This window comes from Triturus cristatus, chromosome 12 (assembly GCF_964204655.1).
Source record: "Triturus cristatus chromosome 12, aTriCri1.1, whole genome shotgun sequence".
NCBI classification, from domain to species: domain Eukaryota; kingdom Metazoa; phylum Chordata; class Amphibia; order Caudata; family Salamandridae; genus Triturus; species Triturus cristatus.
Genome location: NC_140595.1, coordinates 827,978,095 through 828,049,717, shown reverse-complemented (window position 1 = coordinate 828,049,717; position 71,623 = coordinate 827,978,095). Strand labels below are relative to the sequence as shown.

The 71,623-nt window shown below is 48.7% G+C and overlaps 1 protein-coding gene across 1 annotated transcript; it reads right to left on the bottom strand.

Annotated features, from left to right (window-relative positions):
- Window positions 1-13,608: 13,608 nt before the first annotated feature.
- On the bottom strand, window positions 13,609-65,569 carry MEPCE (methylphosphate capping enzyme). The gene is made up of 4 exons (XM_085639319.1): window positions 64,218-65,569; window positions 52,237-52,455; window positions 44,160-44,286; window positions 13,609-17,164 (listed from the first exon to the last, which is right to left on the bottom strand). The coding sequence occupies exons 1-4, from the start codon at window positions 65,433-65,435 to the stop codon at window positions 17,112-17,114; spliced, it is 1,617 nt and encodes a 538-aa protein (XP_085495445.1). The 5' UTR covers window positions 65,436-65,569; the 3' UTR covers window positions 13,609-17,111.
- Window positions 65,570-71,623: the final 6,054 nt, after the last annotated feature.

Genomic DNA, 71,623 nt, shown 5'->3' with positions numbered 1-71,623 from the left:
GTACTCGGTGGTAATGGTATTAAAGGAACAGCAGCAAAGGACGAAGTAGTCGCTGTATATGTGGAAGAGATTTGGATTTTTAATGACCTCTGTGCAGAAGTCGTCTTTTTTAAACCCTTATTTTCACCGATGAGGCTGCAGTCGACGGGCTCTGAGGCATAGAAGGCTATTGAAGAGATCTTCGTAGGCGGAATCGTCGACGTAACCATAGTCGACAGAACCACCATCGAAAGATTCATTGCCGACAGAACCATCGTCGACGGAATCATCGTCGACGGAATCATCGTCGACGGAATCATCGTCGACGGAACCACCGTAGACGGAATCATCGTAGACGGAATCATCGTAGACGGAATCATCGTAGACGGAACCACCATCGACGGAACCACCATCGACGGAACCACCATCGACGGAATCATCGTCGACTGAATCGTCGACGGAGCCACCGTAGACGGAACCACCGTAGACGGAGCCACCGTAGACGGAACCACCGTAGACGGAGCCACCGTCGACGGAGCCACCGTCGACGGAGCCACCGTCGAAGGAGCCACCGTAGACGGAGCCACCGTAGACGGAGCCACCGTCGACGGAGCCACCGTCGACGGAGCCACCGTCGACGGAGCCATCGTAGACGGAGCCATCGTAGACGATGAAGCCATTTATTTTTTTTATTTTTTTTTCGAAACTGGAAAGTTGAAACCCTCACTAGCCTGAGAACTATGTCTCGTGGGCGACACAGCAGTATTCAAAGAAGAAGTGGCAGGTCATAGTGAGAGACATTTTCTTCTCTTTAAGGAAAGGAGTAGGTAACTCCTGTACACTACTGCGTTTTGAGGCTGTGAGGGAACGGCCAGAAGTAAAGTTTTCTACCTCAGAAAATTACTTCATCTTTATCCTTAAGTCTCTGGAGCCACAACAAGAGACGGCCTTCCCTGTCTTTCAGAGTTTTTTGTAGAAAAATTCTACAGAATTTACACTCACCCACTTCATGGTCAGGGTAAAGACAGTAAATACACTTACTGTGTGGATCTTGTGAGAATAACGTAGCTTTCCACAAAAGAACAAGGTCTAAACAAAGACTTCTTACTTGAAGTCATCCTGAAGAGAAAAAACTGAGCAGAGCTCAGGGAGACTCACCTTCACACGACGTGCAGTAGAAAATCTGAGGTGAGGAGCTCTGAGAAGGTTCTAGAGAGGAGCTGGCGCCTGATTGGCCAGAGTTCGGACTAACATAATGACAGAGATAGACTGCGAATGTCTTTTTTCTCTTTCCATGTATCTCTATGGAAATTTCATATAGGGACATTCTTGAGGTTATTATATGCTTATATCTCTGTTTTTATATGATTACGTATGTATAGGTATATATATATATATATTATCACTGTATATATTGCTATATTATTTACCGTGGGACTCCCACTCCGACGACGGGGAATATTCAAGCATGTGAATCTATGAAAGACACCCCAATACTGGAGAATGCTACTTACCAATATGCATCTACACTTGGCATCTAGAGCTGTAGATTTGTATACTTGAGCATAAATCGCCATCTGGTGTTGGGCTCGGATGTTTGCACTTAGTTTTTGTCTTTGGCTTGGAAGAAGTCTTTGTATTCAGAGGTAGGCGACTCCTCCTTAGGACGATAGTGCGCATGGGCATCAACTCCATCTCCAGATTGTTTTGCCATGGAGGGTTGATGATGTTAGTAAGAAATTGAAAAGGATGTCCATGTGTAATGTATCTAAGTTAGATAGTACTGGAACAAATAGAGGTATCCTGGGAGGCGGGTGGGCGCATGCGAATCCACAGCTCTACATGCCAAGAACAGATGCATACTGGTAAGCAGCATTTTCCGTTCGAGGAATAGGAGCTGCTGATTGTATACTTTTGAATAGACTGTACAGCAGTTACCTCCTTAGCGGTGGCTACCTGTATCTGTTGCAGTGGTTTGAAAAAGTGTTCTTAATACAGCCTGGCCCACGTTAGCTTGTTGCTTTGCTTGCACGTCTACACAATAGTGCTTTGTGAATGTGTGCGGTGTAGACCAAGTTGCTGCTTTGCAGAGGTCATCTAGGAGAATGTTCCATAAGAATGCCATAGACGCCCCTAGTTTACATGTGGAGTGAGCTCTAGGGGGAATGTTTCAGGTGTGTTTAGCTTTAGCATAGCAGGTTTGGATGCATTTAACAATCCACCTTGCAATCCCTGTTTTTGAAATAGGATTGCTTTAATCAGGTGGGGAGAAAGCTACAAAAAGTGGTTTAGTCTTTCTAAAGAATTTTGTTCAATGTAATAAAGTATTGCTCTTTTTACGTCTAGCGTGTGAAGAGCTCGTTCTGCTACTGAGTCCGGTAGAGGGAAAAACACTGGGAGTTCTACAGGTGGAAGGAGACACTACTTTAGGTAGAAATGTTGGGTTAGTCCTAAGAACCACTTTATTATGATGAATTTGCAGAAATGGTTCTTGTATGGTTAATGCCTGGAGTTCACTAACTCTTCTGAGAGAGGTGATTTCAACCAGGAAAGCTACTTTCCAGGTGAGAAATTGTAATTTGCATTTATGCAGAGGTTCAAATGGGGGGGCCACGAGTTTGGTAATTACCACATTTAAGTTCCATATTGGAGAGGGTGGAACTGTAGGTGGGATTATTCTTTTGAGTCCTTCCACAAATGCTTTAAGCTGGTACTCTAAACAAAGACAAATGTTGTCTGTTTTGGAGATCGGCTGCTATTGCAGCGAGATGTAGTCAAATGGATGTATACGCTAGGTTACATTGTTGTAGATGCAAAAGGTAACAGATGTTTTGAATGGAAGCATCTAGTGCATTGATTTTGTTATCTGTACAGTAAATTACAAATCTTTTCGACTTTGCGGCATAGCAAGCTCTAGTGGTAGGACGTCTAGCCTGTTTAATGATGTTCGTGCAGTCTGGCAGGAGATTGAGGAAGCCAAACTCTAAGATGTCAGGAAGAAGATCGCCAGGCTGAGTTCACTGGGATCTGGATGCCTTATCTCGCCATGGTTCTGAGTGAGAAGCTTTGGTGAGAGATGTAGCTTTTGATGAGGAACTACTGATAGTTCCAAGAGGGTTGTGAACCATGGCGGTCGGGCCCGTGTTGGTGCAACCAGGATCATTGTGAGGGAATGCTGTTGAGCTTCGGAACCTCTAGCGGAATGAGTGGGAGAGGCGGAAAAGCATAAGCAAATTTGTCTGACCAGTTCATCCATAGTGCAATGCCTCTGCATCCAGGTATCCACACCCATTGTCCAAAGCTTGGGCATTTTGGTGTGTGGCGAACAGGTCTATTTCTGAGTAGCCCCACATTTGAAAGAATGGAAGCAGAACTTGAGGGTGAAGAACCCATTCGTGGGTCTGCAGTCTTTGACAACTGAGCAGATCTGCAATCTGATTGTGTACTCCTGGAAGGTGTTCTGCAAGGAGGTATATGTTTTGCGGAATGGCCCATCTCCATATGCTTGGAGCTAGGTGTGAAAGCTGCAGAGAGTGTATCTCTTCCCCCCCCCCCCATTTTTGTATTTAATACATTGCTGTCTTGTCTGCACGGATCAGGACAGCTTTGCCTACAAAGTGGTGTTGAAAGGATTTCGATGCTAGGAAGATCACTAGCAATCCCAGATAATTAATGTGGAATTGTTTTTGTTGAGAGATCCATATGCCCTGACTAGTATGATTATGAAGATAAGCTCCCCAACCAGTGAGTGATGCATCTGTTGTGAGCAGTGTTCCACCACTGCAGAGAGCGATGTGTGCAGTTGTCCACAAACACCAGATCTGTTAGCTGACCTTAAGCTTGGTTCCACTGACGTGCCTAACACTCCTGTAAGGGACGCATCTGGAGTCTTGCGTAAGGGACGATGGGAATGCAAGAGGCCATCATCCCAATTAACTGCATGAACACTCGAGCTGGTAATGAGTGTTGAGGCGTAAATTTTGATATGAGGTCTTGCACAGTGCTTACTCTGACTGGATTGGGATATGCTAGAGCTTTTGAAGTGTTTATTGTAGCTCCTAGATATTGTTGTGTTGTGGACGGTTGGAGATGGAATTTGGAGAGACTGACTGTGAATCCGAAATAGTGAAGCAACTGTATTGTTTTGTATGTGTTGAACACTGCTGCTGTGTGACTTGGCTTTTATGAGCCAGTTGTTTAGGTAAGGGAAAACGTGAATGTTGTCATCGTAAGTGAGCCGCTACTACTGAGAGGCACTTGAAGACACTGGGAGCTGTGGTTAATCCGAATGGGAGGACTTTGATTGGTAGTGTTGGCAGTTTATCAAAAACCTGAGTTATTTCTTGTGAGCAGGGTGAATGGGAATATGAAAGTAGGCCTCCTTTAAATCCAGAGACAGAAAGTCACCTTGTTGAAGTAGTGGGAGTACCTGTTGGAGAGTGACTATATGGAAATGGTCTGAGTGAATGAATAGATTTAATGGCCTGAGGTACAGTATTGGTCTGAGAGAGCCGTCCTTTTTTGGGATTAGAAAGTACAGTGAATACACTCCTGTGCCTTGATGAGGCAAAGGGACTGGTTCTATTGCATGTTTTTGTAAGATAGAGAACCTCTTGTTTGAGAAGAGCGAGATGTTTGAGGACATTGGGCGTTCTCTGGGAGGAATGTTTGGTGGAGTACCAGTGAGTTCCAGGCAATAACCATACTGGATGATTTGTTTCACCCACTTGTCTGTTGTAATGGAATTACAGACAGGTAGGAACTGTGATAGGCATCCCCAGACAGGAGTGAAATGGTCTCTGGTGGGGGGGGGGGAGGTTTGAAGAAAGTCACTGTTTGGTTGTAGGGGGAAGTGTGGGTGGAATTATTTTTGCCTCTTACCCTATTGCTGTTTCCGCGAATATCCTCCTCGAGGAGGGAGGTTGATTTCGGTTTTTGTAATTAAGAGAGGTATTCTCTGATGACTGTTTTGGAGCCACCCCTATATAAGGAGCGACGAAAGGAGCCTCTGTTCGAGGGTAGTTGTAGGGCTCGCATAGATTTGGCAGTTTCTGTATTGTTCTTCATTTTTTCTCATGAAAAGTATACATTTGGTCCAAAAAGATGTTGGTCAAAAGGCTGGTTTAGTATAGCTGACTGTACACCTCTTGCTTGAATCCGGAGATTCAAAGCCAAGTATGGCGGCGTAGCAAGATTCTGGTGTTAACGCCACAGGATGCGGTCAGCGGCATATAGTGCACATTTTATAGAGGTTTTAAATTAATTTACCCTCTTGAATGAGGTTGTTGGCTTTACCCTTGTATTGATCTGGTAAATGCTGTATTAGCTTTTCTAGTTCATCATAGTGCGCTCTGTCATAGCATGCTATGAGGGCTTGCACATCGGCAATACGCCAACCATTAGCAGCCTATGACGTAATTAGTTTGCCTGAAGCGTCTAAGCTTTGACTCCTTATCAGGAGGAGGTGCTTCGCCTGTGGCTTGTGAATTGGCTCGCTTGCGGGCATTAAGATACAACAAGGGAGTCCAGGGGCACTTGACCCTTAATATAAACTGGGTCAGAAGGAGCAGCTTTATAATTTTTATTCAACTATTGGGGTAAATATTCGTGCTCTAATTGGGTCCTTGAATACTTCATTAGTAGGTTTTAGCATGCCGTTTAGCATTGGCAATGTATTAGTAGATTTTTAGGATGGAGCAAATGATTCCATGAGGAAATCCTCCTCTAGTGGGTCAGTGTGTAATTCCACTCCATGATATAGAGCAGCCCTATTGAGCAGCTGTGCAAATCCAATATTATCAGGTGGTGATGGTCTGGAGAGCTATAGATCCGGATCATTACTATTGTCTGGGTCTTTATCATAATCGTCCCATGGATCTGGGTCTTGTATGGTGTGATGGTCATTATCCCCATCCGTATCATTATCCCCCTGTGGTTCAGGGGAGAAATTAGGTGGTGGTGAGTTATATGGAGATATTAGTAAGTTAGGATCAATAGGTAGAAGAGAGGGAGGTATGTGAGGGGGAGAGGGGTTAGTACCCATGTCCTTGCTCTTTTTGAGAGGTATATAGTGTTCCTCTGAAATGTCCAGTTTTCGTTTCTTAGGGAGGGTTGCTACAAGATGTCCAGTTGTTTGATCCATATGCAGTTTCTTTTGCTTGGGATCCACGGTTTCTTGTAAAGTAAGTCCTTTAGGTGGTATTTCCTTTTCTTTAGTTGTTTCAGAGGTTATTTTATGGATAGTGTCTGAAGCCTTAAGAGGAGTGGTCTGTTATTTCGGTTCCAAATCCTTTGGTGCATGTTGTTTATGCTCCGAAGGCTTGTTTTTCGGTTCTGAGGGCTTATCTTTGGGATTCTGCTCCGAAGATTTGGGCTTAGTTATTGCCGGATCTGAACGTTTTTGGTTTATAAGATTTCGGGTCAGGGTCTTTCGGTGCCGAAAATGACTTTGGTGCTGGTATCAAAGCATCGGATCCATGCTTGGATTTGGTTTTCGGTGCCAGAGATGGAGTTTCGGTACCATGGGGACTGCTCGATCCAGAGCCGGAGGCTTTGTCTTTCGGTTTCATAGCTGGGCCGGAGGGCGGGACATCTGAACCATGTTTTTGGTGTTTCCCTAGGCCCGAGGGCAAAGGTAGTACCGGAGCCTTCATGGGTTTTTTGGTGACTTGAGGCTTGTTACTCACAGTTTGTTCACCTGGAGTGATGTGTGAGTCTTTCTCCATGTCAGATGTCTGCTTCAGACACAGATTTCTTCAACGCTGTGCTGATGAGACTCACTGTTCTCCGAAGATGTCCGGCACTGGGCTAGTGCTACATCTCATCTCGTGACGCTGAGCCAGACGGTCACAAATCGATCAGAATGATAGATAGGCCTCACAGCGACTTTCCTTGTGCTCCGGGGATAGGTACAGATTACAAACCTCGTGTAGATCTGCGTGTGGAAATTTAGCACCACACCTGGGGCATTTTGTAAATGGAGTCCGTTCCATCGACTGCTGGCATGGTCAGCGTGGGTAGGCCTTGCGGCCCATGTCGAAGCTCCCGATCGAATTTGTTGGATTTAAACGATGCACGTCAAAAGGGAGAACCTGTGATCGAAACAATACAGTCGAGGGGAAATGATTGCACGTTAAAAGGGTTCGAAGACGATACCAGAGCGCAGCAATACACATCAGAACCCGATGGTGGAAAACAAAAATGAGATGGAGTCGATGCTGAAGCGCACTATCGTCCTAAGGAGGAGTCACCTTCCTTGTGACTACAAAGACTTCTTCCTAGACAAAAACAACATGCAAACATCCGAGCCCAACACTGAGTTGAGCTTGAGGTAGCTGTCGCGCATCCATGTGGCAACGGCCTTCATCCCGTTGTGAAAGTTGCTTCTGGCGATGGTGGCCTCGTTGGTGAGTGAGAGAAACAGCTGGGTTTCATCGCGTATGAAACTATGTTGGGTTCGTTGCTCCGATAGCTGCAAGTGGGGCCACGTAGATGCTGAAAAGCGTAGGGCTCAAGTAGGAGCCCTGAGGCACTCTGTAGCTGATCTCTGTAGGTTTCGAGAGGAACAGAGGAAGTCTGACTCACTGTTTTCTACCAGTGAGGAAGGTACAGATCCAGTCCAGGGCTTTGCAGTGGATGCCCGCATCATCTTGTGATTAGGGTGCAGTGAGAGACTGTGTCAAAGGCGGCAGAGTTGACGAGGAGGGCTGCTGTTTCTTCTGTTGTGGAGAGAGCAGATGTAGTCTGGGCAAAGAGGGTGGCGGTCTCAGTGCTATGGTTGCTTCAGAAGCCAGATTGAGGAGTTAGAACATGGTTGGCTTCAATGAACTCAGAGTTCGGTGTTGATGGCCTTCTCAAAGACCTTGGCTGGGATGGGTCTTAAGGTCTATCGGGTGGGTTTCTTCAGCAGGGGCTTGATCTCAGAATGTTTCCAGTCATCGGGGAAGGTGGCGGTCTCAGAGCAGTGAATGGTGTAGCGAAGTTCAGGGGCAAGGGTGGTGGCAGCTCTGTGGAAGATGTGGTGGAGTCAGTTGTCCGAGGGGGCGCTGAAGTGAATGCTCTTCATGGTCTTGAGGGTGTCATCTGTGGTGAGCGGGGTGCAGTTGAGCAGGATCTGTTGAGGGGCATCATCATCTTGTGAGGTGGTGGGAGTGATGGGCAGGTCTTGGGTGTCGAAGCTGTCATAGATCTGCTTGATCTTGTGGTGGAAGTAGGTGCAGAGTTTGTTGCAGAGGTCTTGAGAGGGTGGGACTTCCATGGTCTTGTTGTGGGGTTTGGTGTATGCCTTGAAAATGGCAAAGAGTTCTTTGTTGGGGGGGGGGGGGGGGGGGGGGGGAAATCGATTCTGACTTGAAGGGCCATTTTCTTTGCGGTTTGGATGAGGTATGCAGAAGTGGCAGCTTTGAAGGCTGCATGGGTTTCCGGGGTTTTGTTATTCCTCCATTTCTTCCAGAGCCGTCTACAGGTGCGTCTGGACTCGTGGAGGGTGGTAGTGAACCAGCTGGCTTTCTTGGACTGTTGCTTGCTTGAGGGGGCACCAGCATGTCAGAACAGTTGGAGGTCCATCAGTGGAGGTTGTGCGCGGAGGTATTGGCGTCTATGGATGTAGGCGGTACGGTTGTGCTGAGGGAGACAGTGAGATGTTCTTCAGTGACCATGTTCCAGTTGCAAGATTGGGGGGGGGGGGGGGGGGGGGTCTGTGTTGCTGTATGGTGGGTTTGGTGAAAGCAAAATTAACGCAGTGGTGGTTGGCCCAGAGGAGTTCGGAGAGGTTGCTGTAGGTGATGTTTTCACTGGTGGAGAAGACTGGTTAAAGTGTGTGTTCTGCTGTGTGGAGGTTAGAGGACAAGCTGTTCGAGTCCCATGTTGGCGAGGCTCTCCAGAAGGGATGCAGTGTCATGGTCATTAGGTTGTCCAGGTGAAAGTTGAGGTCGCAGAGAAGGATGTAATTGATGGATGCAAGAGTCTGGGGTGTGATTAAGTCGATGACATCGGCGAAGGGCAGGGGCCAGGTCTATAGGATGTCTGTAGAAGGTTGTCCTGCAGAGGGTGGTGTTGGTCAAGCCCTGGAAGTGGAGATGTTCCATGGTTACCATAGGGTCGTCCAAGTGGGTAGTCAGGCGGAGGGCGTTCTTGTGGACGATAACAATGCCTCCTTCAAGTTGTTGGTGCAATTCTTGCAGGTGATCTTGTAGCCATCAGAAATGGCGATGGCTATGTCCGGGCCCAAGCTGGGGTTCGTCCAGGTTACTGTGAGTATGGCGCTGTTGGGGGGAGACGGAGTCAAGGAGGTCCAAGATTTGTGGCATGTCTGTGGAAGGAACACGTGTTCAGGAGGATGCAGCCAAGCCTATCAGGTGTGCTGTGGGTTGGGCAGGCCGAGATGGAGTGCGGTGGTGTGAGTGCAGCAGCAGTTTTAGCAGGAGAAAGGTCCTTGGGTGTCCTTCGGTGACGCGGCGCTAGAGTTGAGGAAGAAGAAGGTGCTGGTGGCATGTCAGTGGAAGGTCCGAGAACCAGGGCCCATGGAGCTGGTGCAGATCAGGCAGAGACCGGCTTGCCTTTGCCCACTGCATGTGCCCGCTGAACAGCCGCCATTGAGGGGAGGGCTGGACTGCTGGGACGCGGGAAACATGGTAGGCCGGAAACAGCGCTAGGAAGGGGGTGAGACCGCAAGGCTCTAGCAGAGGCAGGGGCACGGGGCAAAAGAGAAAGTTTTTTAAAAACAGCACACACAAAAAAAAAAAAAAAATGGGGAAGAGGGGAAAAAAGCAATAATAAAAAAAAAAAAAAAAAGATAAGAGTTCAAGAAGGCAGAGGGTAGAAGAAGCCGAAAGCTAAAGTACAGAAGAAAGACCAGCAGCAGAGCAAAGATGCTCACCACTAGATCACCAGGGATGAGGCGCAGGCGGGAGCCTGCGGGTGGACGGCTTCAAACCACCAACCATCAAGGGTCAGTGAGCCTGCAAGGGGCAGCAGCTACCAGGCGGAACTGCACAGGAAGGGAATCTGATCACCGACATGGTCTGCTGAACTTCCAGCTTGAAGCCAGCAATATGGAACCAGGCACATCTGCATAACAGAACACTGGATTTTATCTCCCTGACAGTGGTGTTTACTGCACCAAATAGAAGCACTGGATATAAACTTGCCCTCAGAAACTCTTGTATATGATTGTCCGGGAGGAATTGGAGGAGCTCCTTCATTACTTCCCAGAGGGCACAATCATATCTTGCTAGAGTACTAACTGAATTTGCTATGCCTTTGGTTGGCCAATTGCGGACACCAGTTTCCCTGCCACATCTATGCAGTTACTTTTTTTCTGGTGGCAGGGCCTCACAGCTGGCTCAAGTGATACCTCGCTTACGGGCAGTAGTGCCCACCAGACAACTGGGTGGGAGCGGACCACGAACATAGAATGGGGAAGCTTTCTATGTTTTATCCACTCCAGGTAACCTAGCTCACATAGGGTCTTTAACAATCACTGAAGTGTAACGTAGCATGCGCTTGAGCAGGGGAGATACAGAGTGAAGGAGAAGGCTTCAAAGAGAAGTCCTTCTCTAAGGGTTCAGTTTGGAACTCTACCTGATGAAAGGAGGCAGCCCTACCGATAAGTTCCTGAAAGAATGTGGCATAATTTGGCGGAACGGGCAGGGTGAAGGTTGGAGTTCGTATCCCCTGGTGGGTCTACATTGTAGGAATCTCATGGGTTACCCTGCAGTGGAGTGTCAAATGTTTCTCCTTGTGCAGAGCTCCTGTAGCTTATGGAGAACCTGCCCTACTGAGCCAGTGCTGGACTTGCTATCGGGCTTTTACATCATCCGGAGGACTTCTTGTAGAATAATCTGAAAATACTTTTCAAAAATGTGTTCAGCTGTCTCATATTAAGGATTGGTATCCACCGGCTCGTTTTCTCTTCAATTAGAAAAAACCTGGAGGAAAATTCTTGGTTTCTTTGGGATTTGGGGACACTCTAAATAGCCCCTTTGAAGAAGAGGCAGAGAATGTCCTGCTGAAGCTCCTTCAAATAGATACTATGTTCTTTAAGGGTGGGTTTACAGGGTGTCTCTGAATGAATTCCAATGCAGGAACTGAAAAAATAATTTGCCTCACACCCATTTGTCTGAGGTTAGTCTCTCAAGCAGGAGCATACTGCGAAGTTCTCCAGATGATCAGCCAAAAGACTGATTATAGCTGTGGGAATATCCTTGGTCACATCCGGACAGCCTCCAAAGATTCAAACCTACAATACTGTAAAAAAATACAAAGCCTTAGCAGTATTTCCATCGGTTTCAAGTCCTTGAAGCACTCATCTACATGCTGACCAAAAAGAGTAAGGACATCGAAAAGCATGTCCAATTTGTTTGATTGCACCTCAGGACTTTAGCCATCCTGGTTTTCTCAAGACCGTTCCTCCTGAAAGTTGGCAAAAACCTGTATTTGAAGCACTCATTACTGCTTCAGTTTTCCTTCTCCAAGGATAGCAATTGCCATCTCACTCTCATTTTCCGGGATGAGAGCAAGTAATGGTGCAGTATCGTTCCACATCTGGCGATCATAACACCCTAGAATTGCCAGAGAATTATCAGTCTTGATAGAAGTTGCTGCCATAGATTAAATTCTTTTAAACAAATGATCTATACATCTACTATCCTTGTCTGGCTGACAACAGGCTATAACAATGGTTTGGTTTTTCTGAGCCTCTAAAGAGAGGACTAATTCCGGTTTAATATGTCCAGTGAGGCAAGCCAGAGCAGGATCCAGAGCTTTACACATCTCCAGACGAGGCATCACCACTGGAATCTTCACCGGAGTTTATTAACTTTAGTCCTTCCAACCAGACAAAATTAATATTGATCTTACAGACTTCAGTGCCTGCTCCTTGAAGTCATTAAGGAAACCTTACTTTGCTGATTCATAGACTTCTTTGGTAGATTGAATTTCTTAGCAGCTCTTTCCATTAGTATATTAAATCCTGCGGATTAGGTATTCAATACACTTCTCCTGGGATAACCAATCTCCGGCAACATTATCTTGAACTCAATTATCTTGCAGAAGTTAACCCCTCTCTTAATCTGTAGCGTAATATACAGCGATTGAAGTAATCATCAACCAGGTCTTCAGCAGTTGGTAGAACCAGTGGTTTTTTAAAAGTTCTGAGGGATTAAACTCATGGTAGTGGTAGAAGAGGCAGTGGTGATCGTTTTAGGAGGCATAGATGGCAAAAGATTAAGTGGCGAAATTTGAGCCAGAATTTGTGGCAATATTTTGGAAAGTCTCCACCTGGTGTAATGCACATTTTTTTTAAAAAAAGGATCTTGAACCATAAGCACAGGATTTATAATTCTGATGGAAATTACACTCTAAAATTCAATTTCCTCCAGATCCTCCTCAAAATGCATGACATATCATTCAATTGCATTGGACTGTAAGACGTTTGAGGCTTAGATACTAGCCTCATCTTTCTGAAACGATTTTAAAATTTGAGCTGACAGTAAGGTTGAAACCTTTAAGGGTGAAAGCTCAGGTCCTATCAAAACTGCTGTCAAGAGTCATGATCCCTGTTGACGCCAAGGTCATGGGTGGAGCAGTTCCCGTAGTCTATGGGAGTGGTGTTGATCGACTGGTTCGACGATGTAGACCATCAATTTGGTCTGGTCATCAATGTTGTGGTCGACTGCTGTAGTTTAGAAGATTTCTAATTTTTAATTACAGGTTCATCCTCATATGCACTATATTTTGCACAGACTACAATCCCTCAGATTAATGTTTTCATTGTCCATGTTTAGTAACAGAAGGAGGCTGCAAGCACTGTAACAAACAATTCAATTTCAGGAAACTGCATAGACTCCTTTTCAGTGCTGCCGTCATAGAAGTGCTAGGCGAAGCACTCTTCACAGAATCTTCCCAAGAAGAAGGGTTATCTCCTTTAGGAAAAGGAAAATTCTCCATAGCCATCATATACAATGCCAACCTCCTTTCTCTGTCCTGAATGGTCCTAATTTTAACTCTTACATTTAGATGCTTTATCATTTGGATAAAAGCAATATACACTGACAAAGATGATCATCAATGTAAATCCACTCAAACAAGGTTCGAAAAGGGATATCTTCTCTCTGTAGGCCATGGTGACAGTTAGCTTTTGGGTATAAAGATCTCCCTAGTACAGCATTTGATCAAATATCCCCTAAAAGCAGCTCATAGTACTTCAGTGCAGACGATCGGGCTGCTTCAAATCCAGGGCAGATCAAGAAAGTAACAGATATTAGGTTCACTGAAAGGTTAGAGCAGAGCTCTGCCAAGGGGCTCCCACACACAAGGCATGTGGTAAAAATCAGCTATGGCAGCCTCTAGAGTAAGTAGGAGAGCTTAAGCTTCTATCCCATTACCTGAAGCTTGGGTTCGTTCAAATGAGGTGGCTGCATGATTAAATAGAGATTAGCTGGCTGGGAGAACAGCTGCCCACACTCTGAAGATCACAGCTGCCCACACTGTGAAGATCAATCCTAACCTATCAAGTCTTCTGGCACCTGGCTGTTGGATTCACCACTAAAACATTAAACAGAATGAAGGCATTACTAGCTGAAGATAACCACATTAAAATCCATAAAAAACAAAAACTCAAAGCTAAAGTAATTGTAAAGTCCATTTATTTTCAGTTGCAAGTGCCTCACCCTTGCCCCTTTCCAAACAAAAGCCAGTCTCACATTCTGCAAATATAAGGGGATGAAAAATAAGACAACTGTATGTTTGACATTTGTTTTTTTGCAGCTTTTTTCTTTTGTTATAAAACAATCATTTACAAATTGTATGAAAGTTAAACACTTAATAATCATCTTAAATATCTGAATTTCGATTGACAATTGCTCTCCACTGAAACGTGGATGCTTTTTTTTTTTAAAGCAATAATAAAAAATAAAAAACTGGAAAGAGGCCATTTGGAAGCTGCAGTGAAGCACCTGTCAAAGATACAACTGGATCTGTAACAAGCGCAGACCAATCAGAAGTATACAAAATAAGCAGGATCTATTATTACAGCAGGAAACATTGTTATGCCTTATGCTTCCTAAGAGAAACAATAATAGATTTCCTTTACTGCACTATGTTGAAGATGAACTGAAATCACCTTTAACTCCAGCCAAAACAAATTGTGGAATTTTCGGCTGCAATTTCCACGAGAATGTTAAACTCCTACCCAGACTGGTTTCCAAAAGGAGGGTTGGAAAAAATACGTTACCACAAACTTAACATAAATGGAATTTATTACAACTCCCCTGTAGTTTCTGAATATATCTTTAAGTCCTCTCGTTGGGATTCATATGGACACTACAGGCAAACCGGACTGTGGTAAATGAACAGGCTTGGCCCAGCTCAAGATTCAAAAGGGATTCTAGTGGATGGACAAACTGACTCAGCAGCACTAGAAATGTGGCAGTTTTCCTTTCCATCGGTGTGAAGCCACAAATTATATATATATAAAAAATAAAAAAAGATTCTGGTTACCTAACTGCACCAAACCATACTAGAGCCCTTGGGTGCAGAAGGTGGAAAATCTAAGTGGTTACTAAGACAATATTTAGTTCCGGATTTGTTTTTGTCTATACAGATAGGATGTCCTTTCACTACAAATCACGACAACTAGGGTGCAATCCACCCCTTCAATTTCCCTTCTGGCTTTCACACTAGGCAAGCCTTTAGTCTAAATTTCAGGAGTATGTATGATGGGACCAAATTACTAACGAACCACAAAATGCTATTTGGGAGTACATAAATACTGAATTTAATTATTTCTGGATTTTTTATTACGAAACGAGATGAAGTAAATGATCATTCTGCCCTAGTTTAATATGAAGGAACTGGCTAGCATCTTTTTTTACGTGTTTAGCACCACTAGAATGTCAAGACTAAATCATAGTAAGCCTATATTGAACAGCAACTAGATGGATATCCTTGGGTCCTTGTTTAATAAAGTTACCTTTAACAGACTGTAGGTATAAGCACCTCAAGGGTATCCTGGTCTGCTTCCTTCGACCCACTGGTGCAGGAAGCAGTGCCGAGCTCTCTTTTTGAAATTCTGGTCCTCTGCGCTGCAAAACAAATTTCATCCAAAAAAAAAGAAAACTAATCTGGTGCAAAATGATCTTGGTTTTAAGAGTAAGTCTGTTTTGAATAAAATGCCCTTTAGATGTCTGAAAACTGCTCCATGTCCTACTCCTGCTACCACTATCCTAAGAAAAGGGAAAATGGCACTAAGGATATAGGTCAGAAGCTGACCGACAAACCGAGCATTATACCATTCCTATTTAGCCATCAATGCAGTTCCTGGAAATATCAATTGGGATAAGAGCACCAAAAAGGAGGACTGTGGACCAAGTCCATACAGAGGAAGAAGTGGGGCAGCACTAGAAGGAAAAAGGGATTTGTTTATCAGTTCCATTCTGAACAGTGAGCAGGCAGACACCAAGATCAGACCACAGGCTCCAAGATCAGACCACAGGCTCTATGGACTGCCCATGCTCTATGGCACAAAAAGATTACACATTATTGGGATGCCACTTTACTGTAAACCTGGCAGTCAGGTAATAATGGATTTCAGATAATACATAATGTAAAGGGACATGTAGAGCTTTTACCAGACAAGGGCACTGTACCCATTTAGAGGATGTGATGCCCAATACACAGCCTGAGTTACCAAATTAAACAAACCGAAGATTAAGGTATATGGTGATTGAACTGAAAAGGACTTTAAATTAAGGTGAAACCAAAATTAAAACAAAACTACGGCAAATTCATCTACTTATTTGCGCCATGCCTTTGTGCATAATTATGTAAATAGCAAAGCCTTTTAGGCCAGATAAATTCAATGAGCAGTTTCAGGTCCCAAAATTCCCTGAGATGGTGTTGAGAAGTGTTGGGGCTAGCTGCGTTTCCTAAAAATCCTGACAAACTGATTTAGAAGCAAATATGAAATGCAATCTTAAACAGCTGCCATTCCCAAACAACTGGTTCTAAGAGAAAGAGGGCTTGAATACCAGCTTCAATCGGTCTCCCTAAAGAACAAGATTTAGATATAAAGTAGGGTTGTACACCAGCTTCAACCGCTGTAATTCGCAGATAACGAAACATCACTTAAGGCCTGCTTCACTTCTGAAAAGTCACCATAGCGGGTTTTATGATCAAACATATTTGGAGCACCTCTTCCCCCAATAATTCAAAGACAGCTGGTTCCATGAGTAAATAACATTGCTCAGGGGGTCATGCAAAACTTGGGTTTGCGAAGAACGTAGAATGATTGCGTCAGTTACCAGATATACATTTTAGTCAATTAACAGTAGATGCCGAAAAAGGAACATGGAATTACAGATTTTAGCCACAACATAAATAAACTGGGAAGGATGTATGTAGTAAGAAGGATGTGGTTATTGGAACAAATATGGGCGAAAATACTGAAACTAATTTGCCAACAAGGACGCCCATATGCCATTTAGTTCTTGCTATCAAGATGTGGAAACAGCCCACACGTTTCCATTCTGGATTCTTAAACATGAATATTCAGAGAGAATTGGAAGCTCTTAGTGCCAGCACCAGTCATGAATTTAACATCCGTGGGTGGGGAGGGGCGTGGCCTGGAGGGGAGAATATGCTCTGCCCCTTAAATGTTTTCACACAGCAGGGGTTCAAAAGTCCACACAACAGGATTCCAGCCTGGGAAGGTAGATGGCTGTTTGCAGAGGACAGCAAGCAGTAGTTTCCTTTTAACAGCCTTGAATGACAAGCATTTTAAATTTCTGTATAAAGCAAGTTTTATAGATCAATTTACAGTCAAGAAAAACTGCAGCTCCACACCCCTTCCATCAAAGTTTAATAACAGTAGATGCTGACGTATGTGACAGTTGATGGGGAGTCAAATGGCCATTGTAAACAGACTGCCCAGAGTCCGATCATATGCACTTGCTGAGCATATACCAGTGAAGGGGATGCAAATATCTGGTCCACCCGGAGTGAAGAGCTCTTGGAAACACATTCCCACGGCAAGACATCCGGGTACACATGTGCACATAACCCTGCATTCCAGCAGCTGAACTGACTGTACTGCAGCTGAAACGCCATTTTCTTTGAATCCTGTCTCCAGCTGGTTACTTGAAAGAAGAATGGCTCTTGTGGAAGAGATAGATTGGACGTTGAAATCCTGCAAGAGGGACCGGAAACACCAAATCAGAAAGGCTTTCAAAAATTGGGTTAATGCAATTAAGATCCCCTGTGATCCACTGAGAATAAGGAGTGATGTACACTAGCACAGGCAAGGGTGAGTGATCCACCCTGGTTTTCAGAAGCATGAAGCTCCCTCCAGACCAGAAGCAGGGGTGGCCACAGCCGCAGAAAGGACCACCTTACTAATACAGGCAATACAAGCACTCCCTCAACCCTAGCCGCGAAGCCTGGGAACCAGTACATCAGCAAGCACAGGCACTCCCCTCCCCTACACCCAAGCCTGCTGTGAACCAATACAATCAACAAGTGCAGCTCCTTACTGGTTCCCCAGCAGCCCACTGTGAAACTATACATCAACAAACAAAGGTTTCAGTGCAGTAGGAACATTTTCTTACCTGTAATCTTAGTTCTCTTTACAGGGGAATGTTCAAAGCCATAACCACTGAACTTCGAGCACTTTGCAAAATGTGTATATGTGCGCAACTTTATTTGTACACCATTCATATACTTCAATTTTAAAAAAGTACGTTGCAGCCCATTTGAAAAAACCTCCAATTATATTAAAATAATCACCAATTCTAAAGAGGTTAGCACTAACATTCTACAAACCTTTTTAAAAGTTGTATGATGGAGGCATGCATGGTTAAAGCATGTGGGCCTCTACAACGCAGCCCAAACGCGACAACCACACATTCCATTGACACGCATTTTTGTTGTAAAGGCACGTTTGATAAGGGAATGTACGTGGTTAAGTTCGTCAGAACCCTAACCCTTCCCCAAGCTTCCATCTCCCCTGCGGAGACCTAAAAACTACCCCTCGACATAGCCCTAAAACACTGCCCATTTAAAAAAAAAAAAACTACCGACCCCCCCCCCCCCCCCCCCAACACTCGAGGCCTGAAACCCTTCCCTCACCAGCCCTTAAAACTACCCCGACCCACCCTCACTGAGCCCTAAAACCTTCCCTCACCCTTAACCCCCCCCCAAACCTAGCTCTTAAAACTACCCCAACAATCATCCCCCCCCCACCCCCGAGTTAAAACTGGAACCACTGCCCCCTTCCAAAACTCAACCCGCCCCACCCGAGCCCCCAAACCTTCCCTAACCCACCTCCCAAACCCTGCCCTTAAGACTACCCCTCCCAAAGTTTTAAAACCAGAAACTCTGCCCCCTTCCAAATACTATTCCCCCCCCCCTCCCCCGAGCCTTAAAACCAACCCGGCCCCAGGCCCACTTCCCGGTCCGCTTTTCGTTTGGACGTGTCCTTTCTGACGCATCCAGTCAATCTCCCCACCCATCCAGACAGCTAGACCGTACACTGCCTTAACCCTGCATATGTTATTTTCTGTACTTGCTATACCTATTATGGGGTCTACGATACTAAGAAATTTGATAGTTGTGATATTTAATTGAAAATATATTAGCGGGTTCAGGCTGGCGATCACTGCCTGCTGGCATGTGTGCACACCTATGCTGATAGTCAGCAGGGGAAAGTAATCTCCTTTGCAGCAGTTACTGAGGACAGATACATAGAATAGGAGATAGAGATTCTCCCTCATGACCGTATAGGCGGCAGCTTGTGTCATAGTTGGCAGAATGGTGCCAAGCCGGGAGGGGATATCATAAATTTCACTCGCCTATTCTTAGAAACACGAGTAAGACTTTAATCCAGACAGGTGCAGGTTATATAGTACTGTTGCTTTTTTTGAAGAGTACGAGTTAATCACTAACCATGCGTGGGCACGTTTGCACAGAGCTGCCTTATCTTCTAATGTAGACATTTTTGGCCGTGGAGAATGTCACTTGAATACTTGCTGAGAAGGAATATGCTACTTACCAGTATGCATCTGTTCTTGGCATGTAGAGCTGCAGAGTTGTACACTTAGCATAGGTCGCCATCTGGTGTTGGGCCCGGATGTTTGCAGTTTGTTTTTCTTCTTGGACCGTGCTTGGAAGTCACGAGTTTGGTGACTCCTCCTTCGGTCCGTACTGCGCATGGGCTTCGGCTCCATCCTCAGATTGTTTTTCGCCAACAGGGAAATGATGGAGCGTAGTAATAACAGTGAGAAACCCATGTGTGTTGTATCTAAATAAGATGGACTGGAACGGATACAGGTAGCCGGGGAGGCGGGTGGGCGTGTACAACTCTGCAGCTCTACATGCCAAGAACAGATGCATACTGGTAAGTAGCATATTCCGTTCGAGGCATATGAGCTGCAGATTGTACACTTAGCATAGATTATATAGCAGTACCCAACCTTAGCGGCGACCACCGGTATCCGTTGCAGCTGTTTGAAAGAGTGTTTTTAGTACAGCCTGGCCCACCCTAGCTTGCTGCTGGGAATGCACATCTACACAGTAGTGTTTTGTGAATGTGTGCGGTGTAGACCATGTGGCTGCCTTGCATATGTCATCTAAGGGTATATTCCCTAGAAAAGCCATAGAAGCCCCTAACTTTCTTGTAGAGTGGGCTTTAGGGGGAACAGATAATGTTCTCTTTGCCTTCTGATAGCAAATTTGTATGCATTTTACAATCCACCTAGCTATCCCTGATTTTGAGATGGGGTTGCCTTTATGTGGTGGAGAAAAGGAAACGAACAACTGTTTGGTCTTCCTGAAGGGTTGCGTTCTTTGTATGCAATATAGCAACGCTCTTTTCACATCTAGTGTGTGTAAGGCCCTTTCCGCAACAGATTGGGGTTGCGAAAAGAAGACAGGTAATTCCACTGATTGATTGAGGTGGAAGGGGGTAATGACTTTGGGCAGGAACTTCGGGTTAGTTCGAAGTATGACCTTGCTGTGATGCATTTGTATGTAAGGTTCCTGTATGGTGAACGCTTGTATTTCACCAACCCTTCTAAGGGAAGTGATAGCTACAAGGAAAGCTGTTTTCCAGGTGAGAAATTGTAGCTCACATTTGTGCATTGGTTCGAAGGGCGGACCCATTAGTCGTGTAAGGACCAAATTTAGATTCCATACAGGGGAGGGTGGTGCCCTGGGAGGAATTACTCGTTTAAGGCCTTCCATGAAGGCTTTAATAGCGGGCACTCTGAAGAGTGACAAATGCTGTCTGTTTTGTAGATAGGCAGCGATCGCTGCTAGGTGTAGGCGTATGGATGAATACGCCAGGTTACACCTGTGAAGATGGAGCAGATAGCATATGATGTGTTGTATGGATGCATCTAGAGGGTTGATTGTATTGTTACGGCAGTACATTACAAATCTTTTCCACTTTGCGGCATAGCATGCTCTAGTGGTAGGACGTCTGGCTTCCATGATGATGTTCATGCAATCAGGGGGAAGGTTAAGGTACCCGAATTCTAAGATTTCAGGAGCCAGATCGCCAGGTTGAGCTGAGCTGGGTCCGGGTGCCTGATTTCTCCATGGTTCTGGGTTAGGAGGCATGGGGAAAGGTGCAGTTTTTGATGTGGTACCACTGATAGTTGTAGTAGCGTGGTGTACCACGGCTGTCTGGCCCACGTCGGAGCTACCAGAATGAGTGTGAGGGAGTGCTGTTGTAGTTTCCTGACCACTAATGGAATTAGTGGGAGAGGTGGAAAGGCGTATGCAAATCTGCCTGACCAGTTCATCCATATCGCATTGCCCTTGGACAATGGGTGTGGGTATCTGGCGGCGAAGCTTGGGCATTTTTTGTTTTCGTGGGTGGCGAAGAGGTCTATTTGAGGATGCCCCCACTGTTGGAAGAATGGGTGAAGAACTTGTGGATGCAGTTCCCATTCGTGTAGTTGTTGAGTCTGTCTGCTGAGCAGATCTGCTATGGTGTTTTGTACGCCTGGAACATGTTGTGCCAGGAGAAAAATGTTTTGGGGAATTGCCCATCTCCATATGCTCTGGGCTAAGCGGGAGAGCTGGGGAGAGTGTGTCCCCCCCTGTTTCTGTATATAATACATCGCAGTCATGTTGTCTGTGCGAATGAGGACTGCTTTGCCTGAAATCTGCTTTTGGAAAGATTTTAGGGCTAGAAAGATCGCCAAAAGCTCCAGATGGTTGATGTGGAGCGTTTTTTGCTGTGGCGTCCATAGACCTTGCATTGTGAGGTGTAAGAGGTGCGCTCCCCAGCCGGAGAGCGATGCGTCCGCTGTTAGAGTCACTTGGGGAACCGGGTCCAGGAACGGCCGTCCCTTGGAAAGGTTTGTGGTGTTCCACCACTGCAGAGAGTGATGTGTGCGGCCGTCCACCAACACCAGATCCGTCAGCTGACCCTGGGCCTGGTTCCACTGTTGTGCTAGGCACTTCTGAAGTGGACGCATGTGGAGTCTTGCATGGGGCACTATGAAGATGCAAGACGCCATCATCCCTATGAGCTTCATAAACACTCTTGCTGGTAGAGAGTGTTGAGGAAGGAATATTTTGCGTAAGGCTAGAATGCTTGTGATTCTGGCTGAGTTTGGATAGGCAATACCTTTTGAGGTGTCTATGGTGGCCCCGAGATATTGCTTTGTGTGAGATGGTATGAGGTGGGACTTTTGGTAGTTCACCGTGAAGCCTAGCTGATGAAGCAGTTGGATGGTGCTGTTTGTATGTTGCACGCATTGGTGGTAGGACGCGGCTTTTATGAGCCAGTCGTCTAAGTAAGGGAAGACGTGAACATGTTGACGTCTGAGGTGTGCTGCTACTACGGCTAGGCATTTGGTAAACACCCGTGGTGCAGTGGTGACCCCGAAGGGGAGAACCTTGAATTGGTAATGTTGCCCGTCCACCACGAACCTGAGGTATTTTCTGTGAGAGGGGTGTATTGGAATGTGAAAGTACGCGTCTTTCAGATCCAGTGTTGTGAGAAAGTCTCCCTGGCAGAGGAGTGGGAGGACTTGTTGTAAGGTGACCATGTGAAAGTGGTCTGAATGTATGTAGGCATTTAGAGGCCGGAGATCCAGAATGGGTCTGAGGGTCTCGTCTTTCTTTGGGATTAAGAAATATAGGGAGTAGACCCCTAGATTTCGTTGATTGTCGGGTACCTGCTCTATGGCGTGTTTCTGGAGGAGCGAGAGTACCTCTTGTTTGAGCAGTGTGGAATGCTCTTGGGACATTGGGCGGTGCCTTGGTGGGATATTGGGTGGGGTAGATGTTAGCTCGAGGCAGTACCCTGACCGAATGATTTGGGTCACCCATTTGTCCGATGTTATGGACTCCCATACGTGGATAAAATCTTGTAGTCTGCCCCCGACCGGAGTGGAATGGTCGGGGGGGAGCGAAGGGGAGTCATTGTGCGGGTGGGGTGGCAGAACGGGTATTGTTGGTTTTGCCCCTGCCCTTATTGTTGTTGCCTCTGTAGCCACCTCTTTGGTTGCCCTTTGAAAAGGTATTTTGAGGAGGGGATTTGTAGGAGGTAGAGGCATTATCGGTGGAGGAGCCTCTACCTGTGCCACGAAAGGACGAGCGTCGAAAAGAACGCTTAGAGGCTTGGGTCTGGAGCGCTCCCATAGACTTCGCTGTGTCTGTATCTTTCTTCATTTTTTCGAGCGCTTCGTCTACCTTTGGGCCAAAGAGTGTTTGCTGGTCAAAGGTGTGATTAAGTATTGATGTCTGGACCTCAGGCTTGAACCCTGATATCCTGAGCCAGGCATGGCGGCGAAGCAGGACACTGATGTTTATGGCTCTAGAAGCAGTGTCTGCTGCATCGAGGGCACACTTAATGGAGGTGTTTGTGATTAGTTTGCCCTCCTGTATCAGGTCATGAGCTTGGCGTTTGTATTTCTCTGGAAGGTGCTGCATAAGAGCCTCTAATTCATCATAGTGTGCTCTATCATATCGCGCAAGCAGTGCTTGTGTATTTGCAATGCGCCACATGTTTGCAGCCTGGTAGGCGGTGCGTTTACCAGACGCGTCCAGAAGTTTAGATTCCTTGTCTGGTGGTGGGGCATCCCCTGAGGATTGGGAGTTAGCCCGCTTTCTAGCTGTGGAGACAACTAGGGAATCTAGAGGAGCAGGGCCCTTGATGTATGCAGGGTCTGTGGGTGCCGCCTTGTACTTCTTCTCTATTCTAGGGTTTAGTACTCTGGCTCTGACAGGGTCTTTGAATACCTCTGTAGCGTGCTTGGTGACACCCTTAAGCATGGGTAAAATAGCAGTGGAACGATCTTGTAAATCAAATGTATCCAGTAGGAAGTCTTCTTCCACTGGTTCCGTGTGCATGTCCACCCCATGGTAGTGTGCTGCTCTCTGCACTAAATGGTGGAACCCTAAAGAGTCCTCTGGAGGAGACGGCCTTGATGGGTATAGGTCGTCTTGAGGTACATTGGGTACATCAGGGTTATTATAATCCTCCCATGGATCTGGGGTCCCTGGTGGAGTGGGATCCATTGGGGCGTCCCCTGGGTCATTGTCCGGGTCCCCGTCATCCGGATCTGGGGATGGGGCCGGATCGTAGTGAGGTAAAGGTGGAGGGGGTGGTGGTGGGGGGGGGGGGGTGGCAGTGGGGAGGGTACTCTAAGGGGAGAAGTAGCTGAGTCCCTCTTTTTGGGTGGAGGAGGAGGAGCCGGAGCCTCAAGGCGATGCTTCTTAGTAATCACAGTCAAAAGGCCAGTCTTTGGATCTCTGGACAAAGTCTTTTGTAAAGGGTCTGGTGTAAACAGAGCCAATGGCGCCGAGTCGTCTGTCGGCACCGGCGATTTCGGAACCGGAGGTTTCGATGTTCTGTGTACGCCTTGCTTTTTGGAGGTCTCCGTGTGTTTCGGCGTCGAATGCTGTTTCGACGCCGGAGCGTCGGTGCCGACCGATTTCTGTTTGTGTTTGGTCGGCGCCGAGTGTCCAGGCTTCGGCACCGGTGGTTTCGGAGTGGAGCTGGATTTTGCAGGCTTCGGTGCCGAGTGGTGTTTATCGGCACCGGGCGTCGGCTGGCTCGATCCCGAGCTGCCGTGAGACTTTGAGTGCTTCGACACCGGGCCCGAAGGTGGGGTGATCGAGGCTTTGGTTTTGGTTTTGCCCAGGCCGGCAGGCGAGGGAGTAACCGGAGTCTCTTTGGTTTTTGGTGCGGGGCTGGGAGGGGGCATTGTACTCACGGCCCGCTGTCCTGGTGTTACGTCCTCCAGGTCGGAGTCGTCGGCCTCGGAAGCGCTGACGATGTCTTCTCCCAGTTCGGTGTGTGTCTGCCCCGAAGCTTCGGCGTCGTCTCCGAAGATGTCCGGTGGAACTGTCGAGGATGAGTGCGCCATGGTGCGTCGAGCCCTTCGATCTCGGATCGTTTTCTTCGATCGAAAAGAGTTGCAGGCGGGGCAGTCTCGAGCCTCGTGTTCCGGAGAGAGGCAAAGGTTACACACCTGATGGAGGTCGGTGTGGGGAAATTTAGACCCACATTCTGGGCACTTTTTAAACGGAGTCCTTTCCATCGGCCGGGACCGGAGTCGTGGAGGGCCCGAAGGCCGGTGTCGATGTACGGGATGGAAAAAGTGCCGCTTCGAGAGATGAAGATGATGAAGGAACTCGAAGAATCGAGGATTTTCCGTCAAGGCTGGAACCGTAGAAGTTCGAAGCCGGAGCACGAAGTATCACATCCGAGCCCGATGGCGGAAAAAAACAATCTGAGGATGGAGCCGAAGCCCATGCGCAGTACGGACCGAAGGAGGAGTCACCAAACTCGTGACTTCCAAGCACGGTCCAAGAAGAAAAACAAACTGCAAACATCCGGGCCCAACACCAGATGGCGACCTATGCTAAGTGTACAATCTGCAGCTCATATGCCTCGAACAGGGGTTTACTCCACGCTTCGGTAAGTAAGAAGTCCCTCAGCATGATGATCGTTGTCCGGGTTGCACCAGTTTGGTCCAAAGTATAGCATGCATGGATTTGGGAGGCGCCCATCTGAGCCGGTAGCACAAGTTAAGAAAACAGCTGTGACTGGCTCAGCGCTGCTGTGTGATGTATTCTAATCTCACTTGGGCAGGAGATGCACTTCTTGGATGGCGCAGGGGGGTTTTGTAGAATCTTCTGAACAGTTTGTCCACAGACCCAACTTTTTACCTTGAGAAGCGGGTCAAGGCTGAGGCACTGTAACTTTGGCGCAATGGATGTAAGAGCAGACATTAGACTAGTACACTTGGTATTTATGGGGCATCAGTGACCACTTGGCATCAGTGACCACTTGCTATCTAGAACAATTCCCAAGTACTTCTAATCTTTTCTCTGTTGGCGTTCAATGCCATTAAGATGCCACCTATTAGCCAAGCTGGATTTTAGGCTGAAGGCAACTGTCTTGGTTTTAGATATGTTGATCGAGATGGTTTCCTGTTGTGTAGTTTTGAAGGGTCAAATGTAATCGTTGCAGACCTCTGTATAGTTGCGGAGTACAAGGTCATCTGCATATAGCAGACAAGTCATTCTTTGGCCTTCTAGCTTAGGGGCGTGGCAGTTTACTTTGTCCAGATGGTTGGACATGTCTGTTATATAAAGATTGAAGAGCAGAGGTGCCAGCACACAGCCTTGCTTCAGCCCAGAGTTTGTATGGCTCCTCCTTGAGAGGCAGCAGCCATCACCCAGTTTGGTCTGCACCCAGGTGTTCGTATATAAATCCATTATTGTCCTCAGCAGGATGTCTGGTAAACCGCAGTCCCGTAGCTTTCACCATAGCGGACCTCTAGGAATGCTGTTGAACACAATTAAAGTCCACAAAGCAGGAGTAAAGAGTTCCTTTGCGTAATAGCTTTGTCATTCAATCAAGAGCCATCAAATACGTTGTGGTGCTACATTGGTCTCTAAAGCCGCATTGGTTCTTGGGGACAATCCTCTGTTCTTCAGGTCGTAGGCTGGCATATATATTGGCATCATCGTCGATTAGTGCAATAAACCGATAAAGGCAGGGATCTGATTTGAAGCCTCCTTTAAAAATAGTCTGATTGATGGAGCCTCTCAAGGAGTCCGGGATGGAACCAGTTGCTAAGCAGTATTTGAACAATGGTGTCAATGTCCAATACCAGAGTATAGGCTCGGAGGTAAACAGAGCAGTGGGAAGCCCATTAGGGCTGGGAGCTGCATCTTTCCGTTATCTTCTTAGTTTAAGGGTAGAGCGTTTTTCCATATTGCTAGTGGTCACGGAAAGATTTGGAGAATCTGGTGTACTGCTAACATGCGGAGTCGTAGGTGATTTGCTTGGCAGGCTACTGGATGGCGACAGGCATGCCAGTTTGTGGAGAAATGAAACAAAAGGAATGAGGCCCACACAGGTTCCAAAATGTTTGCGGTGGCGCTTCTTCTGGGGCCTATTGTGGCTTGGTTGATTAGTGACAAGAATTTCTTTGCGTTTCTTCCCGTGCTGGCGTTTGGCAGTTGCAACCAGAAGTCTGTTTTTTTCCTCTTCCGCTTTCCTAAACCATGAGCTTGCTTCACTCAGGCCGTGTCTCGCTGTAATTGATAACGATTGCTTTACAAGAGCTTATAGTTTGCAATTAACATTTCTTTTCAGCAGTTTGTTCATCTGTCAGTCTGAGTTTGGTTGCCGTTTGATCATGTGAGTTGGGACATGGTGTTGGTTTGCCTCGGAAATCCAATAGGATTTGCTCTACCAGTTAAGTCCATTGTGAGATTGATGTACTTCCTGAAGGTGGTGCCACCTTCTAGTAGGACTCTTATCTGGGACGTGACTTCTTGGCCAACTTTGTTTTCAGCCGGTTTAGATTTTCTGTCATTACACAAAGACTGGTGGGAGGAGCTGCCAGGGTACCATTTACCAGGGGCTGACATGTGGCCAGGGTTTGCCAATTTGGGTTTGAGGTTTTTGTAGGGAAAGAACATAGGCCCTGGGCACCTGATTGGCAGGAGTCCAGGGCACACTCCGTCAAAGTACATTCAGCAAAAAGTGGGGGCATATCATGCAAGAAAGATGGCACTTTCTCACAATTAACAGGTGCAGGTAATATTGTCAAACACCCAAAATCACGCTATTTTGGAATCCGATTGGAGCTGGCTACGAGGAGCACTGCTGAATCGCACAAGTGACGAAACAGTTGTGGACAAAGCCGCTGTTATTCACACTTCACTTGCTTTATTAAAACGGAGCTCCAGGAATTTGGGCTGCCTGTCTTACAAAATGCAGGATCCCTGTGAGGAAAGGAAAATGCTACTTACCCAGTATGCATCTGTTCTTGGCATATAGAGATGTAGAGTCATATGCTTAAGCATAGATTGCCATCTAGTGTTAGGTCCGGATGTTTGCACTTTGTTCGAAGAAGCCTTTCTAATCACGAGGTAGGGGACTCCTTTCGGTGACCGTGCGCATGGGACTCGACTCCATCCTTAGATTGTTTTGCCGTAAATGGTGATGGAGTTAGTAAGAGTAGTAAAGAGAGATTTCCATGTATAAAGTATTTAAGATATTACTGCAACATATAAAAAGGTACCTGGGGAGGCGGGTGGGTGCATGACTCTACAGCTCTATATGCCAAGAACAGATGCATACTGGGTTAGTAGCATTTTCCGTTCGAGGTATATGCGCTGCAGATTGTATACTTTTGCATAGACTGTACAACAGTTACCTCCTTAGCGGTGGCTACCTGCATCTGTTGCAGTGGTTTGAAAAAGTTCTTTTAATACAGCCTGGCCCACATTAGCTTGTTGCTTTGCTTGCACGTCCACACAATAGTGCTTTGTGAAGGTGTGTTGTGTAGACCAAGTTGCTGCTTTGCAGATGTCATCTAGGGGTATGTTCCCTAAGAATGCCATAGACGCCCCTAGTTCACGTGTAGTGTGCTCTAGAGGGAATGGTTAAGGTGCGTTTAGCTTTAGCCTAGCATGTTTGGATGCATTTAACAATCCACCTTGCAATCCCTGTTTAGGTCTCGCAGAGTCAGCGCGCATGCGCTGCTCGGAGAGACATGTAGTAGATGAGTTTTCAAAGTGCTGCTGGCTGGCCTAGCGCTTGCGTGCACGCGCGCAGCCGGCCGCCAGCAGTCTTTCACGGGTTATTAGAACCGTGATGACTTTCACTTTTGCAAAAGTAAAGAAATAGAAAAAAAAACATCTATTTCTTTACTTTTGCTATAATCGCGGCAATGTTTAAAGTAAAGCGCCGGTGCCGCGAGGCTTGTTCTCGCGCGCGCGGCCAATGCTTGTTCTGGACTTGTAAGAGGCAGACATGGTTTTAAAAATACTTTGGAATCCTCCCTCATCCATAAAACTGCACTTGCAACACTTCGATCAAAGAGACAACAAAACAGACCACTACCACTGTTTGTAAGCAGTATTACATCTTTTTCCATTATTTTCATGTTTTAATCCTTGGTGACATATAAAGACATTTGAGGAATAAATATTTATTTGCCATTGGTTTTCTTTCCACTTCCCAACAGAGCACCACAGTGGTCTAGCCGCACTGAAGGCTACTGGGAAGCCATGCAAAAAAGGGAAAAACATTGACTGGACAGGAGCTGCCAATGATGCTATTGGCTTGTACAAGAGAAATGGACCGATTAGGACATTGCGCTGGTGCCTTTAAAAGTCAAGCTGAGCAGGGCAGTCTCAGCCGCATCAGGCTGAGCGAGGCATTTGATTATTTCTATGTCTGACGAGAAAAGCAGTGGAGAGGTTTTCATTCAATTTCAATTCACTACCTCAGCCACACTGGTCATGAGAGGTACCAAATTTGCTGAGCCAATAGGTCTCGCCTTTGGGACCTTATAAGTGTTTAGCTATGCAACAGTTGTTGTTGCACCAAGTATATTGTGCTGCATAACTAAATACTTAAGGTGCCCAAAGCGAGATCTATTGGCTATGCCAATACTTGTTTTGAGATAGGATTGGCTTTATCAGGTGGAGAGAAAGCTACAAAAAGTTGTTGTCTTTCTAAAGGATTTTGTTTTTTCAGTGTAATAAAAGTATTGCTCTTTTGACGTCTAGCGTGTGAAGAGCTCGTTCAGCCACGGAGTCTGGTAGAGGGGAAAAACACTGGGACTTCTACAGGTGGAAGGAGACACTACTTTAGGTAGAAATTTTGGGTTAGTCCTAAGAACCACTTTGTGATTATGACCATGTAGCTGCTCTGCAGATTTGATGTAAAGGCACTCCAGCAAATAAGGCGGTTGAGGATGACATTGCTCTAGTGGAGTGAGCTCTCACTGGTGACTGCAAAGGCTTGTTCGCCTTTTGATGGCAGAAGGCGATGGCTGCTGAAACCCAACGTGCAATGGTTGGTTTTGTAACTGGACCCCCCTTGTGAAATCGTCCATAAGCTATGAAGAGCTGATCAGATTTTCAAAAAGAAGCTGTTCTGCTGATGTAGAACTTTAAACACAGTTTCACATCCAGGGAATGTAACTTTTGCTCCGCAGGTGTTTGAGGATTAGCAAAGAAAGTCTTTAAGATGACTGGTTCATTCATATGAAAATCTGAAGGCACCTTCGGCAAGAATGTTGGATTAGTGCGTAATACTACAGAATCTGGTTTGAACTGTAGGAAAGGAGGATTGATAGTAAAAGCGTGGATGTCACTGACGCGACGTGAAGACGTTAATGCTAGAAGAGCCACCTTCCATGTCAGATATTTCAAATCTACTTTATGTATTGGTTCGAACGGTGGTCTCATTAATTGTGCCAACACGATGTTAAGGTGCCACAATGGAGGAGGGCGTCTAACAGGTGGAAATTTACGAAACAACCCTTTGAAGAATTGATGCATTATCCTTGAAGAACAAAGGGAAGTTGAACCATCCTGACGGAAACGAGAAATTGCCGCCAGAAAAACTCTCAAAGTTGCATGAGAAAGTCTGGACTTAGCCAATTGCAAGAAGAACGGTAGCAATCCACTGCTCATGACGTCATATATTACATCACTCATGACATGGTCAGTGGCATCACTCATGACATCACTGATGACATCATCCTTGTGATAGAGTGGCGGTCGCGCGAGTTATAGTTATCTGAACTAACTATAACGGGGGAATTTCATTGGTTTTTTTACGAGTGAAATATCCACTTAACTATAACATGTGTGAAACCTATGGTTTTTTAAGTGAATTTGCAAGGTTTTTTAAATGCTAATTCCCAACTATAACGTGTGTGAAACCTATGGTTTTTTCAGTGAATTTGTACGTTTTTTTAAATGCTAATTTATGTATTATTTTTTTTAATATATTTATTTTACAATAAACTACGTATTTTTTTTTTCACCGTGCGCGCACCCCCGCGATTTAAAAAAAAAAAAGTCTGCCTTCGGAGTCCTTCAGGGACCCCCTGACAAAGGCTAGGGGGTCAGGAACTCTCTACCCTGCCCCCTTTTCACGTTCGCCACCTTCCTTTTTCACTCTCGCACTGAAAACAAACAAAATGGCGGCCGACACTTCCTGATTGACTGATTCGAACGTTGACTAACATGTAACCACCAAGCAGCATTACGCTCGCGCACGTTAGGGTGCTCGCACGGTGCGCGCACCCTGCGCGCGTATAGATATTGATATGCTTTTAAATGCTATTTTCTCAGGAAATACTGAACAGATTTACACCAGACCTGCAAAAGGCACTTCCTTGACCTTATGGCTACCTCTCTGCCAAATTTCAAGTAATTCTGTTCAGCCGTTCGGGCTGTAGCTGTGTTTAAAGGTCCTATGGAAAAATGCATGGGGAAAACGCGTTTTGGGACCCCCCTTTTTTCTCGGCCCCCGCTTGACGAATCACCCCAAGACTCAGGGTAGGGGCTGAACGGAGCGCCCCATTAGTTTTGAAAATTTCGCGAGGATTCGTCAACCGGCGCCAAAGTTATTCAAAATAGAATTTTGAGATTTCCTATGGAAACTAGGTTGTAACTATAACTATCTACTGGCGACCGGCAGTAGATCATATATATATATTTATTTATTATGACTGTATATATTGCTATATTATTTACCGTGGGACTCCCACTCCGACGACGGGGAATATTCAAGCATGTGAATCTATGAAAGGCACCCCAATACTGGAGAACATGAATAAATTCCTGCTCCTTTCTGGGAAGCAGGCACTTCCTCCACTGCAATCAGGGTACTCCTCTGGTGGGATTAGTCTTTTGGAGCCCTAGTGCACAAGGTCTTACAAATGTTAGTGTGTCTAGACCTGCGTTCAATGCGAGATTGGTGAATGGGTGTATTGTACCTGAGCAAAATGTTGAATAAACCGGTAAAAAAAAAAAAAAAGAATATTCACTCTTGATACAATAAAAATGAATGGTGTAACTGTGGAACCCATAAAGGAGAGCCACCACTGGGCCAGGGACATCTATCCATCAAACCAATCCATACACTAAGTCATCTACCCTTTCACTTATCCAGCTCCCCTTCATCCATTCAATCATCTATCTATCCTTTAGCTCCATCCATCATCCTCCCTTAGGCTCCTTCATCTATCCACCTTTTCACTCACTCAATCCATCCTTACACCCTTCATCCCCATCCATAAAAGAATACAATCCGCCATTTACACTTTCACTTATCCATCTATCCTTTCACCCATCCAGACATCTACCTTGCTTTTCACTCATTCATCCATCCATTGTTTTTTAATCCAGCTTTACATCCATCCTCTCGTCCATCCATCCATCCATCCATCCATCCAGCCTCTCATCCAATCCTTTCACTCATTCTACCCACCATCCTCTCCTCCTCATCCACCAACCATCCCTCCCTTTCACTCAAGCACCCTCCCTGGCTTTCACTCTTCCATTCTTTCACGTAATCATCAACGCATGTATCCATCCACCATTTCATCCATCCATCCATCCACCCATCCTTCCTTCCTTCCTTCCTCTCACTCACGTTCATTATGAGCCTTTGTCTGCCAAGCTGTATACAGAAGGGGCCCATCAAGAACCCCACCCCTCTGTAGCTGCTAAAGGCGTGGGTGGGGCGTTGACAGCACCCCTGATCCAGGCAGAAGCTTAACTGCACACTTACCCATTAGTCCCCAAGGGCAATTGTTGTCTGCAGCTTCTTACTTCACTCTTGGGCCTCTATGGTCAAGATAAGGAGCACTCTAGTGCTCAGCTCCATAATGTTTTTCCACCAAAGGGAAACCAAATGCAGTACTAAACACGTTACTGCCAGGAGAGCAGCCCCCTGAATCACTTCTATAGCCTTCCCCTCCGACGACAAACAGATTGCTGCCAACCACTTCCTCCGTGTGTCATCGTCCTGCCCCCCCAAGCCACTGAAGTGAATTGAGTTTTGTAACTCCTCCCAGGCCATTGTTTATGCACCCCAAAAGCAACCGATCACTTGCCTTCCAATTCAGCACTCCCTCTTCTGGAATGTCACCACTGTAGCTTGTGCCTGCAGATCAAAGAAAAACTTGCCCAGCTGGCACTTGCCAAGCTCAATGCTCAAAGATACTGTTGTTAATAGCCAGAAAAATGAATAGACCTGTCACCTCTGGCGCATGAGACACTGGAGCAAGGATGAGGCTCATAAAAAGTATAGTGTACATTTTAATGGTTTACCTGTGCAGTCCACATGCTAGCATTGCCCTGCATTCCCTTTATTTTTCCTTTTTAAAAAGACACTGATATTTCTATTCTTAGATTTAGTGGATATTTTAACATAAATGGGGATTTTTTATTATAAAAGAAATCTGGCCACGTCTACCTGTTTGGAGACTAAAATGACAATTTTCCTAATTAGGGGTGTTTTAAGGCTTCAAAGAGCTGGATGTTTGCACGATGTTTCTCTTCGAAGAAGTCTTTCCTAGTCACGAGATAAGGGGACTCCTCCTTTTGGTGATAGTGCACATCTGCATTAAACTCCATTGTTAGATTGTTTTCCCACAAGAGGGTGAGACTGGAGTAAGTAAGTGTAGTAGAGATTATGCGTTATGTAATGTAAATAACGCAAAACTGTAACAGCTACAGGTGCAGTGGGAGGGCACATGTGAATCTGCAGCTCTACATGCCAAGAACAGATGCTTGCAGGGTAAGTTAGCATAATCCGTTCGAGGCATGTGTGCTGTAGATACACATGCTTTGAATAGACTAAAATGGCAGTATTCTCCCAAAGCGGTGGCTAACCATTGATGTTGCAGTTGTTGATAAACTGTTTCCAGCACGGCTTAGCATACACTAGCTTGTTGACATACTAACACATCCACACAGTAATATTAGGTAAAAGTGTGTGGTATGGACCATGTTCCTGCTGTACAAATGTCCGCTATAGGGAGGTTACCTAAACAGGCCATAGATGCTCCTATTTTTTACAAGTGAAATGTGCTCTAGGAGGTAGAATGAATATGCTACTTACCAGTATGCATCTGTTCTTGGCATGTAGGGCTGCTGACATTCATATCTGTGCATAGATCGCCGCCTAGTGTTGGGTCCGGATGTTTGCACGTTGTTGTCCTGGAAGAGTCTTCGAAGTATCCTGGGATAGGGGACTCCTCCCCTGGACTACAGTGCACATGGGCATCCTCTCCATCCTCAGATTGTTTTTCGCCATTGTGGCAGTGATGGAGTAGATATAGAAAGTGATGGCCATGCTTACAGTAATTCTGAGAGCTGCAGCTGCTACAGGCGCCGGGGAGGAGGGAGGGCGATATGAATGTCAGCAGCCCTACATGCTAAGAACAGATGCATACTGGTAAGTAGCATATTCAGTTCGAGGCATGTGGGCTGCTGAATTCATATCTGTGCATAGAATATATAGCAGTGCCCTCTTATTAGCGGCGGCTACCAGTGCCAGCTGCAGCGGTCTGAAAAAGAGTTTTGAGAACAGCCTGTCCTACAGCTGCCTGCTGTTTTGATTGCATATCTACACAATAGTGTTTGGTAAATGTATGTGTAGTGGACCAGGTGGCTGCTCTACATATGTCATGCAAAGGAATGTTTCCTAGGAAAGCCATTGAGGCCCCTAACTTACGTGTTGAGTGGGCTCGTGGGGGAATCGTTAAAGTAAGTTTAGCCTTTTGATAGCAAATTTGGATACATTTAACGATCCATCTGGCTATTCCTGCTTTGGAGATAGCGTTACCTTTGTGGTGTGGGGCAAAGGCAACGAAAAGTTGTTGTGTTTTCCTAAAGGGTTTGGTCCTGTTGATATAATACATGAGGGCTCTTTTGACATCTAGTGTGTGGAGTGCCCTTTCTGCGACAGTTTGTGGGTTTTGGAAGAAAACGGGCAGTTCAATGGTTTGATTCATGTGGAACTGCGATACCACCTTTGGCATGAATTTGGGGTTGGTACGTAGTACGACCCTGTTGGCGTGGACCTGTATAAATGGCTCTTGAACGGTTAGTGCCTGGAGTTCACTAACTCTCCTCAAAGAAGTGATCGCTACTAGGAAAGCTACTTTCCAGGTAAGGAATTGAATCTCGCATGAGTGTAGAGGTTCAAAGGGTGAACCCATCAGGCGTGTGAGGACCAAATTGAGGTTCCACATCGGAGCCGGTGGGTGGCTTGGAGGAATGACTCGTTTGAGCCCTTCCAAGAATGCTTTGATGGCAGGCACTCTGAATAGAGAGAGGTGCTGCCTGGTCTGCAGATAGGCTGATATTGCGGTCAAATGGACACGTATAGAGGTGTACGCCAGATTGCATCGGTATAGGTGTAATAGGTAACGAATAATGTTTTGGATGGATGCGTCTAGCGGGTTAATGTCATTATTATTGCAATAAAAGACGAACCTCTTCCATTTGGCTGCATAGCAAGCTCTGGTAGTGGGTCGCCTGGCCTCCTTAATGATGTCCATACAGTCAGGTGGCAGGTTGAGGTAGCCAAACTCTAGGACTTCAGGAGCCAGATTGCCAGGTTCAGCTGTTGCGGATCTGGGTGCTGAATCTCTCCATGGTTCCGCGTCAAATGCTCGGGTTTGATCCGTAGCCTTTGATGCGGCACCACGGAAAGTTCGAGAAAGGTGGTGTACCACGGTTGGCGCGCCCACGTTGGAGCAACCAGGACGAGCGTCAGTGAGTGTTGACGCAGTTTGCGTGCCACCAGCGGTATCAGTGGTGCTGGGGGAAAAGCGTACGCAAATCTGCCGGACCAGTTCATCCATATCGCATTGCCCTGCGACTGTGGATGTGGGAACCTGGCGGCAAAGCTTTGGCATTTTGCGTTTGCTTGTCGCGAATAGGTCTATCTCTGGATGACCCCACTGCTGGAAGTACGGTTGGAGTACTGATGGGTGTAACTCCCACTCGTGCATCTGGTGGCTGTGTCTGCTGAGCAGATCCGCCATCTGGTTGTCTTTGCCGGGGAGGTGTTCTGCCATGAGGAACATGTTCCTCTGAATGGCCCACTTCCACATGCTCTGAGCCAGATGAGACAACTGTGGAGAGAGTGTTCCTCCCTGCTTCTGTATGTAGTACATGGCAGTCATGTTGTCCGTCCGGATCAACACGACTTTGTTGCACAAGTGTACTTTGAATGCTTTCATAGCGAGGAAGATTGCCATCAGCTCTAGGAGGTTGATGTGCATCTTCTTTTGTTGTTGTGTCCATAGTCCCTGCACTGTGTAATGGAGTACATGAGCTCCCCATCCCTGGAGAGACGCGTCCGCCGTCAGTATTATCTGTGGGACAGGCTCTTGGAACGGTCGGCCCTTGCAAAGGTTTTGTGAATTCCACCAATGCAGAGAGTTGTATGCCCGACCGCTCACCAACACTAGGTCTTTCAACTGTCCTTGAGCCCGATTCCACTGACGTGCTAAGCACTCCTGAAGCGGGCGCATATGTAGTCTCGCGTGTGGGACTATGAAGATGCAGGAGGCCATCATGCCTATCAACTGCATGAACACTCGCGCAGGGAGTGTTGTGGTTTGAACTTGGAAATCAGCATTTGCATGCTGTTGATTCTCACTAAATTTGGCTGAGCTGTGGCTGCCAGAGTGTCTATAGTTGCACCAAGGTACTGTTGTACGTGTGCGGGCTGGAGATGGGATTTTGGGTAATTCAGTGAGAACCCTAGACTGTGAAGGAGGTGAATGGTGCGGGACATGTGGCTGGCACATTGCTGGGCTGACTTCGCTTGAACGAGCCAGTCGTCCAGGTAAGGGTAGACGTGTATGTGCTGCCTTCGTAGATGTGCCGCCACAGTAGCTAGGCACTTTGTAAACACCCTTGGTGCCGTTGTCACACCGAAGAGAAGGACTCTGAATTGGTAATGCTGTCCTTGAACAGTGAACCTGAGGTATTTTTTGTGTGATGGGTGAATGGGTATGTGGAAATACGCATCCTTGAGGTCCAGTGTGGCTAGAAAGTCTCCCTGCTTGAGCAGCGGGAGGACTTGCTGGAGAGTGAGCATGTGAAAATGCTCGGAAAGAATGTATCTGTTTAGGGGTCTCAGGTCTAATATAGGTCTGAGTGACCCGTCCTTCTTCGGTATTAAAAAGTACAGGGAGTACACCCCCCTACCTTGCTCGTGGACGGGTACGACCTCTATTGCGCCTTTTAGAAGCATACTTTGCACCTCTTGCTGTAAGAGCGTTAAGTGCTCTGAGGACATAGGACGGTTTTTTGGAGGTATTGTGGGTGGAGTGGAGGTTAGTTCTAGACAGTAACCGTATTTGACAATATCTTTGACCCACCTGTCCGTGGTGATGGAGTTCCACGTGGACAGGAACCTTTGTAGCCTTCCCCCGACAGGTGTTAAGTGGTCGGGAGGAAGGGAGAGGGCGTCACTGCTTGTTCTTGGGGGGAGGACCTGGTGTTGCCGTAGCCGCGTCCTCTGCCCTTTGTACTGGAGCCACGATATCCACCCCGGGTGTTTTTATCGTAGGTGGTTTGTGTATTGCTGTTGTTGAATGTTTGCTGTGACCCCTGTCCTCTACCTGCTCCTCTATTTCCGGGGCGACGAAAGGAGCCGCTCCGAAAGGACTGAGTTTGGAGAGCCCCCATGGACTTTGCAGTGTCCGTGTCCTTCTTTATTTTCTCTAGGGTGGGGTCAACCTCCGGGCCGAATAAATAGTCGGGGTTGACAGGCTGGTTGAGTATGTTGTTTTGCACCTCAGGTTTGAATCCGGAGATTCGTAACCAGGCATGTCGTCGCAGCATGACGCTAGTGTTTATGGCCCTGGCAGCTGTGTCTGCGGCATCCAGCGCGCACTTGATGGATGCGTTTGTGAGGAGCTGTCCCTCCCTGATGAGGATCTCTGCACCTTCTCTGAATTGGTCAGGGAGATGTTGGATTAGTTGCTCTAATGTGTCATAGTGCGCTCTATCGTAGCGAGCGAGGAGTGCTTGAGTATTGGCAATACGCCATATGTTGGCTGCCTGGGCGGCAATCCGTTTGCCAGAGGTCTCTAACACCTTGGACTCCTTGTCCGGGGGAGGAGCGTCACCTGTTGTTTGTGAGTGTGCCCTCTTGCGAGCATTCGCAACGACAATGGAATCCAGAGGTAATTGGCCTCTGATGTAAGTAGGGTCCCCAGGCGCTGATCTGTATTTTTTGTCGATCCTGGGGTTTATCACTCTTGCCCTGGTGGGTTCCTTGAAGATGTCCTTTGCTGGTTTGAGGACACCCTTCAACATGGGTAGAGTTTTTATATTTCTTTCTGAGGAAGCAAAAGTGTCCATAAGAAAGTCGTCCGACGGTGTCCGAGTGAAGTTGCACCCCATGATTGGCCGCAGCACGTTCAATCAGAGCGTTGAATGCTGCCGTGTCCTCTGTGGGAGATGTTTTTGCTCCATAGAGTTGCGGGTCTTGTGCATCCATAGGTGCACCTGGGTCCACAGGGTCATCCCAAGTTTGATCAGGGTCTTGCTGGCCGTCAGGGTCCATGTCTCCGGGGTAGGGGGCCTGGTCACCCATGTAGTCCCCCAACGCATCCGTGTCGGAGTGTGTGGGAGAGAAGGATTGTGGATCCTGGTAGGGTGAATGGAAAGGTTCGTAAAGAACTGGTTCTGAAGCCATAGGCAGCTTTCTTTTTAGTGGAATCCTGAAGGAGTCCAAAGCCGGCTCCGAAGTTATTTTCCGTTTGTGGATAATCATCCTGCCGGTGTCGGCGTCGATTATATGCGATGGAGACGTCTCCCCAGAGTGTTCGGCAGGCGTGATTGTGGTATGGGTCACCCGTGTCCTGATTTGGAACATTTTCGGGGCCGTGGATGGTGGCAGGCCAAAAGTAATGTTGGCTGGTGTCGAAGAGGCTGCTGGAGCTTTAATTGGCTCGGAGCCAGACGTGTCCTGGAGGACCATTTTCTTTTTGGTGCTTTGCGCAGCAATGGGTCGAGTCTGGAGCGCCCTCGAGTCTTTCGCACCGACCGGTTCAGTGGAGGCGGTCGTGGATTTTTGACGCCGGTGGGTCATCGAGTCGAGGGGCGGAAGTGGCCGTCGACTTCTTCGATGATTGTGGCTTAGATGTCGCCGTGGAAGCGGCGTGAGACGCAGCAGGCTGTTTGACCTTTGGGGTCGGAGTAGATTGCGTCGGTGCCGGGAGCCGAGCAGGTTTGGTGGTACCGAGGGCCTTCTTCCTTATGTCGACTCCGACGTCGGCCGCTTCGAGTTCGGCACCGAAGTCTCGTTTGGTGCGCTCGGTGCCGATGTGTTTTGCTGGCGTCGAAGGTGTGGAGGGCGTCGATCCGACCAGCGCCGGTTTCGGTTTCAAGTGAACCAATACTGCTTTCGGTTTTAGAGAAGGGAAACCAGCCATTTTTGGCATTAATGGCTGCCGCTGAATGTCCGAGGCCGGGCCCGAGGGTGGGGCCGAAGAACTGCGGGATAAGTCTTGGGTAAGGCCCGAAGGCGATCCCTCGACCGGAGCCATAGACTGTTGCACTGGGCTTTCTTCAGTCTGAACAGGTAGGCCTTGCTCGTCACCGGAGCTACTCTCTTCGGCTCCTAAGGCCTCATCGTAGTCTCCTACCTCGGTGTCGTCTTCATCTCTGCGAAAGAGTGTTTCATCGACATCCCCCGATCCGGAGTCATGTTCGGAAACGGGACTGGAGGGTAGGTTCTCCACTTCTTCGACATCTTCGGTCTCGGCGTTGAAGATGTCGGCCGGGGCCGGTGCCGCTTGCTGCGCCTCGAGTCTCGCCGCTCGTCGATTCCGTAGAGTCTTCTTGGATCGAAATCTGGCACAGGCCATGCATGTAGATTCGTAGTGATCCGGTGAGAGGCATTTGTTGCACACCGGATGGACGTCGACGTGGGGGTATTTCGCATTGCATACCGGACACCTCTTGAATGGTGTTCTCGATTCCATCGCTGATGTCGAATCGACGGTCGGGTAAGATGCGAGAGTTTGTTCTAGAAGTTAGTAAACTAACAGAGATACTATCGATACCGATCGATAACAGTACCGACGCGAGCTAAAGGCCTTTTGGCCTGAAAACAGGTTTTCCTAACTTGAGTCAAGATAACACATCCGAACCCAATGGCGGAAAAAAACAATCGGAGGATGGAGAGGATGCCCATGCGCACTGTAGTCCAGGGGAGGAGTCACCTATCCCAGGATACTTCGAAGACTCTTCCAGGACAACAACGTGCAAACATCCGGACCCAACACTAGGCAGCGATCTATGCACAGATATGAATTCAGCAGCCCATATGCCTCGAACACAAAGTTTGTTTAGCTTTAGTGTAGCAGGTTTGAATGCACAATCCATGTTGCAATACAAGATTTAGAAATGGGATTGCCTTTGTGAGGTGTAGCAAGTGCAACGAACAGTTTTGCGTATATATTTTGTTCTTTTAATGTAATACAACAGCGCTCTGACATCAAGAGTATGAAGAGCTCGTCCTGCAACCGAATCAGGATGAGGAAAGAACACAGCCAACTCAACGGATTGGCTGATATGGAAAGCAGAAACCATTTTGGGAAGGTACTTTGGGTTGGTGCGAAGAACTACTGTCTATATGAAGTTGAAAGAAGGATTCTTCAAAGGTTAAAGCTTGTAGCTCACCAATTCTCCTTAATGGAGTGATTGCAACAAGGAAGGTAACTTTCCAAGAAAGAAACTGTAGCAGAGCTGGGTAACGGCTCAAAAGGTGGACCCATGAGCTGTGTAAGCACAATGTTCAGATTCCAAACTGGTGCTGGAGGTACCCTGGGTGGCATTATTCTCTGAAGGCCCTCCATAAAGGCTTTAATTATTGGAAGCTTGGACAGAGAGAGGTCTGTTTTGCAAATATGCAGCTTGGCTGCAAGATGCAAACAGATGGAAGTGTAGGCTAAACCAGCACACTGTAAACACAGAAGAACTGATATTTAGAGTAGATGTGTTTAGAGGACCAATATGGTTATTAGTACAATACATAACAAATAGTTTCCATTTAGCTGCATAGCATGCTCTGGTGGTAGGCTTTCTTGCTTCTTTAAGAATGGTCATACACTCTGGTGGCAAATTAAGATATTCAAACTATGACATCAGGAGCCAAATCGCTAGATTAAGCTCCTTGGGGGTTTGGATGTCTGACTTCTCCATGGTTCTGCCCGAGAAGACTGGAATTGAGATGTAGCTTTTGATGAAACGGACAGTTCTAAAAGTGTGGTGAACCACGGTTGACGAGCCCAAGCAGGAGCCACTAGAATCAATGTGAGGGAAGTTTGCCTGAGCTTCCAAACCAGAAATGGAAGGAGAGGGAGAGGCGAAAAAGCGTAGGAAAATATCCCTGACCAGTTGATCCATAGGGCATTGCCTTTGGATAGAGGGTGTGGGAACCTGAACACAAAGTTTAGGCATTTTGAGTTATCCACTGTGGCAAACAGATCTATTTGTGGGAATCCACATTGTTGAAAGTACGGGACCTAGGGATGAAGTTCCCACTCGTGAATTTGTTGCCGAATCCTGCTGAGGAGGTCGACAATTTGATTGTCCACTCCTGCGAGGTGATCTGCCAGAAGATGAATTTTGTGATGAATTGCCCAACACCAAGAGGCCTGAGAGAGGCGCGACATGTGCAGAGAAGATCCCACCAGTTTTTGTACATAGTACATTGATGTCATGCTGTCAGTGCGGACTAGGACAACTTTCTCTAGGATGTGAGACTGAAAAGCTTTTAGTGCTAGATACACAGCTAGAAGCTCCAGATAATTGATGTGCAGAGCTTTGTACTGGTCTCATAGACCCTGAATTGTCAAGTGCTGTAGATGGGCGCCCCAACCTGTGATAGATGTTTCACCACTGCAGAGAGCAATGGGGGCGGCTGTCTACCAACATTAGATCGTTAATGGAGCCAGAGAAGGATTCCACAGACATGCTAAGCACTCCTGTAGAGGACGCATGTGCAATTTTGCAAGAGGCACTATCGTGATGCATGATGTCATCATTCCTAGCAGTTGCATGAGCGTTCTGGCTGCTAAGTATTGATTGTCCTGAAACTACATTAGCAGAGATTGAATATTCTGAAATTCTGGCTGCATTGGGAGAGGCTAGAGCTGTGCAAGTGTTTAGAGTCGCTCCCAGATAAAGCTGCATTTGTGAAGGCTGAAGGTGAGACTTCTGAGCATTGACCTTGAAACCCAATTGGAAGAGTAGGTCTAATGTAGGTAGCGGCGCGCCCTGAGTCCCGGTAGACTGTTGCACTTCTCAGCTTTATTGCTTTCCCCATGGGTCCCCAAGAAGATCCGGTTGCGGTTGATGCCGCGCGCTGATGGCGGTGGGGGGGGGGGAGGGTTTTTCTGGGATTGGGGGGTTTTAAGGGTGGGGGGGTGTTTTTGGAGTTATAGGGTTGTTTAGAAAAGCAGATGAAGGACAACGAATCCTCCGGGCCGACCTCGACAACCTCCTGAGCCCCCACGGACTTTCGCCGCCCGACCCCAGGGTTGTGGGCTGAACGGCTGTGTAAGCAACTTCCGGAGGGGATCGGAGGGTTGGGTTTCAACGCTCCGGCTTGAGATGTAATGCTGGCCGATTATGTAAAGATTTACTAATTCCTGCAATAAAAATAATTTAAAAAAAAAAAAAAAAAAAAAGAGTAGGTCTAATGTTGTCAGTGTGTGGTGTAGACACTTGGTGTATGCTGGCTTTGATGAGCCAGTCGTCCAGATATAGGAAGACCTGAATTTGTTGTCTTCTAAGATGTGCCGCCACTACCCCAGACATTTTGTGAATACCCGGGGAGCAGTAGTTACTCCAAACGGGAGACCATTGAATTGATAGTTTCCCTATCACAATTGGAGGTATTTGCGATGAGCTGGGTGAACCAGAATAAGAAAGTATGCGTCTTAAGTCTAGTGTGGACATAAAATCGCCTTGCTGTAGCAGTGGAAGGACCTGTTGAAGCGTGACCATGTGGAAATTTTCTGAAAGTATGTATAGATTTAATGTCCTTAGATCTAAAATTGGTCTTAAGGAGCCGTCCCTCTTGGGGGATTAGAAAAGTACAGAGTACACTCCTGAACCTTGGTACTGTAATGGAACTGGTTCTATAGCTTCTTTTGTTAAAAGAGCTTGTACCTCTTGTTTGAGAAGCTTCAGGTGTTCCAGCGAGAGTTAGTGTGCGAGGTGGAATGTTGGGAGGATTGCTGGTAAGCTCCAGGCAATAACCATGTCGGATCATGTCTAGCACCCATTTGTCTGATGTTATGGATTGCCAAATGGGGAGAAATTGTTAAAGTCTTGCCCCGACAGGTGTTTGATGAACGGGGGAAGCAAAGGCAATTCACTGCTTATTGGGAGAAGGGGAGCTATGTGTTGACCTGCCCTTAGCTCTACCCTTAAAACGGTTTCCTCCATACCCTCTGCTAAAGAAATCTCTACTGGAAGTGGGTTGCGTGTTGAACTTGTAGGAGGAAGTGTTGGTGTCTCAGGATGTAGTTTTAGACCCAGCTCTATAGAATGAGCGGTAAAAGGAGCCTCTGCTTGAAGGAGACTGAAGCGTTCCCATGGTTTCGCCACGTCTGTCTTTTTAAATTTTTTTCTAATGGATCAGAGGGTGATGGTTTGTATTTTTTTTTTTTTTAATCAACCCTAGGTTAAAATTTGTGCATGAACAGGGGGAAATCTGAAATATCTTCTTTGGATGACAGCGCCAACAGTTTTGTAGCCGAACCTGGCTGCTCCTTGTCCTTAGAAGCGGAAGGTTTCGGCTCTGAACTAGATTGGTCTTTCAGAGCGGAATGTTTCGGGTCTGAACACTGTCTCGGCTCGATCCTGAGCCAGAAGGCTGGACTTCTTGTTTCGGTGAAGGGCCAGAGGGCAGGGCATCAGAAGCATAGTCTTGGTGCGGACCAAGGCCCGATGGTAGAGGTGGTGCCGCAGCCTTAGTGGAAGATGGGATGCAGGGTTTTTACTACTAACGACCACCTGCCCCGCTGGAAAATCTTTGGACTCCAATTCCATCTCCAGATCAGAATCTGTGACCGAGAAGGCCTCTTCTTCCACAGCTGTCGCTTCATGTTCAGATTCTTCTCCAAAGATATGTTGAGTGCTTTGATGCTGCATTTCTCGTTGTTGAGCCCAATGATCTCGAAGAGTCTTTTTTGATCGGAACGACCAACAGGCCTTGCAATATTCTTCCTTGTGCTCCTGTGAGGCACAAGTTGCAGACTTGGTGTATATCGGTGCAAGGGTATTTGGCGTGGCACCAAGGTCAGAATTGAAACTGAGTCCGTTCTACCGGCAGAAGAATAGACCGCTGTGGCTAGGCCCGAAGGCCGTCCATGATGTTTTCAATAGAAGAGGACTTTCCTGATTGAATGGATACGCGGAGAGGGGGAAACGCGTACAACAATAGTTGAGGGTACAGTGGACTGCACAACAAGGGGGAAACCGAAGGACCATTTCGAACCAGAGCGCAGAAATATACGTCCGAACCAGATGGCAGAAAAAAATAAAAATAAATAAACAAAAAGGAGTCGATGCCCATGCGCACTACCACCAAAAGGAGGAGTCACCCTACCTTGGAGTCACCCTACCTTGTGACTAAGAAAGACTTCGCAAAAAAACTAATTGCAAACATCCAGACCCAACACTAGATGGCAGGAGTATGCAAAGCATGTGTATCTACAACACACATGCCTCAAACAGATACACACACACGGCATAGTTCCCAGGAGAAAAAAGTAAAACCCAAATTTGTAAATATTTAAAAAACTTTTATTAATCTTTAAAACCAGTCCACTCCTGCAACTTACCTTTTGTTGTGCTCTGTGGAGTTCCTACCAACTCGTATCTGGTGAAGCCCACCTCTTGTGACACCAAATAGGATGTGAACTGCTCTGGCTTAAACTGTATTCGATTGTAATTTTTATAGATGGCTTCCTGCATGGAGGATTAAAAAATAAATGTGAAAGTTTAAATCCAGGACTGTGCTACTTTGCAAATGATGTAATGAAGAAACTAAAAGGATCAGCAAAGAAACTAAAGGATCAGCAGCATTTCAAAGTTTACCCGTCTTTTTTCTTTATTCATGACAAAGAACTGCATATTTTACACAACAAAAGAAGGTCAAGGAAGATACAGGGTGGTTTAGAAAGAAGAAATTCAGGAAACTATATACTTTGAATTAGTTAAAAAACAGAAGGAAATGAAAACGACTCGAAGGCTGAATATCTAACTTCAAGAGCAAACACTGCACAGTCCGATAAGTATTTGAAATTAAATGTGAAGGCTGCATGAAATCACTGTGAAAAAATGGCCGATTTGATTTACAAGTTTAAATTCTCACGTTAGAAAATGTGAAAATGTGAATTTACAATTCAAGGTACACAAATACAACACAAGTAAATATGTTAGAGCAGCACATTTCATGCCCATTCTCTTGCTATTGGACTCAATAACAGTACACGGGGGTGTCTAGTACCATAAGGGGCGTCCACTCCCATGCCTGAAATCAAATGGTCCATTTACAAATCTATGCTCCATCTTTACAAGGTGCTACATCCACAGTGGCAAACTTTTCAGATTTTTATGACACTTGGGTTACACGACCCTCTCTCATGCACCAACCACACTATGGTTGCATTCCATGTTTCCGTTGTGAAAATTGCTTCAATCCTCAACTTTTGATAGACAACTGTATGTGCCATCACCAAGCCCAGACTACGGAATATTTTTTGAGCCCCTGACAATCTTTGTACCTCTAATTTCCCCCCACACAGCCCTATTTCACCCTCTAGTGAAATTCAATGCTTACAATAGTCTGCTCCCTCTCAAATCTAGATTTTAAAACCACATCTCTGGCATGCATCAATGTTTGTTTATTCAGATTCATTTTTCAGGCCTCCATTCTGTACTCGTTTTAGTTTCAAGTTGTCCAGAGTATCGGGTTATTAGTTTACCGTTCTTTCTTCGAGATGAACTTCCTTTTAGAAGGGAGCAGTCAGGAAGTTCCCCACCTATATCTGGATTATGTTACTTACCCTGTAAGCATCTGTTCTTGGCATGTAGTGCTGTAGATTCACATGCTTTGCATACTCCTGCCATCTAGTGTTGGGTCTGGATGTTTGCAAGTTCTTCTTCGAATTAGTATTTAGAGTCACAAAGTAAGGTGACTCCTCTTGGTAATAGCATGCATGAGCATCAACTCCATTGTTGCAATCGTTTTCCAGCAAGAGGGCATGACTGGAGTATAAGAAAGTGTAAATAAAAAGATGTCCATGCATGTGAAGATATGAGAACTAGAACGACCGTAAGGTGTACGGGAAAGAGTATGGGCACATGTGAATCTACAGCACTACATGCCAAGAATAGAGGTGGTTAGACCCGGCTTCCTGGGCACTCAGGGATTAATGCGGTCCAATCGCATCAACTGGAGTGTTCCCCGCTGGAGTCCTGAGGCCTCAGTTCTATTGGACCCAAAACTGGATAACCAAGTAATCCTATCCAGCACTTCACGCTCAGGGTAGCGAGACAGAGCAGGAGGTGAGGTAGGGTTAGACATTCAGAATGCAGTGCACACCGTGCTACCAGCTGATAAAATCAATGTCCAGTCAGTGCTATAGTTTTCATAAAAGAAAAGTACTTTAATATACAAGAGAATTATACTACACATAAAACTAGGATTAATAGAGAAAGTCAGATGTCTCTACAACCCTCTTGGGCAGAGTTCTGACCCGAAACAGTTCACCTGGGATTCTTTAACCCATCCAGCCTACTGTAGCCCTTCGCAAGGAGAAGAGCCAATTGAAGAAGCTCATATGAGGTCTTGCACCCCCTGAGTTTTTTGATCTCCACAACAAACAGGCACCGGGGGTCAAGAGGACTACAATGCCCACACCAGCCGAGACATGGGGCACTACTAGTTGCCAGAAATTATAGTCCTCTACACAGTGCCAGGCCAGATGTAAGAATATGGCTCAATTTTCCCCACAACGCGGACAACCTGACCCACTGCTTTGGTCAATGCTACGGAGCCTGGTTTGTTTCATGTAGGTACAGTAAAAATAATTTGAATAGATCAGTTTAAAGGAATCGAAGTGTGGGCAGGTGAGGGGTTTAGGTACTCACGAAACTTTGACCAGGGGAGGATCATGGCACTCCAAATGGATCCTAGTTCGGAATCGAAATCTTGACCAGAAAAGGCCCCTTCTTCAGCAGCAAACGCTTCCATGTCTTCCTCTTCGATACCTTCTTGGATGAAGATATTGGGAGTATGCTGTATGTTCTGCCACTGCATCTCTATGCGTGGGGCCAGACAGTCCCAGATGGTCTTTTTAAATCAAACGACCGACAGGCCTCACAATCTTGTTTGTGCTCTGGCGACAAGCACAGATTGCAGACTTTGTGAAGGTCTGTGTGCGGGCACTTTAAAATGGCACGGAGTACAAAACTGAAACAGTCAGTCCCATCAGCAAATTATCTTCAATGTGTTTGGAATTTTGTCAGAAATCCTCAAGTGCTATACTGCTTCATTTTGATACTGTAGATATTGACAATACCGCTACTGTGTATATTTTAACATTGCACACCCTGGATGCAACAGGGCTGATTCGGCTTGGACTATAAAATGTTATGAAAAAAAGAAAAAAACATTATCTTTGATGGAGTTGGTATCAAGTGTAACTTAACCCAGACGGGCTAGGCCGAAGGCCGCGGTTGGAGTGTGCCGATCAGATTGGTGAAAGTCTTTGAAATTTCGATACACATTGAATGGAAAATGCGTTTGAAACAATACCGACATAGGTAGAGTGGATTGCGCACTGAAAGGATCGCCAAAATGGATTGAACCGGACCACCACAATACACGCCCACACCCGATGGCACAAAGAAAACTAACAATGGAGTCTATGCCCATGCGCACCATTACCAAGAGGAGGAGTCACCTTACCTCGTGACTAGAAAGACTTCGAGGAACAACAACTTGCAAACATACGGACCAAACACTAGATGGCATGAGTATGCAAAGCATGTGTATCTACAGCCACACATGCCTCGAACAAATCTTTTCTATAGACAGGTTAAACTTGCAAATAACTATACAATTCGGTTACAGCCAACTCATTCTGGCTGCATCTGCAAATCTTGCTCAAAATGCAAGTTTAAAAAATTCCCTGTTTTTTTCCTGGCATGGAATGACCTGCGGAGTTAATGCAAACAATGTACTTTTGTGCATACAAAAATTATTAAACTGACTCTGAACGCATTGGTGTGTGGTAGAGACAGGTTTAAAATGAAACCAGCACATTAAACACGTGACGAGCAGAGCACTGCAGTTTAAGAATTGCCGACATCAAGAAAAGGTTGCTGGACTGTGGAGTATTAACTACCAATGATCTAATTCCCCCAGGATCAAATCGAACCAGGTGTTGATCAGAACTACTAGCAGTTCTGCATTCTCGATCTCATAAGGCAGGTAAATCAGCCAGCATTCTGTGAATTCCATTAAACTGGGAGGTGGCGAACAAAGAACTGCTAACCGCCTTGGTCCCCGCAGCTCAGCTGTTAGAGAGGAGGGCGTGTTAGTTGTAGACTAACCCCGGGCCGCACCTCCTGCTAATAGGGGGCGGAGCCGCGTCTCCACTTCACGTACTTAGGCTGCTGGCTCAGTGGGCGCGCAGCGGGCACGTGCGGCGGGCGTACCGATGGCGCACCGAAGGTGCGCCAAAGGTAAGCGCGTCTGCGCATGACCGGGCCCAGGGAACAGGGCCCTCCTTATACCACTAATGCCCCCCTTACCTACTCGCGTTCCTCTCTTCTTCAATTAAGAAGCGATATTCCTTCTCCCTGCAGGCACTCATTAGATTTCGTGCACAGTCAAATTTGTTTGTCAGCACTGCCTGTTCCAAACGATTAGGCCAGAAGAAACTAGACGGAAACAGGAGCTCAAACTTATTATGGCACTACTAAACTGCCGATCTTTACCCAAGCACGCAGTTGAAATCTCCCTCTTACTGCACAGTATGGCGCTCGACGTACTGTTCCTCACCGAAACATGACCCAATTCGGGCCCTGACATGGTACAGGCCTTCCCACCTGGATACTTAATCCAACATATTGATAAGAGTAGTTAAGGTTGGAGGTGGGATTGCCATCCTCTACAAAGACCACTTAGTGTGTCGTTTATTGGGCAGTCCTCTCCCAGACTGCGAAAACGTCCACTTCTCTATCACCCTGTCCCCAGTAGCCTCCTTCCCAGGGCTTCTGATATAACGACCATCTGGACCCTTAGGACAATATCATGAGGGTCTAGTAGAAGCGGTAGTGGACCTGGCTAGCTCAGCCCCCAATTTCACTGTTTTAGGGGACATGAACATTCATTTTAACGACCCGCAAGATACCACAGCCACCGATCTGATTAAAGACCTGGGCTCCTGTGAACTTACCTTAAAGTCTCAGTTGCCCACCCACTCCAAGGGCAACCTTCTAGACCCAATTTTTTCAAACATCCCAGAGTTAACTATTAAGGACCCGAGTCCGGTCCCGTGGTCGGATCACATGGTAATACCTTTTGCCTGGAACGCACCTCTCCCCAGCCCGATCAAACCCTTCCACAAAGCTCAAGACAGATATTTGCCCAAGCTCAAGTTCAATGAATGGTCTGAAATTCTGAGGGCAACTGAACCCCGTGCTAACTCTGATATAAACTCAGCCAACTCTGAGTTTAACCAGTGGATCGAGCAGTCGCTCGATACTGTACTCCCTAGAAAGTCTATAATCCCAAAAAAAAAAGGGCTCTATTAATTTTCCATGGTTTTGCCCAGAGCTCAGGACCCTCAAACAAAAGTGCAAACGTGAGGAGAGACAGTGGCGGAAAGATTTCACCCCTGAGAAGAAAAGCAAATACAGAGTCTATCGAGGCTTACAAATCTGCGATAAAAACTGCAAAATCTACCTTCTTTACAGAAAAGATTGAGGCCTCCGCTAACACCCCAAAAGAGATCTTCAGAATTGCTACAACTTTGATAAAAGTCTCCGAACCTCCCCCCTTATCCCAGATGAAACAGGAGCTCGCTGTGAAGAATTGTCAAATTTCTTCTACACCAAAATCCAAAAGATCCTTCTTACCCTTCCCCCCCCCCTACATCCTTCATAGATTCATGCCTTTCCATTAACACACCTGTTCAAAAGGCGCTCCCCCAGCTCTCCTCTTTTTCTCTGCTTACAGAGAAATTGTTACCCCCCTCCTCAATGCCATAAAAAGCGGCTCCCCGCTCGATCCAGCCCCTATGAATATTATAAAAACAGCCATGCCCTACATCAATACGCCCATCATCAATCTGGTCAATTCTTCGATTGAATCAGGGATAGTTCCACGAGATTGGAAAATGGCCATGGTCAAGCCACTGTTAAAGAAACCCAATCTCGACCTCTTTAATTAATCGCCCCATTTCCCTTCTCCCCGGTATCAGCAAACTAATTGAAAAATTTGTAAACAGACAACTCGCCTCATTTCTAGAAACATTCAACCTGCTTTACCCTTCTCAAACTGAAGTTCGCCCCGGGCAAGGGACTGAAACGGCCCTGCTGAAGGTGGTCGAGGAGTCCAGGAGTATTTTGGACGCAGGTGGCAGGGTGGCCACTATCCTCCTGGACCTCAGTGCCGCCTTTGACACGGTGAATCACCGGATCCTCCTAGCTCGCCTTAACAAACTCAGTCACGGGGAAGGCCCTTACGTGGCTCGAATCTTTGCTCCAGGATAGGTTTGTCAAGGTATTTGAAGGCGATCGGTGTTCCTCCACGGTACAGTTGAAGTGTGGGGTGCCGCAGGGCTCCACCATCAGCCCCACGCTGTTTAATGTGTATATGTCGCCCTTAGTGGAGATAGTGGCCCCTTTTGGGATTGAATTAGTCAGCTACGCTGATGACACCCAGTTGGTGGTCTCTCTGAACCAAGCAGAATCACCTCCTTCGAACCTGTTTAGTTGCTTAGAGTCAGTAGCCAATTGGATGTATCCGTCTCACCTTAAATTAAACTGTGGAAAGACAGAGCTTATGCTTCTAGGCAGGCAGGCAGGCCTCATTCGACACCTCCACGCTATGGCCCCCTTGTATGGGCCCTGGACCCATCCCCAAAAGTGAGATCAAGAGCCTGGGCATTTGGCTAGATGTGGACCTCTCGTTTAAAATTCAAGCGAGGAAAACTGCGGCCATCTGCTTCGGCCTATTAAAATCCATCTGTAAAATTCTCCCTCAGCTGCCGGAAAAAGCCAAAAAAATATTAATCCAGGCCCTAATCTTATACAGGCTCGATTATGGAAACTCCATCTACCTTGGTGCCCCGACCTCGGTAATCCGCCGACTTCAGGTTGTGCAGAATTCTGCAGCCAGACTGTTGACGAGCACTAGCCATCGCTCCTCAGCTAAACCCGCGCTAGAACTTCTGCACTGGCTTCCGATAAAGGAACGGATCCATTTTAAGGCCCTCTGCATGGTTCACAAAAACCTCCATGGCAGAGGCCCCCCTATCCTTGGCAAACTGATTAAACCATATAAAGCACCCAGAAACCTGCGTTCCAATGACCTCAATCTGGCAGAAGTTCCCAGAATCAGCAGGTCCCGTTCGGGCGGACGCCTCTTCTCCTATAACGCCTCCAGACTCTGGAACTCTTTGCCCCCGCTCTTTCGCCAGGAACCCAATCTCCTCGCATTTCGTAAAAGACTAAAGACCTGGTTGTTCCCTCGGACTTAACTATCTGCCACGCAGAGGCCTCATGTTTTCCGCTTCAACTCACTGTTGGTCCTAAGCGCTGGGATGCTCACGGGTAGCCATGCGCTATAAAAGAGCCTTTTTCATTTCATTTGTTGCAATGAGGTACCATTTCATGGCCTACAGTGAGTCCTGTATGTACCAACTGTGCACACCAGCAGCAGAAGAACCATGACAGACTGCACCAAACAAAAACCTGGGCTGACAAGGCAACTGTTTTCGGTACAGATCGAGTAGCCTTGGTGAAGGGTTAAGTCAACCAGCATCCCAAGGCTGCGTACTAGCCAGAAAAAAGGGGGGGACGCCTGCCGTCACGAGGCAGTGTCACACAAAGGCGGCGGGCGCCCGCCGCCTAGTGAAGGGCGGCGGCGGGCATCGCCGCCTAGAGAAGGGCGGCGGCGGCGGGCATCGCCGCCTAGAGAAGGGCGGCGGCGGGCGCCCGCCGCCTAGAGAAGGGCGGCGGCGGGCGCCCGCAGCCTAGAGAAGGGCGGCGGCGGGCGCCCGCAGCCTAGAGAAGGGCGGCGGCGGGCGCCCGCAGCCTAGAGAAGGGCGGCGGCGGGCGCCCGCAGCCTAGAGAAGGGCGGCGGCGGGCGCCCGCAGCCTAGAGAAGGGCGGCGGCGGGCGCCCGCAGCCTAGAGAAGGGCGGCGGCGGGCGCCCGCAGCCTAGAGAAGGGCGGCAGCGGGCGCCCGCAGCCTAGAGAAGGGCGGCAGCGGGCGCCTGCAGCCTAGAGAAGGGCGGCAGTGGGCGCCTGCAGCCTAGAGAAGGGCGGCAGTGGGCGCCTGCAGCCTAGAGAAGGGCGGCAGTGGGCGCCTGCAGCCTAGAGAAGGGCGGCAGTGGGCGCCTGCAGCCTAGAGAAGGGCGGCAGTGGGCGCCTGCAGCCTAGAGAAGGGCGGCAGTGGGCGCCTGCAGCCTAGAGACCACAGTCACAGAAGGGCGGCAGGCGCCTGCAGCCTAGAGACCACAGTCACAGAAGGGTGGCGGGCACCTGCAGCCTAGAGACCACAGTCACAGAAGGACTGAGGGAGACTGACATTTCTGCACCCAAAAGAAGCCCCGTTTTTGCACGCACTCCATCATTACCATTACGACCCAGAGCAGCATTGAGGGACGGGCCTCGCTTACCGTTAAGTTCTTTCTCTTGCCGTAGGAGGACCAGGCCTGCGGCTCCAGCAGCAGGAGGCCCCCGGGACGGAGGTGTCTGTAGATGCGCTTGAACATGCGCTTCAGCCCCTCGTCCCCCCAGTTCAGGTGAACCCACTTGGTCATGCTCAGGCACAGAATGACATCGTACTCCGGGCTCTGCGTCTCCAGGAGCTCGTCTCGCTCCGGCACATAGTTCCCCTAGAACACAAAAGATGGCATCTGAGTAGTGGCACTACAATTTACTACTATGAAGTATGCTTTTGCTAGATGCCCCTTCATGACACTACCCCTAGGGACTCTCACTCTGCATCAGAGAAGGATCAGGAGTCGGGGCAACCAAGCCCACCCACCCAGTACCAGTGAGCACATCCTTCACACAGCCGCCCAGAAGCACAAGGCGCGCGTATCCTGCAAACAAGTAACTACTCCATACTCCTAATTCAGGTCGACACCCTCGCCTCAGAGCCAAGACTATAGGGTCACCATTGTTCAAACGAAACTCCGAAAATGTCCAATGTTTTATATTCCATTTATGAATCTGAGGGGACATGGAGTCCGGCGCTTAAAGGAAACACAGCTCGTCGAGTGCGGACTTGCAACTGAAACCCTTCTGCACATTTTAAGTATTTGCCCCAAACTTTTGTATTTAAGACAAATGTACTTACGACAGTGGTGTAGCAAGGGGGTGGGTGCGTGGGCGAATTTGGGAGGCAGACCCCCCCCCCCCCCCCCCTGCAAGCTCTAGCTACGCCACTGACTTTTGACCGATTTTTTACATAGCAAAAACAACACTGTTGAGGTTGTTAAATGTTGTTTTAGTGTCAGAGGTAATAGTGCAATTCTAACGAGAATACCATTTTAGACACAGTTTATCTATCAAGTGTCAGCCTCCTGGTTCGCATCTGTTTTATGATTAATTTGAATTTTACACGTCCAGGATTTATTATCTATTGGTATTTGCACCAAATGTGGTATTCAATCAATTATGGCATTTGTAAAGCGCACTACATACCGTGAGGGTCTCAAGACGCTGGGAGGGGAGGGGGGGGGGGTGGGGGGGAATGCTGCTACTGTTCGAAGAGCCAGGTCTTGAGGAGTCTCCTGATGGTTAGGAGGTCTTCGGTCTGCAGTATAATGGGGAGGGTGTTCCACGTCTTGGCGGCAAGGTGGGAGAACGATCTGCGTGGTCTGCAGAGCGGAGCTGGCAGGGGTGTAGAGGCTGAGTCTGCTGTTGAGGTACGCTGGTCTGGTGTCGTGGAGTGCTTTGTGTGTGTGGGTGAGGAGCTTGAAGGTTATCCTCTTGTTCATCGGGAGCCAGTGCAGGTCTTTCGGGTGGAGGGTGATGTGTCTGAGGCGGGGGATGTCGAGGATCAGGCGTGCGGTCTCCGAAGGCGTTTCTTCTGGCGGATCTGATGAGTTGGCGGGTGGCGTTCCTGTGGGCTGTGTAGCTTTCCGGTGTTCTTTCACGGGTTCAGTTTTTTTCTAGTTTTCGGCAGGTTTGCTTGGAGGCCTGGAGGTCCTTGGTGAACCAGCTGGCTCTCTTGCTGGTGTGGGTGTTGGGGTGCTTCTTGAGTGGGGCAAGGGTGTTGGCGCAGTCGTTGATCCATTGTATGAGGCGTCGGAGGTGGGCGGGTCTGCGGGTGGGCTCTGTGCGAGGGTGGCGGTTAGCTGGTCCTCGGTGATCTTGCCCCAGCTACAACGAGGCATCTGCTGGGTGGGGTGGGTTTCCGGAAGGTGAAGTGGATGCATCGGTGGTCGGTCCAGTGAAGTTCGGTGGTGCGGTCAAAGAAGACGTGAGTGCTCGCTGAGAAGTTGGGGTCAAGCGTGTGGCTGGCGGAGCGAGTGGGTGGGTGTTGTGAAGAGTTGTCCGAGTCCGAGGTTGCCGATCAGGGTGAAGGAGTTGGCGTTGTTCTCCAGGTGGAAGTTCAGGTCCCCGAGGAGGATGTAGTCCGTGTAGGAGAGGGTGTGGATCTGCAGTGCAGGTGTTCGGCAGTGTCGGCATGTGTCGAGATTTTGAGAGTGTTCCTGTGGACGATGACCATTCCTCCTCCTATTCCGTTGGTGCGGTCCTTGCGGGTGATCTTGTAGCCTTCCGGGATGGCTATGGCAGTGTCAGGTGCAGAGGAAGGGGTCAGCCAGGTCTCCGTCAGGAAGGCGACGTCTGGGGCGTAGGGTGTCTAGTAGGTCCCAGAGTTAGACGGCGTGTTTGCGGGCGGAGCGGGTGTTGAGCAGGATACATCTGAGGAAGTTGGGTTCCTTTTTGGGCGGGTTGGCGGGTCGGATGCTGGTCAAGCTGCAGTTCCGGCAGAAGGGTCCTTGGGTGCGTTTCGGGGCGGCCTGGCAGCAGGTGCGAGATCGTCCGGCTTGGAGTGCTGGAGTCGTAGTGGAGGCGGGCGTCGTGGTGTGTGCGGGGGCCAGGGGTCCTGGCGCTGGGTGCGGTCCAGGTGCAGACGGGCTTGCCTTAGGCGCGCCAGCCTCCATATGAGGGGCTGTGGGAGGGAGGAGCAGCTGGGAGGCGGGAGCGGGGTGGCGAATGGCCTTGGAGGGGGGGGCCACAGAAGGCAAAAGGCACAACAAGAGAAGGGGGCACAAGTGATAAAAGCTGACACAAAAATACCAACAGTGGGGGCACAGAAATCTAGGCAGCAGCAGAATGAGGCAAGCAGTACAGGGCAAAACGAAAATAAAGCAAGAGCAGGCGGGATACCGGTCAACGGGCAGCAGCAGCGGTGCTCAAGCCACACAGGGGGCTGAGTGGCAGTGAGGGGTTTTATTGTAATCTTTTGATTAATGCAATAGATTGCACTTGTCATTTCAGCTTCACTCCTAGCATTTATCAGGAGAGGAGAAGGCCCTGCAGGGGTGTGAGTCTAGGGTGGCCAGGAGGGGTACAGTCTCACTGGACAGGTCGGTTCTTCCAAGAGGTGCGCCGCAGCTAGCCTGTGTTTATATTAAAGTTGTGCTGACGGGCAGTGTGGTTTAGGAGCGTGGATAGATCTGGACTACACGCACGGTTGAAGGGGCAGCCTTAAATGTACTAAGATTAGGAAAGAAACAGCACAGACATGACTTCTGCAGAGACAGGCGATGCGGTTCCAAGCGGGGAGGCGCTGCACTAGATTTGTGCCAGGACAGGCGCTGCAGATCAAAGTTTGAGGTCAGTGGGGACGCGCTGCGCCAGATGTGTACCAGGACAGGCACCGCAGTTCCAAGTGGTAGGTCAGCGGGGACACGCTGCGCCAGGACAGGCGCTGCGGATCCAAGTGCTAGGTCAGCAGTGAGGCACTGTACCAGATGTGTGGCAGGACAGACGCTGCAGATCCAAGTGGCAGGTCAGCGGTGAGGCGCGGCACCAGATGTGTGGCAGGACAGGCGCTTCAGATCCAAGTGGCAGGTCAGCGGTAAGGTGCGGCACCAGATGTGTGCAAGGACAGGCGCTTCAGATCCAAGTAGCAGGTCAGCAGTGATGCGCTGCACCAGATGTGTGCCAGGATAGGCGCTTCAGATCCAAGTAGCAGGTCAGCAGTGATGCGCTGCACCAGATGTGTGCCAGGATAGGCGTTGCAGATCCAACAGGGCTTGTGTAAGTACAGTCTGGGCTCACACAGGTCAGCGGGGACGCGCTGCGCCAGGACAGGCGCTGCGGATCCAAGTCCTAGGTCAGCGGTGAGGCGCTGCACCAGGTGTGTGCCGGACAGGAATTGCAGATGCAAGTGGCAGGTCAGTGGTGATGCACTGCACCAGATGTGTGCCAGGATAGGTGCTTCAGATCCAAGTGGCAGGTCAGCGGGGATGCGCTGCACCAGATGTGTGCCAGGACAGGCGCTTCAGATCCAACAGGGCTTGTGCAAGTACAGTCTGAGCTCACACCAAGCCGCCTGGGATTGAAGGGATGTCCTTGGGTATGTATGGCTGTGTTAAAGGCCGTTTGAGGGGAGGCTTGCAGATGCATCCTGCCGAGTCTTTAGCAGGCACACAGAGGTGCCAGTTCAACAGATATTTAGTCCCACTAATCACTGAAGTTTCAAAGGGGCGCTGGTCTGAAGCAGCTGCAGAGGGCCACACGTGTGGTCAGTGCAAAGGCAGGCGGGCAGGGGCTTGGCAGAGTGACACTGGGCCGTTTGTAGAGGTCTAGGCTCGAGGTGACTTCACGATGCCCAGTCACTTCGAACTGACCTAGTATCTACTCTTCGACTGACTCCGGTCAAGCCTCGAATGACTTCACACCTTGAATCAACTCACCCAGACTGGAGGGTCAGTCACCCTTTGCGTGTAAAGCTACTTGATAGGACGCCAATGGTCTCATTACAAACCCCTCTCGTGTCTTAAGAGCCTTGTGGTCATACCCGGGAGAGCGGAAGGAAGCGATCCTGCCCCTGTGTTGACCCGGACCAGGGACAGCAGAGTTATCCCTCAGATTACGCCAGCCTCACATGCAGGCCTCGGGCAGCAGACTAGGCTGAAACACTATTGATAACCGGTAGGTGATTTGTCACCCAGGAGGCATCCGCCATTATGCCATGGACGACCAGGATTGGCCAATGCTGGCCCCTTTGCAGAGGTCGGCAACATTATGTTTGAGACATGCACCGGTCTAGCACCCTGCCTCGTTTGGCAAAACATCAAGCAAGGATACCCAAAATATGCCACAAATGACCAACCTGCGCCGAAAGTAAGCACTGTACCAAGAGACCGAGACAGTCTTGAGTCCTGAACAAGCTTCCATGAAGTAAGGGCAAAGTTTTCACAATTTTCAGGGAATAAAAATGTTTTGGAGCAAAAGACCTTCCTACACTGCCAGCATGACCTGTGCACGGCCACATCATATACACGCGGGCAGCACACCCTGCGCTCCGCCACATCATATACACCCGGCCAGCACGCCCTGCGCTCCGCCACGTCATATTCACCCGGCCAGCACGACCAAAGGCCACGTGTGGACGGACTCCCGTCTGACATAAGGATTGTGAGCGCTGTAACCCTGGAAGGCCTGTGCAGGGGCAAGCGGCACTATACTCCCGTCCGACAGAAGGATTGCGAGCGCTGTAACCCTGGAAGGCCTGTGCAGGGGCACGCGGCACTATACTCAGATACAAAGGTTGGCGGTGCATCGTGTGGGCAGGGTTTATTCTCAGCTGCCCCTTGGCCCGACGCTGGCAGCGGCAGGTCCTCTGCACCCGACGGAACGCCCCTTCGGCTGTTCTTCCTCTGACCGGGCGGCCGGGGACCGCCTGGACATGTTCCCTGGACGCGCCAATGTGCCCACCCTGGGCTCTGCGCCTGCCTGTGGGGCACATGCAGGTGGCATGGCCAGGCTCTTCCGGCAGAATGCCAGTCCTCTAACGGTGCCTCTCTGTTGGCTGCTCCCAGGCACGGAAAGGCCTGGCATGCAGAGCAGGGCCATGAAGGGCCATATGTGCAGAGCGCAGCTCAGTGTGATCCTGCGCACTGCCCCCGCTCACCTGCCGAGGGGTCCGCGGCTTGGGGGAGACTAAGGAGCGGCAGGAGAACGGGGGAATGCTCGAAAAGCCATGTCTGGAGGTGTTTCCTGTAGGCGAGATGGTCCTGGGTCAGTCGTAGGTGTGCAGGGAGGGAGTTCCATGTCTTGGCAGTCAGGTAGGAGAATGATCTTCCTCCGGTGGTGGTTCTGCGAATCCGTGGGACGAGGGCGAGGCTGGCGGAGCGGAGCTGGCGGGTGGGGGTGTAGAACGAGAGGCAGCTGTTGAGGTATTCGGGGCCCATGTCGCGGAGCGCTTTGTGTGCGTGGGTGAGGAGCCTGAACGTGATCCTCTTGCTGACGGGGAGCCAGTGCAGGTTTCTCAGGTGGGCGGATATGTGGCTTTGGCAAGGGACGACGAGGATGAGTCGTGCGGAGGCGTTCTGTATGCTCTGAAGTTTGGCAGTGGTTCCTGCGTATAGGACGTTTCCATAGTCCAGTCGGCTGATGAGGGCCTGGGTGACCATTTTTCTGGTTTCGGTGGGGATACACCTGAAAGGTTTTTCGGAGCATGTGCAGGATGTTGAAGCAAGAGGACGAGACGGCGTTGACTTGCTTGGTCATCGTGAGGGAGGAGGTTGCGTGCGTGGATGTCGGTGCAGTGCCCAGCACTGTGTGCCACCAGGAGTCGTCCCAGGCGGATGGGGATTGTCCGAGGATGAGGACCTCCGTCTTGTCTGAGTTCAGCTTCAGGCGACTGAGCTTCATCCATTCTGCGACATCTTTCATTCCTTACTGGAGATTGGTTTTGGACGTGGCTGGGTCTTTGGTGCGGGAGAGTATCAGCTGGGTGTCGTCAGCGTAGGAGATGTTGATGTTGTGTTTGCGTGCGATGGTGGCGAGGGGGCTCGTGTAGATATTGAAGAGGGTTGGGCTGAGCGAGGAGCCTTGGGGTACGCCGCAGATCTCGGTGGCCCCTGAACGGAAGGGAGGGAGGCGGACTCTCTGGGTTCTGTCAGAGGAACGAGGTGATTCAGTCCAGGGCCTTTCCTTGGATCCCAGTGTTGAAGAGGCGGGTTATTAGGGTGCGGGGGCATACGGTGTCAAAGGCTGCCGATAGGTCTAGGAGGATAAGAGCGGTTCTTTCTCCGTTGTCCATCAGGGTCCTGATGTCATCGGTGGCTGTGATGAGGGCGGTCTCAGTGCTGTGGTTGGCTCGAAATCCAGACTGGGACGGGGTCGAGCGAGTTGTTTGCCTCGAGGAATGCAGTCAGCTGTTTGACGGTCTTCTCGAAGACTTTAGCCGGGAAGGGCAGAAGAGAGATGGGGCGGAAGTTCGAGGTCTTTGGGGTCCGCTGTGGGTTTCTTCAGAAGGGTGTTGATTTCTGCGTGCTTCCAGCTCTCTGGGAAGGTGGCAGACGTGAAGGAGTGGTTTACGACGTTCGAGGTGGGGTGCGATGATGAGGTCGGCTTTGTTGAAGATATGATGTGGACATGGATCAGAGGGGGAGCCCGAGTGGATGGTGTTCATGACGTGGGTGGTGTCTTCAGTGCAGGTGGGGGTCCAGGCGCTGAGGGTGGTGGTGGGGGTCGTTGGTTCGGTGACTTGAGGCGAAGTCTGGGGTCCAAAGCTGTTGTGGATGTCTGCGATCTTGCGGTGGAAGTACGTGGCAAGGGAGTCGCAGAGGTCTTGTGATGGTGTGATGTCGTTGTTGCTGGCGTTGGGGTCGGAGAGCTCTTTGATGATGCTGAAGAGTTCCTTGCTGTTGTGGGTGTTGCTGTCGAGCCACTTTTTGAACGATGACCTTTTGGTGGTGCGGATCAGCTGGTGGTGTTCGCGAGTGGCGTTTGAGGGCTGTCATGTTTTCTGTTGCCCGTTCATGGCGCCAGGTTTGAGGGTTCGGAAGGATTTCTTTGAGGGAGTCTGTGAACCATGGGGTTTTCCTGGTGCTGGTCATGCCTGGGGGGGGTTCTTCAGTGGGGCGAGGTCGTCAGCGCAGTTGGCGATTCACTGTGCGAGGTTGTGGGCTGCGTCGTTGGGTGTCAGCGGTGTTGGCTGGCGGGTTCTGGCTCAGGGGGAATGGGAGCAGCTCCGTGCACACAGCTCGGGCTACACAGCTGTGAGCCTACTCCAAGAAGCAGCAGAGGGGCGGGGGATAGGAACAGCTCCGCGTACACAGCTCGGGCTACACACACCTGTGAGCCTACTCCAAGGAGCAGCAGAGGGACGGGGGATGGGAGCAGCTCCGCACACAGCTCGGGCTACACAGCTGTGAGCCTACTCCAAGGAGCAGCAGGGGGACGGGGGATGGGAGCAGCTCCGCGCACACAGCTCGGGCTACACACACCTGTGAGCCTACTCCAAGGAGCAGCAGAGGGACGGGGGATGGGAGCAGCTCCGCGCTCACAGCTCGGGCCACACACACACACACACACACATCAGGAGCAGGGCAGCAGTGAGACGCACTACACAGCTCGGGCAGGACAGTGCACACAGCACGGGCTATACACACAGTTCAAGCAAAACACCCACAAAAACAGGTGCAGGGCACACAAAAGCAGTGACCCCTGCACACCACACAGCTCGGACAACAGGGCAAACAATACACACACCACATGTGAAAGGCAGGAAGCTGCAGTGAAGAAGTAACTTACACGGCTAAGGCAGTAGGACAGACAGCAAACACAACAGCTGCTGGGCACGGAGCAGCAGTGACACCGGTCTTCGCAGAGCAGTACAAACCACATACACACATGTACCAGCCATGAAGCAGCAGTGACACCTGTCCCAACAGAGCACACACAGCAGTGCAAACCTCATACAAACAACATATACCAGACAGGAAGCAGCAGTCACACCTGTCCTCGCAGAGCACACGAGTAGTGCAAACCGCTAAGCAACATGTGCCAGACAGGAAGCAGCAGCAACAACTGTCCCCACAGGGAGCACACAGCAGTGCAAACCACATACACACCACATGTACCAGACAGGAAGCAGCAGCGACACCGGTCCCCACAGCAACACCGGTCCCCACAGAGCACACAGCAGTACAAACCGCATACACAACATGTGCCAGACAGAAAGCAACAGTGACACCTGTCCCCCACAGAGCACACACAGCAGTGCAAACCACATACACACAACATGTGCCAGACAGGAAGCAACAGCGACACCTGTCCCCCACAGAGCACACAGAAGTAAAAACTGCATACACACATGTACTAGACAGGAAGCTGCAGTGACCTGTCCTCGCAGAGTACACACAGCAGTGAAAACTGCTTACAAACAACATACCACACAGGAAGCAGCAGCACCGGTCCCCACAGAGCACACAGCAGTACAAACCGCATACACAACATGTGCCAGACAAAAAGCAACAGTGACACCTGTCCCTACAGAGCACACACAGCAGTGCAAACCAGATACACACATGCCAGACAGGAAGCAGCAGCGACACCTGTCCCCACAGAGCACACACAGCAGTGCAAACCACATACACACCACATGTACCAGACAGGAAGCAGCAGTGACAAGACTGCGCAGAGAGCACACAGCAGTGCTAACCGCATGCACACAAGTACCAGCCATTGAAGCAGCAGAGACACCTGTCCTCGCAGAGCACACTCAGCAGTGCAAACTGCTAACAAACATGTACCAGGCAGGAAGCAGCAGTCACACCTGTCCTCACAGAGCACACACACCAGTGCAAACCGCATACACACGTGCCAGACAGGAAGCAGGAGCGACACCTGTCCCCACAGAGCACACAGCAGTGCAAACCGCATACACAACATATACAAGACAGGAAGCAACAGCAACACCTGTCCCCACAGAGCACACAGCAGTACAAACCGCATGTACAAGACAGGAAGCAGCAGCGACACCTGTCCCCACAGATCACACACAGCAGTGCAAACCGCATACACAGTATGTACCAGACAGAAAGCAACAGTCACACCTGTCCCCACAGAACACACACACCAGTGCAAACCGCATACACACGTGCCAGACAGGAAGCAGGAGCGACACCTGTCCCCACAGAGCACACAGCAGTGCAAACTGCATACACAACATATACAAGACAGGAAGCAACAGCAACACCTGTCCCCACAGAGCACACAGCAGTACAAACCGCATGTACAAGACAGGAAGCAGCAGCGACACCTGTCCCCACAGATCACACACACAGCAGTGCAAACCGCATACACAGTATGTACCAGACAGAAAGCAACAGTCACACCTGTCCCCACAGAACACAGCAGTACAAACCGCATACACACATGTACCAGCCATGAAGCAGCAGCAACACCCGTCCCCCCAGAGCACACAGCAGTACAAACCGCATACATACACGTACAAGAGAGGAAGCAACAGCGACACCCGTCCCCGCAGAGAACACAGCAGTGCAAACCAGATACACACAACAAGGCCAGAGTGCACACACCATGGACGGTAATGCAAACGGCATACACGCACATGTGAGACAGAAAGCAGCAGAATCTGCCCCCATAGAGCAAACGCCTTGGGCAACAATGCAAACGGTATACAGACATGTACTTGCAGCCATCAATCGCAATACTGTCAAAGCAGAATCCCATCTCATGACCCCACCTAACCACAACATCAACTTATGGATGAAGCATCCAACTGCCCCAACTGCTCGCCTCACATTACAGACTCAGAGATTTCTGGCAATTACACTAGATAAATCCTCGAACCTGCATTATCACATCAGTGCCACCACCAAAGGAGAGAATTATCAGAAGAGCCTTTTAAGGAAAATGGAACCCTTCCTCCCCCCTTACATCTGCGGTCCACGGCCTTATTATGGATGTGCCTCACCCTGTGACCTGCCTAGATACAAGTTGGCCCCTCTATGGGCCTCTCAACAGTCAGACTTGTCATCAGAACAAAAAGAAAATACATCTCGGATCTAAGATCTCTGAACTGGCTGCCCTTATGAGGCAAAAATACAACTAAAAATGGTGTGCACGTCTCAAAACCTTCCATTTCAATACCCCTAGGTATGGATGGATCGGATGCAGAACTTCACCAAGCACCAGCTCCCTGCTGCTGACACCACAGATTTTTCTATAAAGGAAAAATAAAGAGCCTTCTTCGCAGTTCCCCTGATAATTTGGAGTTCTCTGCCTCTGGAAATCTGTCTGATTCAGTCTACCGCCTCCTTAAAAAAAGTGAAAACACTCCTACTGAACAAATATTTGCCCGGAGATCACACGGTCTCTTGATCTTACCCTGGACTATTATTCATTTATAGATCATGACTACTGTCCCGCTGATTTCCTATGGAGATCATGTTCCTCAACTTGTTGTTATTCTCAGATTGTCCCTCCCCTCGTATATGCAACTCTTCTCTTGTTTCCTACTTGCCTCTTACCTCGCCCACCTGTAAAGCAGTCGGATACCCTCACGGGTCGCGCTATATAAAACTTTTTAAATAAAAAAAGATATCTACCGGGCAGGAAGGAGCAGTGACCTCTGCCCCAAACACCGTGAATAACAGGGCAAAATGGTATCCACACAACGGATACAGGGCAGGAAGGAGCAGTGACCTCCAAGTACACAGCTTGGACAGCAGCGCAAACTATACACACAACCGTTATCAGCGACATCTGCACACACCTTGCACAGTAGTGTAAACTTATACATGGTAGTAATAGGCTGCAGCAGTGAAAAATGCCCCCCCCACAAAAAAAAGCCATAGCATACATTGTATAAACAGCAGTGCAAATGGTACATAGCATACATTGTATAAACAGCAGTGCAAATTGTACACCCACAACTGGTACTGGTTAGGTAGTAGTGACAGCAGCCCCCTCCGAAAGCGCACACAGCTTGAACAGCAGTGCAAGGACTGCTAGGAGACCCCAGTCAGATGAGGTGGGTGCAGGGTAACGGATGAAGTCAACTGGGCTACAGTGCAAGGGCACCTAAAGCTGTTCAAAACCCAAAACATCCCTCGTGCATCGACTTTAAATCTCAGCTCTAGCCTCGGTTGCACACACTGCTGAGAACAACTGAAAATGAAACCTGTTAAATGCCGCTATGCCGCCCCCCCCCCCCCCCCGGAAGTGTTTGCTGTCAGGGAGACGGAGGTTTGGCTAACAGACACCTGTGTGTGATAGATGCCCTGGCGGATGCTGCCTGTGGGGAGACGACACCCCCCCCCCCCCCCAAAAATGAGCAGCATGTCCATACTCTTACCTAAACTAGAAAGGATTAAGTTTGCTGCTTCCATACAAACTTTAACCAGAGCACGCGCCCTTTAGCGGGTGAGAGGAGAAAGTGATCAAGCTACGAGTCAAGCCAAACAACTCGCCCGTTTTGTAGGAAATGTGGTTTAAAATGTATCAAGATCTGTGTGCCCACCTCCAGGTTTCCCTGGCCATACATTTAGGCAGAGCCGAGAGTGCAAAAGTGGTAAAGGTTTATGCATGGCTATCTGTGAGCAAGAGTGATGACAACACAACACATGCAGCACATGCTCCGAGGAGCCCTTACCGTGACGAAGAGCAGGTTGTGCGGGAAGCCCTGGGCCGGGCCCTCCGGCTGCAGCTGCGGGGCGGCGATGGGCCCTCGGCTGGCCACCAGGGAGGCCGGGAAGCCGCCGGCCTGGCCCCGGCTCTGCTGCTGCAGCTGCTCGGACAGGTAGTGGCGCACGTTCTGCCGGGCGGCGTGCACCAGGCGCCCGTCGATGTCCAGCCCCACCACCCGCGCCGCCCCCCAGTGCCGGGCGATGCTGAGGGTCAGGTGGCCCACGTTGCAGCCCAGGTCCAGCACCTCCTTGCCCTGGAACCAGGCGGGCTGGAAGACCCGCAGCCGGGGGTCCTCGCCGCGCCCGGGGTTGCGGTAGCCGTAGTACTTGCAGTAGTTGCCGTACTGGAACTTCTTGCGGGCGGGCCTGGGGGCGGCCTGCGGGCGCGGCCCGGGGGGCCCCGTCGAGCTCCGGCCCCGCTCAGGGCTGCTCTTCCGCCGCCCCTCCACCGGCTCCGCGCTGCCCCGGCTGCAGGTCTGCTTCCTCTTGCGGTGGCGGAGGCTGGCGGGCGCCATCATCTCGTCCCTGCAGTTGATGGTTGTGTTGAGCTCATAGGGAAGGGGGTCGGCAGTTGCGGCGGGCGCGGGGTGCGCAGGGGCCGCGGCGCCCTCCGCGGGAGGGCTCTCGGGGGCCGCGGCGCCCTCCGCGGGCGCCGCCGGGTGGTGGCGGTGCCGGTGCCTCTTGCGGCCCCCGCTCTTCAGCGGGGACACCAGCACCTCGCCGTCCGTGCCCAGGTTCAGGCACAGCGGGTCGGTGATGTCGCGGGGCACCAGGATCTGCACCGGGTCGCGGCCCCGGCGCGGCAGCGGAGAGCTGCGCGGGGTCTCGGCGTTCAGCGCCCGGTTCACCTCCTCGTCCAGCAGGCTGTTCAGGTTCAGCGGGTCGAAGATGTTGCCGCCCAGCAGGAAGTTGGAGGGCAGCACCGGGTCGCAGTCCGAGTTGGCCCTCCGCCGCCTCTTGCCGAAGGGGCCCCCGGGGTGCTTGAAGCCCCCCACGTGGAAGCTGTTCCTCCTCTTGCCACCGCCGGCGCCCCCGGGCTTGGGTGCCTGGAAACCATTGCGCGGCCGGTTGCAATCGTCTTTTGACCGCGGGGGCGGGGGCATGCACGCGGAGGCGGGACCGCCCGCTGGACTGGCCCCGCCCCTGGCCTTCTTCTCGCTAGGCGTGTCAATCATGGTCTGCATCGGGCATGAGTGCGCAAGGGGCGCCTCGCGCCAGCAAAAGGAACACCCCGCGGCGCACGAGCGCAAGCCTCCACTCGCGAGGGGGTGCGGCTGTGTACAAGCGCGCCGTCAGTCACTCGCGCGCCCTTCGCCAATCACAGAGGGAGGGGGCGGGCGCATTCCGCGCCTACTCCTTCCCCTTTCCAACCGCCCCCTTTCACCCACCACGCCCCCTCATTAGCATATGTCAACTGAGCGTGACGTCACCGCGAAAGGTTGTGTATTTTTGCCCCCTCCCAAGGAAAAATACTTAAAATAAAGAAACCCAGAACGACCTGCCTGCCAAAGATGATGTGGGTGGCCACTCAAAAGTCCGCCTGGCTCCTCAAACGCGTCGCTTCAGCGTCACTTTAGTGTCGCCGCCACGTGACGTCGGGAGCACCAGCTACCCGCGAGCCCCGCCCCTATCCGCGCGCCCCACTACTTCCCCTATTCCCAGCAAACACCCAGGCAGTCCCGCTCCGAGCGCTTTCTGAAGTGCTCTTCCCTCCGTTAGGCCTATATATAGAAGGGAGCGTAAGGGCGGGGCGCTGTCCTCGCTGACCAATAGAGGCTCGGCGAGTGCACGAGGAGCATTGCTTCGGATTCCGCCTCCCCCAATGAACGGCGAGGGAGGTGCGTCGCATCCCGTCCACACGTCGAAGCCCCTTAGGTCCCCACGCAAAATGCCTTATTTGTTGTTGCGTGGAATTATTTTTAATGCAATATCTGGTAACGGGCGGAAATGTCCTCATGCAGGGTGTTCAATGAATTAAAACAAAAAACCCAGTAAGACGAGGAAAATAGTGGAAATAAACACAGCGATTCCGCAGGCACCAGAGCGAACACCGAAAAACGACACAGGTCACTTTTCGTCACCAAGCCTCGCGCAACTTGCATTAACCTAGAATTCTGAAAATCAACAAGCTAAATAAAATCTAATTGCGCATTTCTTTAACGGAAAATGCGAAGTGAGAGCGTTGGGGAGGAACCCGGCACGTGACGCCGTCGGAGCGACGGGTCCTCGCCCGGCGCGCGGCTCGGCGGGACTTGTAGTCTTTTGAAACATCGCGTCCATTGCCGTGGGACGTTGGCCGGTCGTTTGTTGTCGTTTCACTGCGCCCCGCGGATCCAGGCGTTTCACCTGTTGCTCATTTTTCAAAGACTAACTCTTGGCTGTCGGCCAAACCAAAATGATTCGGATAAAGCTAAATGCAGTGCGCTCAACTAGCTTTAGGTGCACCAAATATATGTATACACCATGTGACAGGTACACATCTGAATTGTTATTTTTCATATCATATAAAGACATTTTATCAATCCACGGCTAATACCTCAATCCTCAAAAGTAGATTTGACGTTTGTAGGGAGGTCAAGTTAAACGCACTGAACCTGGAAAATGCAAGTTTTCTTAACTATACCGAGGCTCCTTATTTATGTGGCCTGGGTTGAGGGCATGACCTCAGATAATTCGCTTTCTTTGGTTTGTGCTGGGCTTGGGTGGCTCCCTTTCACCAATCGTCTCCACAGCCGAGTTGGTGAAAAGTTTTGATCAAAAGTACAGAGTTTTTCCTGCCTCTAGCACTTTTTTCTTGTTTTGTCGAAGGTATCTTGACAGTTTTTGAGGCATTCCAACGTTCTGTTCTAGCAAGCCACTTCTCACATTAGAGTACCGATGGTATAAAAGCCATCTATGAATCTTAGTGGCTCACCGTTCCTAGGAACAATTGAACGCCTCTGTGGCGCTGTACGCTAGCACAGTACTCATTCAGGGCTTCCACTCTTGAGGTGGGCAGCATGCCTTCTGCTCATCATATATATATATAACAAGCATTGGCATAGCCAATAGGTCTCGCTTTTGGGACCTTATAAGTAGTTGTCATAATGAACTTTATTCGATATGTAAAAACAATATCATAAAAGTACATGTACATAAATATAGCTAAAAAAGAATTCATTAAAATAATTGGTAATATAAAACGGATAGTTTCAATTATTTTTTCAACTATCACAAGAACAATTAAAATACAGTTGCATGAGAGGATAATGAGACATGTGTCAACTAAATCTGCATTGATGCCCTCAATTTCACAGTCATTTGTAAGTAAGATGAAACAGCAGCCAAGGCTAAAGGGGTTTCCAGAGATTTTAATTTATGGTAAGCTGCTCTGCATGAATATAGTCCCCATGATTTAAGCAGAGGTTTCAAGAAGATAGCCCTTGGCCGTTGATAAAATCTGCAAAATAAGATGCAGTGAATATTAGACTGCTTTGACAAGTCATCACAGGGGCATTTCTCCAAGGTGCTAGACCAACAGTTTGGGTTGGGAAATGTTAAAAGTCTGAAAAAAGTCTCAGTGCGAAAACGGGTCAAGAGCATGCGAATAAAAGGCGATGGTTCAAAAGTAAGTATTGCTGAATCTCGTTTATGGTGGTGTATTGGTGGTAGTCGACGATGGAGCACTTTTGTTTTTCTAAGGACCACCGGCGGCTACTCAGGTGATTTGAAACAAGGCGTTTTAACGCAACTCTTGGTATGTTATTTAGAGTTGAGGGATCAGTAAAATATTCAGGGTGCCCCAAATCAAAAAACAAGTACTTCACATAATTCAGCCATTTAATGTTCTTGACCTCGTCCAATTTGAGACAATCATTAATAATTTCTCTATTAAAAGGTGTCTCTTGATTGGTCCAGACTTTATGCCATAGAATAATGGGGGCGGAGTTGATCGTATCCGCGATATATGTAAGACCCAGTTCAGCGTGCGCCATATAAGTGGATGTACCACGAGGTACAGCCAAGAGATAACGCAGGAAGGCGTTCTCGAGGCGTTGAATATGGTCAACGGATTCGATCCCCCAAATCCCGGATCCATAGGTGCCAGCTGAAATACACTTGGCCCGATAGATCTGGAGTAGGGGGTTTATCGGGCGGCCCCCAAGTTTCTTTGAAAAATTGGTCAGTGCACTGATAGCTTTAGACAATGCTAAGCCTCTAGCTTGGGCAGCAGCCCGCCAGGTGCCTCTGTTGTTAAAAATAATACCCAGGTAAGGGAATCTGTCAGTGCTATCTAGTTTTCTGCCATTCAGGAAGATAGAGCATTGTTTTTTCCCAATCCCCAAGCCGCAAGACATGGTGAGGGTTTTGGAGGCATTGACGTTGAGACCTCTCCTAGACATGAAAACCGTGAATTCGTCGACTGCCCTTTGTAACCCAATACGGGTCTGGGACATAATTGCTGCGTCATCCGCATAGAGGAGGATGGGTATGGGTTTGCCGTTTATGGTAGGGTAGTCATGGAAAGATCTAGTTAGATGATGGCCTACGGAGTTAATGTAGAGGGTGAAAAGTAGGGGAGCTAATATGCATCCCTGTCTAACACCTCGCCTGATGTAAAATCTATCAGAACATTCTCCATTTCTACCATACCTGACGCGGGCTGATGCTCCCCTGTAAAGCTCTTTAATAAATGCGAGAATAGGGGGACCTATGCCTATCTCTACAAGGGATTCCCATAGCAGCTCATGGTCGACGCAATCAAATGCGGAGCTAAGGTCTACAAAGGTTATAAAAAAATTACCTTTTTTAGCCTGAGTGTATTTGGCTATTATGAGAGTCAGATTTAGACCTTGCTCTATTGTGCCTTTACCATGTCTGAAGCCATATTGAAGATTAGAGATTATGTCTTGACCATTTATCCATTCATGTATTCTGTTTAAAATGATTCGCCCAGCTACCTTCATGAGAGAGTCTAATAGGGAAATTGGGCGATAATTAGCAGGGTTATCCCTATCACCTTTTTTAAAAATCGGGACTACAATCGCCTCTGGCCAGGTGGAAATAAAACCTGTGGTATTCAGGGAGTTCAAAACATTAGTGAGCAAAGGAGCCCATAGGTCTGGCTGTGATTTAAATACGTCTATGGGCACACAGTCAGGACCAGGAGCCTTCCCTGAAGGACTTTCTTTTAATGCCATAAGTACCTCAGTGTGGTCGAAAAAGATGTTCAGGGGAAATAAGGTAAAAGTATTTGAATCTGGCAGGGAATTAGAGTTGTTTTCCCGCACATTCTATCGGTCTGCCGAATCACAGGGATTATATAAAGTGCTAAAGTGTTTAACCCAGATTTCGGCAGTTATTGCTGAGTCCAGGTTTGAAGACTGGGAGGGTTGGAAAAAAGGTGCATTAACTGCTCTCCAGAAGGCGGTGTTGTCCCTATTACTGGAGGCTTCCAAGAGTGCTTGCCATGCCTCTGACTTCAGCTGATTTTTCCTAGCCTGACGAGCAGTACGATAGCTTTGTCTGGCTTGCTGGACTTCCAGGCGGCTTTTGGGATTAGATTTTAAGGCGACTTTCAGGAGTCGCAAGGCTTTTGAGCAGGACCTGTCAAACCAGCCATGGCTACTTAAGGAAGAGTTCCTAGGGGCACGTGCAAGCAGTCTTTTAATTTCTGACGAAATTATGGAAAAAGAATGACCTATTGCCTGGGAGTTTTCTGTGATTGACAGGCATTTTTGAATGTGGTCATATGTATTCTTAACCAGGGAGTTAAGAAAAATGGGGGGGGACTACTTTATCCCATTTTAAATACAGCCCCGTGGTAGTTCCCGTCCTCAGCGGAGGGGTGTAGAGTGGGTTTTTCCCAGCCTTGTGCTTAACATGCGGGGTTAATTTTAAGGTCGCCCCTATAGGGTAATGATCACTGATTGCAGTATCTAGTGTCTCCCAATATCAGTATCAATCCTGATTACCTGGAAGATATTAGGATATAATCAATTATAGTGTGACAACCTCGCCCATTATAAGTAGGTTTAAAGCACTTAGGAGGGAGACAAAGTTCGTTCGCGTAAGATAAGTTAAAGTAAGATGTTAAGCCATTTAAGAGGTCTCCCAATTTAGTGTGCCGAAAATGGGTAGAAGGGTCATCCATATCAGTGACCATACCACAGGTACCATTAATACTCTGTAAACACAAGGGGCAGTTGAAATCACCCAGCCAGATGACTAGCATGTCAGATTTAGATTGATTCTCTATGTTTATTAAATCGGCCTTTAGCCCACTAAGAGCCAAGTCCTGGTGAGAACTTGGGATATTATTAAAGAAATTGACCAGAATGATGTTCCTATAATAACCACCAGTTAAGCTGATAATCTGGTAATTTGAGGTCCCTGTAACATGCAATGGTTTTAATTGGCTTTCTACGGAAATGTAAGTGGATAGTCCCCCCTTATTTCTCCCGTGGAGACTGGGGGAAGCTGGGGTGTGGAAAGTCTGGTACCCTGGGAGATGAAGCTCTGTAATAGACCATGTTTCCTGTAAGCAGATGATGCTATATCGAGAGACGATTTGGACCCATGCGGGGTTAGTCAATTTGTCATGGAGACCTGCCACGTTCCAGGACAAAAGGCTATCACCCGGTAGGGATACGTCCATACAGGTGTTAGCAGTCGTAGGATCTGTTGGAATCAGAATGAGTTCCTGAGATTGCAGGGGGGTTGAAACAAGGGAAATGTCGCTCGTTAGATGTTTAACCAGGGAGGAATTGGATAATAAGCGATCGATTGGGGTGGTTGGTTCTGGAATTGGAGAGTGGAGGGCGTGGCCATGGGTTGGGTTCCTCGCAAAATTGTCAACAGACAAAGTATTTTTCTTCAGATTAGAATGAATGGAATCAGAGATAATTTGCGAGGGGATCGTTTTAGGTAAATTATCCGCCGTGGGTGCAAAGTTGGAGAGTCAATCTTGGTCATCCAGGCCAGAGAAAATTGCAAATCTGTTGGAGGTGGGTAAGATGAAATGGTGAGCATCAGTATTTAACCTCGATGCTGAGTATGATTTTGGGGGGTTTAGCAGTAGGGAACGGGGGTAAAAATAGCTTAGGTCGTGCGTTGAAATACCCACACCCCTGCACTCAGTGTACCAGTCCACTATGTAGGATGGTGCCCTGCGGTCCCTGAAGTTGGTTATGATGATATCTCCCTGGATGTCCTTAGGTCTTGGGCCCAACCACTTCAGTCTTCTCACATGCAATATTTCGCCATTAATTTCAGGGGAAAGTGGTCTATTTTGGCTTAACCAGTATACCACTTTGTTTTTAAGTTCCTGGTATCTCTCCGTTTTACCCGGAGCAAGCTCTGGAACGCCAGTGAGTATCACTACGTAAGGAGC

Bases quoted from the DNA above. Each gene is read 5' to 3' on its own strand.
- MEPCE (XM_085639319.1), bottom strand. From the start codon at position 65,435: ATGCAGACCATGATTGACACGCCTAGCGAGAAGAAGGCCAGGGGCGGG. The intron at 52,456-64,217 runs GTAAGGGCTCCT...TTTGTGTTCTAG, and splicing joins ACAACCTGCTCTTCGTCACG to GGGAACTATGTGCCGGAGCG. The intron at 17,165-44,159 runs GTAAGTTGCAGG...TCCCTCTTGCAG, and splicing joins TCCACAGAGCACAACAAAAG to GATTTCAACGTCCAATCTAT.